Source organism: Cornus florida, unplaced genomic scaffold (genome assembly GCF_030987335.1).
Source record: "Cornus florida cultivar Cherokee Brave unplaced genomic scaffold, ASM3098733v1 CherokeeBrave_3.0.0_Hap2_Chr08, whole genome shotgun sequence".
Lineage (NCBI taxonomy): Eukaryota > Viridiplantae > Streptophyta > Magnoliopsida > Cornales > Cornaceae > Cornus > Cornus florida.
The window spans coordinates 32,572,947-32,625,916 of NW_026775578.1; the positions used below are offsets into that span (position 1 = coordinate 32,572,947).

Genomic DNA, 52,970 nt, shown 5'->3' on the forward strand with positions numbered 1-52,970 from the left:
TGTGAGTTCGAACCTTAGTATTTGGGTTCGAGCCTTAGTCAGTCACTCCGAGTCCGAGTTTGAGTCAGAGAGTACTACATCGAGCCGGTTCGCCTATTCCTTTGGTTTGTAATGCTACTACCGAAGGAAAACAAGTCGTTGTACCCTAAGAGATAGAAGCTACTGAGTCCGTTAGCACCATAACGGGGTGAATCTGTCTTAAAGACATAGAATCAAATTCTAACCTCAATTTTTAATCAGGTTCTTTATTTTATAGGTTTTATTTTATTATATTAAACTATATATTATAACAAATTATATATATATATATATATATATATATATATATATATATACACACACACATTATATTTTCAGATAATATTTAAATAAATAATACTATAGTATATAGTATACTTAGACCATATTTTGGACAACAATATTAAACAGATTCCGCTTATACAATAGTTTAATTATTTAAATATTGTTGTTATTTTATTTCTGTAAATTTGACTGTGGTGTGTATATTTAATATATAATCAGACAAATGGCAAATATGAGTACTACTATGCCTAATGTTCCCATCAGTCACGGGGAGAAGCCCAAAAAATTCAATGGGGCGGAGTTTAAAAGGTGGCAACAGAAAATGATGTTCTACCTTACAACTCTAAATCTAAGCAAGTATCTAACTGAGACTGCCCCAGTGTTAGATGAGGGTGAGACTGACATTACCAAGTTAGGAGCTGTTGATACATGGAAGCATAGAGATTTCCTATGCAAGAACTACATCCTCAATGAATTGGACAACACTTTATATAATGTGTACAGTCCAATAAATACTGCTAAGGAGCTTTGAGAGTCATTAGACAAAAAGTATAAAACAGAGGATGCTGGATTGAAGAAGTTCGTGGTCGGACGATTTCAAGACTACAAAGTGATAGACTCCAAGACAGTCATGAGCCAAGTGCAGGAGCTCCAGTTGATCCTACATCAGATGCATGCTGAAAAGATGACATTGAGTGAATCATTTCAAGTAGCTTCAATCATTAAAAAGCTGCCACCTACTAGGAAAGATTTCAAAAATTACTTGAAGCATAAGCGTAAGGAAATGGGGCTCGAAGACTTGATTGTCAGGCTAAGAATTGAAAAAGATAACCGCACATCTGAAAAGAAAACCGGGAACTCTTCAATGGTGTCAAAGGCAAATGTAGTGGAAACTGGACAGAAGAATAAGAAGAGACAGTACTCTGGCGAAGGTCCCAACCAAGGAAACTACAAGAGGTTCACTGGGAAGTCCTTCATATACGGCAAGCTAGGACACCAAGCTAAAGACTGTCATAGCTGCAAAGCATAACACAACCCCAAGAAAAAGACCACTGAGGTGCATATTGCTGAGGAAGATAAGTTAATATAAAATGTGTCAAAGCTAAATCTTTCAGCTGTGGTTTCTGAAATCAACCTGGTGAGCAATAATAAAGAATAGTGGGTGGACACAGGAGCTACTCGTCATGTTTGCTCTGAAAAGAGGATGTTCACTACCTATGAAGCTATAGATAATGAAGAACAACTCTACATAGGGAACTCTTCTACTGCAAAGGTTGAAGGACGAGGAAAGATCAAGCTACTAATGACCTCAGGGAAAGAGCTCACTCTTAAAAATGTGTTGCATGTACCAAACATCAGGAAGAACTTGGTCTCTGGGTCACTTCTAAGCAAGAATGGGTTCAAGCTGGTCTTTGTATCTGACAAGTTTGTACTGACTAAGAATGGGGTATATGTGGGCAAAGGGTATCTAAGTAATGGACTATTTAAGTTCAATGTAATGACTGTTGTACCCAAAGCTATTAATAATAATAATAAAGCTAATAATTCTTCTGCTTACATGATTGAATCATCTGATGTATGGCATGGTAGGTTAGAACATGTTAATTATGATACGATTCGTAGATTAATTAACATAGAGTCTATACCTAAATTTAGTATTAATTTAAATCAAAAATGTCAAATATGTGTAGAAGCAAAATTGACTAGAACCTCATTTCACTCTATAGAGCGGAGTACTGAACCTCTAGCATTAATTCACAGTGATATCTGTGACTTTAAATCTGTGCCAACTAGAGGTGAAAAAAAGTATTTCATTACTTTTATTGATGATTGCACAAGATACTGCTATCTATACTTGTTAAGAAGTAAAGATGAAGCCTTGGAAATGTTTAAACATTACAAGAATGAGGTTGAGAATTAATTTGGCAAAAAGATAAAGGTGTTTAGAAGTGATAGATGTGGTGAATACGAAGTACCATTCGCTGACATTTGCTCAGAATATGGTATTATTCACCAAACTACCGCTCCTTATTCACCGCAACAAAACGGTGTTGCTGAACGCAAAAACCGTACCTTAAAAGAAATGATGAATGGTATTTTGATAAGTTCTGGTTTAACCCAGAATTTGTGGGGGGAAGCTTTGCTCTCTGTTAATTATGTTCTCAACAAAATACCTCAAAAGAAAACAAATGTGACACCTTATGAATTATGGAAAGGTCAAAAACCTTCCTATAAATTCTTAAAAGTGTGGGGGTGTTTAGCTAAGATTGCTATTCCTACTCCTAAGAAAGTTAAGATAGGACCAAAAATCTTTGATGGTATTTTCATAGGCTATGCACAGAATAACAGTGCATATCGTTTCCTTGTGCATAAATCAAACATTCCTGACATCCATGTCAATACAATTATTGAGTCAAGGAATGCTTGTTTCTTTGAGGATATATTTCCTTGTAAAAATCCTCTTAAAAGAAATCATGATATTGCTAATAGCAATATACAAGAGAATATAGACCAAGAGTCTATAGATGATGAAAATAAGGAAGAACCTAGACGTAGCAAAAGAGCCAGAACGTCTAAGTCATTTGGTCCTGATTTTCTGACATATATATTGGAGAATGAGCCATAAAGCTATAAGGAAGCTATGTCTTCTCCTGAAGCTCCTTTATGGAAAGAAGCCATAAATAGTGAAATTGAATCCATCATGCAAAATCAAACTTGGAAGCTGGTGGATCTTCCTCCTGGTACTAAACCTTTAGGGTACAAGTGGATTTTCAAGAGGAAGATGAAGCCTGATGGTTCAATTGATAAATATAAAGTCCGTTTTGTTGCTAAGGGATACAGGCAAAAGGAAGGTTTGGATTATTTTGATACATATTCACCAGTCACAAGAATAACATCCATTAGATTGTTACTAGCTATTTTAGCATTGCAAAATTTAGAAATACATCAAATGGATGTCAAGACTGCCTTCTTGATTGGTGAATTAGAGGAGCAAATCTATATGGATCAACCTGAAGGTTTTATAGTTCCAAGAAAAGAAAAAAAGGTGTGCAAGCTTGTAAAATCCTTATATGGATTGAAACAAGCACCTAAACAAAGGCATGAAAAATTTGACAAAGTGATGTTGTTAAATGGTTTTAAAATTAATGAGTGTGATAAATATGTTTATGTCAAAAACACTCAAATTGTATATGTCATTGTGTGCCTATATGTGGATGATATGCTAATAATGGGTAATAATGATGTTATAATCAAAACTACTAAAAAGATGTTAACCAAAAATTTCGAAATGAAAGATTTAGGCAAAGCTTATGTCATTCTGGGAATCAAGATTTTTAGAATATCAGATGGTCTAGTATTATCTCAATCTCATTATATTGAGAAAATATTAGAAAAGTTTAATAAAGAAGACAGTAGTCTAGTAAAGACTCCTGTTGATGTAAATCTTCATTTATCGAAAAATACTGGTCCTAGCATATCACAACTTGAATATTCTCCCATTATAGGAAGCTTAATGTATTTGATGAATTGCACACGACCAGACATAGTATACTCGGTTAATAAATTGAGTAAATATACAAGTAATCCAGGAAAGAACCATTGGACTGCAATAATCAGGGTTCTAAAGTATTTAAGATATACCATAAGTTATGGATTACATTATTCTAGATATCCAGCAGTACTTGAAGGATACAGTAATGCTAATTGGATATCAGATACGAAGGATTCTAAATCCACAAGTGGCTATGTCTTTACTATTGGAGGAGGTGCCATATCTTGGAAATCTTCAAAACAAACTTGTATTGCCAGATCCACTATGGAATCTGAATTTATTGCTTTGGATAAAGCTGGTGAAGAAGCTGAGTGGCTTCGTAATTTCTTAGAAGATATTCTAAATTGGCCTAAACTTGTGCCCGCTATATGTATACATTGCGATAGTCAATCAGCAATTGGAAGGGCACAAAGTAATACGTATAACGGTAAGTCTCGACATATACGTCGACGACATAATACCGTTAGACAATTGCTCTCAAGTGGGATAATCTCAATAGATTATATCAGGTCAAAGATAATTTAGCGAATCCGTTTACAAAAAGTTTGACAAGAGAGCAGGTGTATAGTTCATTGAGGGGAATGGGATTAAAGCCGAAAGTTAACGAGTCATCTTAATGGAAACCCAAGATCCCAAGATCTAGGTTCAAAGGGACAACAAAAATTCTGAATGACTCACCAAAAGCACTGGGAAGATTTAATCTTCTACCCATTTCTATGATGAGACAGTGCTACCTACAGTGTTAAGCAGGGTAAGCTATGCTTTTAATGACTCTTAGACCTTGAAAATTCAAGTGGGGTATAGTAGGATACTCTTAATAAGAAGTCACCTATATGAGTGTGAAGTGGGGCCGCTTATATGAGAACTTCTAAGGTTAAGTTTTCTAAAAGCTCTTATGAAATACCAGGAGTTGTTCAGGGCTATATGAACACAACCGTGATAACCGACTTTGTGCAGGAAGGAATTGTGTGTTTGTTATTGTCTTGGTTTACATCAACGGCTGAAGATATCATGTTCACTACTTAGCCAGTAAATCCAATAGTAATACACTAGGGAAGGTTCAAGGCAAAAAACTACCTATCCCGATGCAGTTACTTTCTAATAGTACTCTCTCTAGTGTCTGTATCTTCTTCATTTATAATCTGCGCAAATTTCCATTCATGTAGGGGATTGTTGGAAACGGAGGCATTAAAAATATAACTTTGGATGAGAATTGGAATAGATTCCGCTAAGAATTTTTTGCGGATCTATAGACCAGCGCGTTCCTCTTCGCAAGGAGATGAACGTGGTATATTTACTTTCTCAAATCCGTTTCCGGGTGAATGAGAAATTAGATCCAAAGTGAAGTGCTTGAAAAGCCTAAATGGAAAAAATGTTGAAACCAATTGAAGTTTAAATAAGTCAAGCTTGGGCTTGGATTTGGGCCTAATTATAAAGTCCGAATTATTCATTTTATTAAATAGAATTTTGGATTGGGCCTATTTTTGGGCTGGACTTATTTAAATGGGTTTCACAAATGGGTGGGTTTTTTTGGGTGGGTGGTTTTTTGAATTAAAAAAACTACTTTTTAGTTTTTCTAAAAGGTTACACCTTTTAAATTAAAAAACCATATTTCAGTTTTTCTAAAGGGTTACACCTTTTAAATTAAAAAACTACTTTTTTTTTTTTTTTTTTAAAGGGTTACACCTTTTTTCGAACCATCATAACCCATGGTTGTACCCACCCAAAAAGGCACCTGGCTACCTATAAATACCCCCCTTTGGATCATTTGCAAATCACACCAAAATTCAGAAAATTCTTTTCTTCTTTTGAATTTTCTTCTTCTTCTTTCTCTCTTTAGTCTGTGGGTTCGAACCTTAGTATTTGGGTTCGAGCCTTAGTCAGTCACTCCGAATCCGAGTTCGAGTCAGAGAGTATTACACCGAGCCGGTTCGCCTATTCCTTTGGTTTTTAGTGCTACAACCGAAGGAAGACAAGTCGTTGTATTATGAGAGATAGACGCCACTGAGTCCGTTAGCACCATAGCGGGGCGAATTTGTCTTAAGGACATAGAATCAAATTCTAGCCTCAACTTTTAATCAGGTTCTTTTATTTTATAGGTTTTATTTTATTATATTAAACTATATATTATAACAAATTATATATATATATATATATATATATATATATAGATTATTATAATAATTATATATATATACACATTATATTTTCAGATAATATTTAAATAAATAATATTACAGTATATAGTATACTTAGACCATATTTTGGACAATAATTTTTTCTACGTAAATATTTTACGACAATTAAATACCAAAAAATAAAAAATATATTTCTGAAAAATATTTAACATCCAAATAAACGGAGCCTACAACAAAGATTTGTACACCAGAGAATCCAGACACCCAATTCAGATCAAAAAGTTTTGCCTCCCCCTTCTAAATCTGTGTGTGTTTTGTCTGTTATATTTTTTTCTTTTGATTCAATACGTGAGTGATTGAGAAGATAATAAAGACTTAAAATAATAGCTTTATTATATTGTTTGGTCTAGTAAATGATTTAATCTCATATAGCCCAAGTTAGAGATTGTTATCTATTTATCTACTCTGATGTGAATTTTTGCATGATTATATGTATTTATGTACCAGATTGTTTTAATTATGTAATTGATTTACCAATAAAAGGGTTTAATGAAATTTAACTAGAATGTGATCCGGTTATTAAATTTAAGTGCAATAATTGCATGGAGGATCAAAAGTATTATATTGACAGTTTGACACTAAAAATTCTACATCTCATAACAAAATTGGGACTTACATTTTTAACCCGATTTTTTTTTTCTTTATTTTCAGTTCGGAGAGTTACGCACTCTACTCGAACAAGATACTCTACTCAAATATGAACACACTCGCTCACTCGTTCGGAAAGCTGGTGCTATTCTAAGTTACTAACTATAGACCAATAAATAATACTCATTTTGTTTTAAAGGAGTTAAGTTGTGCAAAATTATACCAAAGTTGATTTATGTTTAACTTTATGTCTAAAGTTGGGCTTAATTTAATAGCCACAAGCCTACGAATGTTTAGTAGCTTCGTTTGCCTTGTGGCCCTTATCAAACTCACCACTCATTCAAGCCCATAACACGGCCCATCATTTGTTGGGGTACAGGCCTATCTTTGAGAAGGCCCAACATGAAAATCCACAAGTCCCTTATTTTGGGCTCATTGGCCCACCTCTCTCTACAAAACCCTCTCTCTCTCTACAAAACCCTCTTTCTCTCTCCCCGTTCCCTATCGCCGCCTTCTACTTCAACAGTCGGCCGTAACTGCTTCTGCTTGCCCCAAAAAAACCTGTCAATCAGAATCATGAGCAGGTCGGGTCAGCCTCCGGATCTGAAAAAGTAAGCTTTCAATCTTCACTCCGCTTCGCTTTTTTTTTTTCACTATCAATTCCTCGTATATTGAACTCCTTCTTCTGTTTTTTTTTTTTTTTCCTTCCTTCCGACAGGTACATGGACAAGAAGCTCCAGAGTAAGTTATTGTTAACTTTTTTGTTAGCTTGTAGTCTCTCTTTCTTTTTCTACTATGAAATTGTCTGGTATAGGGGCCTTAGGGTTTTTCTTTTCTTTTCTTTTAAATTTTGTGTACCAGATATGCGCGCACACACACATATATGAATTGATATATTAACTAAAAATCTTATAGATTTGATTTTAGTGTTCCTTATTACAGAACAATACAACACCATTTAACTTCGAATAAAAATATCATATAATATTAAATGTTATATAGGGAAGCAAAAATTTTGTTGTGCTTCTGCTGTCATTAGTGAATACCATTACAAAAGAATTGATCAATTTTGAAGAACTTCACTACTTATGGTGTACTGTGACAAGGACTTGATAGTTTTTTTAGTTTAATTTGAAAATGTATATGTGTGTGTGTATATTTTATATATATATATATTCAACAGTAATAAAAAAACAATAATAGATAGATAGCCATTAGAAAAGGCCTTTGCTGAACAATTAAGTTTCTTTGGGCCATTATGTTGGGACACACCCCATGCTATGTATATATTTGTAGGCTTTGCACTCTCTTTGTGCTCACGGTTTTCAAAATACGTCTAAACAAGTAGAAGACATCCCTTATAAGTACTAGAAACTTCTCCCCCTAAATGATGTAAGATGACACACATTAACAACCTATTGTTGTATAATTAGTATGTCTTTGTTTATATGGGTAGTGTTTGGGAGGGCTTCCTGATACTAAAAGGCCTTTACAAGAATGAAGTTAGAGAAAGGCCTTTTAACACAGAAAAGATGTTTGGTGAACGTCAATTTGATAAGTCCTTTTAAATCAAAAGGCGATTTCATGTGTTTGGTGACGAAATTCAAGAAGTCCTTTCATGAGTATAACAATTTCCACTTTACAACTCACCAAACAAATATGTAGATACAACTCACCAAACAATAGCTATTTAAATTTTATTTAAAGAAAAAATTTAAATATCCATAAACAGAGACCACAATCAGACAAGACAAACCAGGACCCTTATCCTTACTATTCCAAACATTACAGTGGCTATACACAACCCAAACTAAGATTCCATACAACCCCATTACCTCAATCTACCACCTGATCATGAAGGCCTGCCCCCATTCCAAATATATATTTTCTTATTGTTGTTTGAAAACAAAGTCTAAAGATGTTTAAATTCTTCAGAAAATGTAATTATATTGTCTCAGCTTTGGCTTCCTTGTGGTAGGGAAGTATTTGAGAGCAAAACACAAAGCATTACAAAGAAACTGACTTTAGAAATTCAATAAGAGGATAGAATGCCATTTTGTATCGACAAAACACAAATCAAATAATAAATGGCAAAACAGCATGTACTTGTTCATTCTAAACTTTATCTTTTTTTACTTTAACCATAACAATCTTTGCTTTTATCCCATAGAGATGGGGCCGGCCACATGAATTCTCTTTTTCCATTCCTTCCTATCATACACCATGTCCTTTCTTAAATTTAGGTTTTTCAAGTTGTTTTTAATTACTACATCCCATGTGAGTTTTGGTCGGCCTCTTTATTGCTTACCTTCCACACAAACAACTCTTCCTCTTTTATAGGTGCGTCATCGGGCCTACGTTTGATATGACTATACCACCTAAGTCTACTTTCCTTGAGATCATTTATAGGCGTTGTACCTAGTGTTTTCCTCACACGATCGTTATTTTTCTTATCTCTTTTAGTGATTCCTATCATCCAATGTAGCAACCCCATTTTCTCTACATGAATGCATTGTATTTGTGTCTTTCTCAATACCCAACACTCCGCTCCATTCAACATTGCTGGCCTAATAACCATTCTATAGAATTTTCCTTTTAGTTTATTTGGTATTCGCTTGTCACAAAGGATACAACTAGGTTGCCTCCATTTTACCCACCTGGCTCCAATCTGACCTGCTATATCACCATCTATCTCCCCATCTTTTTGTAGTAATAAACCTAGGTAACGAAAATAGTTCTTTTAAGTAATTATTTGATCTTGAAGTATGATATTTATATTGTCATTGTTTTCTACTTTATCAAATTTACATGTCCTATATTCCATTTTAGTTTGAGTAATTTTTAGGCCCCTTGACTCTAATGCTTCTCTCCATTTTTCTAATTTTTTTGCTAAGACTTCCTCAGATGTATTTATTAGGACTATGTCATCTGCAGATAACATACACGATGGGATGTTTTCTTGATTTTATTTTTTTATTTTTTTATTTTTCTAATATTATCACAAATGGGTATGGACTCAACACTGATTCTTGGTGCAGTCCCACCTTTATAGGGAAATCACTAGTTTCTCCGCATGTAATGTCAACTCTAGTCAAGGTCTCACTGTACATGTCTTGAATAAGATTTATAAGTTTTATAGGTTCTTGTTTTCTTTGTAGATCCCACCAAATTATGTCCCTTGACCCTCTATCATATAAATATGATAGTTATCTCTCATAAAAGCTTTCAGGCCAAATTTGGGGTGGGCCATATATGTCTGATCTGGCCTAACCCCAACTTCAGGCTTAAATATGGCCCGGGCTTGGTCCAAGATGCAGAACCATGTGTATCGACCAAAATTTCGGGTTGGGGGTCTGAGTTCTAGCTAGCCTGGCCTGACATGAAACCTTAAATAACATAATTTTATTTTCGAAGGACTTCCAAACAAGTACTTTTAAGGTTCTTGTCAGATTTGATACGATAGGGAAACAAACTATATTCTCCATTTTGAAGGAGGGAAGAGTGTGAGAGGACTGTGAAAATGGGGAAAATAAAAGAGAGGGAGAGTTTTTCATCCAACCCACCATTTACTTAATCCCTAAAAGTGGGTGGGAATGTGAGAGATAGAGGAACCTTTTTTTAAAAAAAAAAAAAAAATTCTTTAAACAATATTTGTGTTAACAAGTACGGGTACCTGCTTTTTTCCTCTCCTTCCTGCTCTCTACCACTCTAGCAAAATCAATTTCCTTTCTCTAGGTTAATCTTTTCCATCTCTCCTACTTTCACTTTGTTTGAATTATCCATACCTTCTACCAGTGAACCATTGATATAAATTTTCATTTCTTCCAAATTTTAAATTATAAAAAAAAAAAAAAAAAAAAAGGGAGAAAAAGGAAAAAGAGGAGCATTATTCTGGACTGCATGTGGTCCTCCTCAATCAGTGCTGGAGTACTTGGATGATGGATCATATTGGGCAGTTCTGAATGGACTTCACATTTTACCATATGAGTCATGTGTAGCCTTGAACTGTTGTTTTTTAGGTTGTTTTTTGTGCATAATCTATTTAATGCACAATGGACTTTACAAAAGTCCTGTTGAACTTTAGGTATTGAACTTGAATCGTTTCTACAATTACAGGCTGACTCTTCAAAAGATTTTCTGTTCAGGAATGTGGAGAGATGTCAATGTGCACTGAATTGCTGTGTTGTATGTAACTATGTATGGCTTGTCATTCAGTTGCTTTAGAACTCCCAATAATTCGAACTGGCTTCTTTATTGCAGTAAAGTTGAATGCAAACAGGATGGTTGTTGGGACCCTTCGCGGGTTTGATCAGTTTATGAATTTGGTGATCGACAACACTGTAGAAGTTAATGGCAATGAGAGGAATGATATCGGCATGGTGGTGAGTCACTGCTCCTTGCCCTTAATTTTGTGTTTGAATTTTGACTTTTTGGGTTTACATCTTCTATAGGATAAACTTCTCTGATTTGTTCAGCTATCATCTTGTCCCTTTCACATGGGTGAAACAATCATTTCATTGGGAAAAATGAAAAGTAATTACAACTGCAGTTTTTTTTTTTTTTTTTTTTCCCCTTGTAAAATACTCAAACATCTACAAATGTCCACCATGGGGCTCGAACCCCTCACCTCCCCTTTTTTGAGGGAGGAGAGGTTATTCCAATAGGGCTAATGACCCAGTGGTACAATTGCAACGTTTTTCCAATTTTCTTTTCGGTGAAATAATGGAATCAACTCTCGTTTTTTCCTAGCAGCTTCATTTGGTAACTGAATGAATTAGAGGTTTATACAAGAGTGACCGATCATTCTATTTTTATTCAAATTGTTCCATCTTTTTGACTGATTAATGTGTTAATTCAGGTTATCCGAGGGAATAGTGTGGTCACAGTTGAAGCTCTCGAGCCCGTTCCCAGAAATCAGTAGCTTCAGTTTGATGATGATTTTGCGCATGTTCTACAACATGGCTGCTTGTATGGATATTATCTGACATGTCAATCCCCTTGTATGGGTGGCAATTATAGGCCTGCTCTAGTTAAAACTTAAAACTGAGTTATATGTGTTGTTTCTTAACTTTCCTGGTACAGTGACTTGTCTGTTTCTTAAAGTCTTTGATTAGATACCAATTGGTTCACAATATTGGGAATTGGTCTATGAAATTGTTTGTACAAGGTATAATTCTGCAGTATGACTCTTGAATTCTCTTGGTAGCCTTGTTTTAAACTATATCCTTTTATATTTCTCACCAGTGTTGTCAAAGGCAAGGCTCGAGACTTGCGCCTGTTGTGTGCCCGGGCTAGCCTTTGACCACATTTACCCATTTAATATGGAACATGAATGATTTAATAGTAATTTGCCTTGCGGATAGGTTCTAGAGGACTTCTAGTGCTTATGCACCTTGGACCTTTGATAACACTAATCATTGCAGGCTTGAGACTTGTGCATGTTGTGTGCCTGGGCTCACCTTTGACAACATTTGCGCCTTTAATATGTGCACCTCACTTGACCTTGGCACGTTTTGCCTTGGCTCTAGGTTGTAGAGGACCTCTAGTGTCTATGTGCTTTGGACCTTTAATAACACTGATCATTGCAGCCTCTTTCATGACTATATTTACAATGCCTCCATGCATCTATTCCTATGATGCAAGAGTCTTCATACGTGCGTTCGAGCCAAGATTTCATCCATTTCAACCCATGTGCTCGGAATTTAGAATTCTGATTATTTTTATGCAAGTTATGGTTCATGGTGATATTTTTACATTGGGTATTGAGCATTGCAAATATGTCACATCTCGTAATCTTTTTGGTAGTCTGGCCATGCCCTCACGCATATATATGTGTGTGTGTGTGGATGTATATTCAGCATTTTTCCTTGACTGCAATGATTAAATTTTGTAAGGTTAATAAAAATAAAGAGCTGCTGATGAAGGGGCTCTCTTGAGAGATGAGATAGTCTCCTGACAGAGTAATGGTACAAAAAATGATTTATTTTTATTTTTTTGTTTTGGGGCTGTAGGCATAGTTAGGGGTGTGGCAAAATAGGTTATGACCCATCAACCCGTTCATATTCGTTCGTTTTAAAATGGATATGGGTGAATCGTTTTAAAATATAAGTAAAAATGGGTGACCCATTTTTAATCCATTATTATAGAGGGTTAAATGAGTTGAATATGAGTCAACCATTTTGATCCATATTTCACCTATTATATAAGAGACTCAGTTTCACAACTTCTATTTGACTCAAATTCACCTCTTTTTTATTAAAATTCTCTCGCATGATTTCAAATTCTTTTTCTTCCACTATCTCTCTACATCATGGACTACTCGTGTATGTAATACTGCGGTTCGAAAGAAACCTATGTTTACATCTCAAAGGAGGACGACCTGATTTATTCATATAATTATTTATTCTATAAAAAGCTTAACAAATGATTTCATATTTTATATATATATATATAATATCTTACATGTCTAGTCACAAAATAAATGAGTGGATTTACAATTATTCATACATATTTTTACAAACTTTTATCCATCTAAAATAAAAAACTATAATAATTGTTATATTTATATATATATATGGTGTGAGGTCCACTATTTATGAAAATTTGGAAGAAATGAATGAAATTAGTAGTGTGGCCCACCACTGAGAGAATTTAGACGCTGGCTTGAATTATGTGTATAGGTTTATTGTATATATAATGTTGTAGGTGTGAACACATTAAATATATATAAGCAAGTTGTTTCCTTAGCTTGCTTTGTAAGCTTGGCTAAGTTTGTATAGAAAAAACATTGAAGAAAAAGTAGGGTAATAAGAAGAAAAAGTAAAGGAAATAATTAGAATTAATTTTAGAAAAACACATTTTGGGGGGGGGGGGGGGGTACAAATTATAAACATTTATTACTATATATATATATACATATATATTTTAATGAACAAGCATGTGCCTGGGGCAGCTCCCCTAGGCACAAACTGGCTCTGCCCTTGATCGTGAAGGTAATTTCATCAAATAATTCATAAAAATTTGAAAACAAAATAATAATAAATAAAAAATAATTTACTAATTGATATTGAAGAATACTAGTTTGGTCAATTTGTTAAACTGAAACCGTGAAACCATTGAAGACTTGAAGTGAAATTCCGTTTTAAGCCTTACTTTCAGACATCAATAACCTTAATTGTTTTACTTTAATAAATAGACCTTGCTAATAGGTCTTAACAATATTTCCTTGAATATTTATCATGTCAACTTTAACAATATTCGAGTAATGTTAATACATTCCTTCGACCCACTTGTATGATCTCATTCTAGATGCTAAAATCAAATTTTCATCCTTCGTGTGCATCTATGTTTCTCTTATTGAGATTTCTTAATGTTCCCAACATCATCAAACTCCATGATACAAAATCATACAATTCCTACTTGTATTCACGCTCCAAATTCTTGTCGCGCAACGGGACATTATCAACCCAATTGGGTTAATATTTTTCCTTTTATGGAGAGAATAACAGTCTTTTAATATATGCTAAAAAAGCCATTATGAATAAATGTTCAACCCAAAAAAATAAAATAATAATGTCTATCATCTGGTTAAAATTCAACTAATTGAACAGATTTGGGTGCAATTGTCCCAGCAAATCTATTTACAAAGCTTCGAAAAGTTTCATATTTTTCGGACATATTCGGATCTTCTGCTAATACTGCACCCGGACACGGTTCGAACTGCTCACAACATTTCTGCAAAGAATCCGGACTCTTCTCACAAACTGCAACAAATAATTCATAGAAATGCAATTATACTCTTTAACCAAATACAGAAAACATCATAGTTGGCAATAATTCAATAAACAATAATATATAGAAGTGCAATTATGACCATTTAGCTTATTGATTAAACTCCCTTGTCAACATATCATCCAATTCAAATATATTCCCGTAAAAGATAGCTACTAAAATTAATGTGAGATAATTATTTTATACATATAATATATAAAAAAAGTGTGATATAGTTGTTATATAATATACATAATATTATATATATATATATACACACACACACACACACAGATACATAGATATGATTATATAAGTGAGATATAGTGGTTTTGATTACTAATGTAGCAGTCTAAGTAAGCTTTTAGTGTGAGCCGCAGTAATAAGGCCAAAATGCATGCTAGTTTTCCATCTTCTTAGCTGTATGATTCTCCAAAGACTTGAATTAACCAATCTCTCTCTGTCTCTCTCTCCCCGTATATATACACACCGCATAGCCCGTAACATCACACTCATTCGCCATCTTTCCTCTTGTAGATCCTTGTTATATCTTGAGAATGGCAACTTAAACTCTCTCTCTCTCTCCTAGTACTCTGTCTACATTCATTCACCATCTGTTCTCTGTGGTCCTTGTTATACTACTTGAGAACCAAATAACTATGGAACCTTACAGATTCTCTAGCCTTGACGAAATTTTGAAGCACCAATCATCTCAAAAACCAAAGTTCACGGGGTTGCCATTCCAACGGACAAAGTCTGAATCCGGAATACCCTATGAGGGCAATCGTGTTTCTGAGATGTTTGGGGAGCCTTACTGCAAGGGGAGTCCATCATCCCCTCATTCACTTTCCCCTCCATACCTGCCATTGTCATCATCATCCTCTATGCCAGATCCTCATACTCTCCGAACAATGATCGAAAACCTCAAGGATGACGCTGACCGTGAGAAGGAGAAGAGCATGGATAAGCATTCGGTAGCAGCAAACAAGTGTGTGTACAACAAGGGACCATCGACAAGCGAAGAAAAGCTGTATCCTCCACCGATTTCTTACTTGAAATTATCTAATACTGGTAAGCCTTTTGTTTACCATAAATTGGATGAGAATTCTGACAAGTTTGTTCGCACGGAGATAAGGATTCCTCCTCATGGTGTTCTGGCTGCTTCAAGGGAAAATGGACACTTGAAGTTGAACTTTGCCGATGAAGAAGAGGAGGAGGAGGAGGAGGGGGAGGGGGAGGGGGAGGAGGCATAAGAGGGAACAAGAAACTAGCAAGTCAGGAGGAGGAGGCATAAGAGGAACAAGACTAGCTAATCATGAGAGAAAAATTCAAGTTCTAGGGTAATAATGTGTTTGTGCGTTTGATAATTGTTTTCCATCAATGTTAATTAGACAATGAGTTCTTAAATATTCCATGCAATAACAGGTGTGTTTATGTGCTAAGGGAAGCACGGAATGGATTTGTTATCAAGTTTGGTGTTTTTAGAGTTTGCTTCTTGTTTTATATTTGGCAATGTTTTGTTTTATTATATAAATTCAGAACTTATATTTTGATCTACAAGTAGATAAATTTAGAATAATCCAATCTAGGGTTCAACATTGTTGAGAATGTTCTTAAAGAAATGCTATAGTTATGGAAGAACGTGAATTGATGTGAATGATTATTGTCTCCTATCAAAGAAGTGAAAGGAAGAAAGAAAAGAACAATGGTATTAGTTATTGACGGTTGAGGGAAGGTATCGTTGAGGGAAAATAAAGTTGCGAATTAGTTATTTGTCGTTAAGAAAATTTAACGTTATTAATTGGTTATTCGCTACTTTTTGTCGTGCATGAATTAAACCATTTCCAAATTCAGCAACATCTGATCCTACTCAAATAGTTGCTTTTGAATTAATCAGTTTAGTAATCACCATGGGCAATAGGCAAATCCTCTGTCATTTTGTTTCGTAGATAAATTTGTCGTCTTCTGAAATTAACCCGTTATATTTTTCAAATGACCACTGTCAAAATTTTATAGGATTTTTTTTTAAACAAACAATTATTTTTAAAGAACTGCCTAATTGCACCTACAAGAACTTGAATTCTTACTTCAGGGAAAAAAAAAAAAAGGGGATAATGGCCCTTTGCTTAAAAAGCTAAATGAATACTATTTATTTAAGTAGAACCTAAAGGAACCAAAGCTATTTTCTTCATCAATATGATGTAATCTTATCAGCTAGGGATATAAACACATAAATGTTTCGAGACACAGTAAAAGAGGCCTCTTTTAAGTGCATTTCAAATGTTAGTGATAAATTGATAAACCTATTCTTTCAGACATAACTAATCATAACCTTTGATAAAATCTATGGACGATAGATATATCTATAATTAACTGAACGAGTCAATGAAACATTATACTGTTTTTCACATGAAAATCTGCACAAATGAGTTGATAGATCTTCTTGGTGGAAACCCCTAGATGGTAAATAAGTAAGAGGCATGACCACTCATACCAACATCAACCCATCTTTCTCCTTTCTATCTTTACTAATAAGGAACAAATAAGAAAGATGAAAGACAACACTTACAGTAACATCAATCCATCTTTAATTCACGAAACACCATATTAGAAAATCTGTTTAATTTGGAAACAAGATCTAATGGAACCAATGCATCGTCAATCATGAGCCTACTTAATTAGAACAAAAGCACATGGGAACTCGGAAATCTTATATAGCGAAAATATGTTTCGGCGTATTAGTTAAGACTACTGCAATTGCTTTATTTGTCTCCATGCCTTCCCAAAAAAACAAGTGCTAAGAAGCCTATATCCAATAATGGCCTTAGTTTTTTCAGTCTTGGGGTCAGGACAATGTGGCACTACAAATTTCATCCCAATATTGATTAGCATTTAGGAAGGAAGGAGTGATATTAAAAATACATCTACTACATATTATGTGCCGATATTTATGACAAAAAAGAGTAAGCACGCAGTCAAGGGCTAAGACCTTTATGGCATGCATTTGAAATGAAAAGTGTTGTAGAGAATGAAATCATAGGCTCACTGAATTCTCCAAAATTGAACTGGTTGGTTAAGTGAAGTTACAAATGAGGACCAGTAGAAATATAAAATGCATAAGAATTTTCTTTAAATAATCATGATATTTAGGCGAAGATACAAAACGAGAACTGCAGCCGGAGGGTTTTGCAACCCTTGGATGCATTGGGTGGGAGCCATGCTGGGTCCCACCCAATTCATCCAAGGGTTGTAGAAACCTTCAGCTGCAGTTTCTATTCGTTTCGTGCTCTGAAGCCTCCTGAGTCTCTACGTGCTAAGTTCATACACTTGAGTTCAACCACAACCCGGAAGTCACTTCCGTGTCAATCAATTAAGTTTTTGAAATTGAGACAGCCTATTAAACTAAGTCCAAGGCAGCTAAGCATCATTGGCTTGGTCTATGGAGGAAGGTTATTTGCCGCAAGTTTTGTAGTTGAAAAGGTGAAGTAGTAGACTTGTCAAACTGACTTGGCTTTCTCATCGGGACAAAGCATTTATTGAAGTCAATCTCTTGGTGCTTGAGGTTCAGGTACCGGCGGAGAGAGAGACGCGGGGGGTGGGGGGGGGGGGGGGGGTGGGGGTTGGGGGGAGAGGGGAGTGAGAGGAGAATTAGTAAACCTGCCATACTCAATTCATATCATTTGAATTGGTCTCTAGGTTTACAACAATAGAACCGATTTACAAATTGTGCTAAGATAGACAAAATACCAACCCACCTACAAGCCCAATGCTGATTTCCAAAATGTCCTTGATTTATATGAAGCTGGAGTGACCAGAGAATGCGGTTTCGGAGGCTTTCAAAGTCTCCTTTCAAAGCTCAAGCAGCTACTCAGTGTAACCTTGCTGTGCTGTGCATTGACTCCATCCACTGTATGCTCTCCTGCTCCCAAATTCTAGGTGTTTACCCTTCGTTTACCTCACCCATGGCACAGAGTGCTCGCTTGTGCTCCACAGCACAGGAAGGAGTCAGCTTGCTGAAGCAATAGTTCAATCTCCAACGTCAATTTTTTTTAGTCACACAAGTACGTTCACCTCTGCGGAGGGCCATTTGCCACCGGGTTCTTATGGAGGATAAATCAAATCACTCTATCACCATGTTCTTCTTCTTCTTCATCTGTCTCTTCAGTTTGAATACGATAATTCTTCTTTTAATTACTTGCTTAACTCGACTCCATCAAAGTAATTCCTAATTTTCATGTGGAAAAGAGCCTCATGCACCTCTCTCATTCGCTTAATTTGAACTTATGAAGAAGCTGATAACATAGTTTCTCAACCCCTTAAAAAGCTTTGGCAAATGCTTCAATTTTCTGGCTCTAGGAAGAGAGAGAAACAAACAAACAAACAAAAACACACACACACACTTAAGCACCACATCCACTTGATCTATCTATTTAAATTCTCTCATCAATTTTCATGAGTTATTCATTCTTTATTCTTAAAAGTTAAAACATCTCAAAAATCCTCCAAAGGTTATTCTCAAAACCCTAGCTTCATCATCATCATCATCCTCCTTGCCTTTATCCCATATGGATATATAGGGTCGGCTACATTAATTATTTTTCCCCATTCTTTCCTATTGTATACCATGTCTTCTCTTAGATTTAATTTTTTAAAATTGTTTTTAATTACTTCCTCCCATGTAAATTTTGGTCTGCCTCTTTGTCGCTTACCTTCTAGGAATACAACTCTTCTTCTTCTAACCGGTGCATAATCGGATATACCATTAATATGACCATACCACCTACTTTCTCTAGTTTTATCATATATAGGCACTACACCAATTGTTCCCCTGGCACGTTCATTATTAATCTTTATTTCTTTTAGTTATTTGTATTATCCAACGTAGCATCCTTATTTCCGCATCATGGATGAGCTGTTCTTGTGTCTTTTTCAAGACCCTGGGGCTTATAGATTCAAAAAACATCTAAATAGACAGATGATAACAACCTACACGAAACATCAAGAACCTAGAGCAGCCAGCAATATAGCAAAGTAGATAATAACCAATCAACACACGGACAAAACCCTAGATCAACATAAAATCACAGCTTTGCAATTCTCATCATGTGTGTGTGTGTATATATATATATATATATATATAGATAAATTCTAAAAAGAACAATAGCAGTAGGCCAAAATTGGTATGTAGTAGCAGATTGAAGACACCAAAGAATACGAAGAATCAAAGTAGAACATTACCTGAGCATTCAGTTTCCAAAAGCACCATCGTCTTCCTCCGAATCGTTGTCACCATTCAGGCCATGCTCTCTGTGACTGTGTCACTGTTTGCAACACTCAAAGACAGCATCTGTTACAATGGGATCACGTGGTGTCACTTAACGTGTGTAAAATTGAAAGTTGAGGATGGGAATTTTTACTAGTTAAGTTTGATTTAAACCAATTTAAAGTGTTAAATGTAAAAAAAAATTTAAAAAAAAATGTTTTTTTGGGCTTATTTGAATTTATAGTGTTCAATATTTGGTGACAAGTAAAGTCTCTTTCACTTGATTTTTTAAAAATTCTATGGGAAATTAGTCCTGTTTAAGTAATATTTAAATTATGATAATTATTTAATTTATTTAAATTTATGTAAGAAATTGATTTATCAAACAGAAATTGAAGATGTATTCAAACTTATTTGAAGGCTTGAGAATTCAGACTCGATCATGTGATATATAACAAACATGCCTTATCGGCTAAATTAACTGATAGAATCTTTACTGCTTAATATTCGATATTTCTGATCAAAAATTAAATTAAAATTTTCAAATATTTATGCTCATAAAATTACTTATTTGATTGTTTAAGAAAAGCAAATAACTACTTCTGCAATTGCAATCAAAAGAGACTTTAATAACTTCTTGTGACAAAATAAATTTAGAATGCCAAATAAAGTCCAAGATGGGAAAAGTTTCACATTTTTTTTTTTTGGCGAAAACTTTCATATTTTTCGCAAGTATCCGGATCCTTTGGTCTGCTATTACAGATGTTATCCACTGCAGAGACTCTTCTTGTATAGGAGTGCTACAAATAATCAGGATTACCTAAGTGGGTCCCACTACACATGTTCAAAGCATTGTTACCTAAGTGGAACAATGATACACTTGCAACGCCTGACTCTGTGAAATTGTTTGAAGAATGATTTTTTTTACCTAAGTAGCCTCCACCACAGCAGGTGGGACCTACAACTACCAACAGTCAATGTCGCAAAGTTTTGAATTTTCATTCTCATTGTGTGAAATGTATTATTTTCCCTTATGTTTCAGGGTCACAAACTCTGTGAAATTGTTTGAAGTATGATTCTTTTTCCCCTCCTTGACTAGATAAAAAATAAAAATAATTCCATAGAGCTGTTAAGATAATTATTATCTAAAAAGGTTGCTATGATTATGAATAAATGTTTTGAGAAATAAAAATAAAAACTGGTTAAAATACATTTATTTCAGCCAATTTTTGTGCAATTATCCCAACTCCATTTATTAGGAAGTTCTTAAAAAAATGTTTCATATTTTTCGTGGTCTGTTTTGTACATAAAAAGTACTATAAAATTACATAAAAGAGGATTGGACAAGTATGATCTTTTCCGTTCCTTTCCTCACTCTTCTTTCTCTATTATGTCAACTTTGGCACTAAAATTTATAAATCTCATAAACTCTGCGTCAAAAAAAAAAAAAAAAGAAAAGAAAAATGCCTAGGGTCAAGTTCCACCAATGTACCTAGAAATATTTTTAAGTATCATAAACTCTACCTAAAAGTGAAAAAATAAATTTAAAAAAAAAGCCCACCATATGTATGTGGCATTTGTACTTTGCCTAGGGTCAAGTTCCTAAATCCTCTTTCGCCAAATACAGAAAACATCATCAATGCCAGGCTGGAAATATTTCAATAAACAATAATATGTATAAGTGAAATTATGACCATTTAGCTTATTGATTAAACTCCCTTGTCAACAATCATCCAATCCAAATATATTTCAGTAAAAGGTATCTACTAAAATTAATGCGAGATAATTATTTTAAACATATAATATATAAAAGAAAAGTGTGATATATTTGTTATATAATAAACATAATAATATTATATATAACTATACATAAATACATACATATATAATTATATAAGTGAGATATAGTGGTTTTGATAACTAATGTAGCAGTCTCTGAAAGCTTTTAATGTGAGACGCAGTTATAAGGCCAAAATGCATGCTAGATGTCCATCTTCTTAGCTTTATGATTCTCCAAGGACTTGAACTAACCAGCCATCTCTCTCTCTCTGTCTCTCTCTCCTGATAGATAAATACACAACATGGCCCCTGTAACACCACACTCATTCACCATCTTTCCTCTTGTAGATCCTTGTTATATCTTGAGAATGGCAGCTTAAACTCCCTCTCAATACTTGTATGCAAATCTCCTAGTATTTTAACTACAATTCATTCACCGTCTTTCTCTCTCTCTCTCTACACATCTCCTAGTACTCTGTCGACAGTCACCATTGTTCTCTTTGTGGTCCTTGTTATACTACTTGAGAACCAAATAGTTATGGAACCTTACAGTTACTCTAGCCTTGAGGAAATCTTGAAGCACCAATCATCTCAAAAACCAAAGTTCACGGGGTTGCCATTCCAACGGATAAAGTCTGAATCCGGAATACCTTATGAGGGCAATCGTGTTTCTGAGATGTTTGGGGAGCCTTACTGCAAGGGGAGTCCTTCATCCCCTCATTCACTTTCCCCTCCATACCTGCCATTGTCATCATCATCTTCTATGCCAGATCCTCATACTTTTCAAACAATGATCGAAAAACACAAGGATGAGGGTGACAATGAGAAGGAGAAGAGCATGGAGAAGCATTCTGCAGCAGCAGACAAGTGTATTTACTACAAAGGATCGTGGACAAGCGAAGAAAATCTGTTTCCTCCACCGATTTCTTACTTAGAATTATCTCAAACTGGTAAACCTTTTGTTTACCATAAATTGGATGAGACTTCTGACAGGCTTGTTCGCAAGGAGATAAGGATTCCTCCTCATTGTGTCCTGGCTGCTTCGAGGGAAAATGGACACTTGAAGTTGAACCTTGCTCGTGAAGAAGAAGAAGAAGAAGAAGAAGAGGAGGAGGAGGAGGAGGCATAAGAGGGAACAAGAAACTAGCTAGTAAGGAGGAGGAGGCATAAGAGGAACAAGAAACTAGCTAGCCATGAGAGATAAATTCAAGTTCTAGGATAATGTGTTTGTTTGTTCAATAATTTTTTCCATCAATGTTAATTAGGCAATTAGGTCTCAAAGAACCCATGCAATCACAGGTGTGTTTATGAGTTATGGGAAGCCTGGAATGGATTTTTGAGCAAGTTTGGTGTTTTGAGAGTTTGCTTCTTGTTTTATATTTGGTAACATTATGTTTTCTTATATAAATTCAGACTTAAAATTTGATTTACTAGTAGATAAATTTGAAATAATCTAATTTAGGGTTCAACATTGTTAGGATTGTTTTTAAAGAAATGCTATAGTTATGGTAGAACATGAATTGATGTGAATGATTATTGCTTCCCATCAAAGAAGTGAAAGGAAGAAAGAAAAGAACAATGATGTTCGTTACTGACGGTTGAGGGAAGGTGATGTCGTTAATAACGACAATATTAGTTATTAATTGTTGAGGGAAAATAAAGTTGTGTATTAGTTATTTGTCGTTAAGAAAATTTAACGTCATTAATTGGTTACTCGTTACTTTTTGTCGTGCATGAATTTAAATCATTTCCGAATTCAGCAACATCTGATCCCATTCAAATAGTCGCATTTGAATTAATCAATTTAGTAATCACTACGGGCAAAAGGCAAATCCTCTGTCATTTTGTTTAATAGATAAAGGTGCATCTTCTGAAATTAATCCATTATATTTTTCACATGAATAGTGTCAAAATTTTATAGATTACTTTTTAAACAATTATTTAAAAAGAATTGCTTAATTGAACCTACAAGAATCACTTGATTTCTCATTTTAGAGAAAAAAGGGATAATGGCCTTTAGATTAAAAGGCTAAATGAATAATATTGTTTAAGTAGAACCCAAAGAAACCAAATCTATTTTCTTCATGATGTTATCTTATCAGCAAAGGCAAATAAATAATAAATGTTTCTAGACACAGTTAAAGAAACCACTTTTAAGTGCATTTCAAATGTTAGTGATAAATCGATAAAGATGTTCTTTCAGACATGACTAATCAGAAGCTTTGGCAACTGAATCAGAGAATGAAACATTATATTGTTTTTCACATGAAAATCTGTACAAATGAGTCAATAGGAGATCTTTTGGGTGGAAACCCCTAGATGGTAAATTACGTAAGAGGCAAGACAACTCATAACAAAATCAAACCATCTTTCTTCTTTTTCTCTTCACTAGTAAGGAACAAACAAGAAAGATGAAAGACAGCTCATAATAACATCAACCCATCTTTAATTCATGAAACCCGTGCACATTAAGCATTAGAAAATCCGTTCAACTTGGTAACAAAGATCTAATGGAACCAATGCATAGTCCATCATGAGCTTACCTAATTAGAACAAAAGCACTTGGGAACTCCCGTTGCCACCCCAGCCTTCCAAGAAAACAAAGTGCTAAGAAGCCTAATCCAATAATGGTCTTAGTTTTTTCGATCTAGGGGTCAGGCCAATGTGGCATCACAAATTTGATACCGATATCAATTAGCATTTAGTAAGGAATGTGTTATATAACACAATGTATTTACTACGCATTATGTGCTGATATTTATGATAAAAAAAGAGTAAGCATACAGTCAAGGCCCAAGACCTTTATAGCATGCATTTGAAATGAAATGTGTTGTAGAGAACGAAATCACAGGCTCACTGAAGTCTCCAAGCTTTAACTGGTTGGTTAAGTGAAGTTACAAATGAGGTCCAGTGGACATAAAAAACGTGTAAGAATTATCTTTAAATTACTCAATCAAACTAATTAGTAATTTTCATTAGGAAAAGAGACTCATGCACCTCTTGACTCCTTACTTTGAACTTCTCAATTTCTCAACCCCTTCAAAAAAAAAAATTGGCAATGCTTTGCTTTAGAAAACACACGCACACACACAAGCACGCTTTTTTTGGCAACACACACACTTAAGCACCACATCCACTTGACCAGTTAAATTCTCTCATCAATTATCATGAGTTCTTTTGTTTTTTTTTTTTTTCTTTACGATAACCAGGGTGTCCAAGGCTTTGCACTAACTAATCCACGGGACCCATGCAAGGCGTCCCGGGGGTCCCCCCACCCCTCCCACGGATCAGGTAAAGATCGGACTATGTCCGTAGGCGTGGCCCTTTAAGGAACTGTTTGCACCGAGGAGGAATCAATACTAAGACCCGGTGCCTCATGAGGCACCAAGACACAAGTCTTTTCTCACTAGACCAACCCCTTGGGGTTAGTTATCATGAGTTCTTCTTCATTGCTGATTCTTAAAACATCTAAACTCCTCCCAAGTTCACTCTCAAAACCCTAGCTTATAACATTCAAACAACCTCTAAACATAAGCCAGCAATATTTAGCAAAGTATACAAAATCCATAATAACCAATCAACGCACGGAGAAAACCCTAGATCAACATACAATCACAGCTTTGCAATTCTCCTCATATTTATATATAGAAAAATTCAAAAAACAAAAAACAAAACCAATAAGCCAAAATTGGTATGTAGTAGCAGATTTAAGACACCAGAATACGAAGAATCAAAGTTGAACATTACCTGAACATTCTTCCTAAAGCACCATCGCCTTCCTCAGAGTCGTCGTCACCATTCAGGCCATACTCTCTGTGTTACACTTGAAACTTGGAAGAAATGACCTGTTACAGTGGGTCACGTGCTGTCACGTGGTTTTTGATTAAAATTGAAAGTTGAGGATGAAAATTTTTACGAGTTAACTGAATTTTAAATTTTTTTTTTTTTTTTCATGCTTATTTGAATTTGTTGTGTTCAATATTTGGTGCTCAACGTTTAAAAACCCTTACATTTTTTAAATATTTAAAATGTTCTTAAAACAAATAAAAAATAAAGGATTTTTTTTTATAAAAAAACTCAGCCCAAAAGTTATTTATTTAATATTTATTGTTTATTTATTATATTTATTTATTATGTATTATTTATTTTTATTTAAAAATACCCAAAATTCCCTTGAGGGTATTTTGGGATTTTTATTTTAAAAAAATTGGTCAAAATTAATAATTAGGAGATAATTTGTTACAAATTTTTAAAATATAATAATTTATATGCACTTAATAAAATGCATTGTTTTTTGAACATTTTTATATGGTAGATTCTTTTTTGACACTTTATCCAAAATTTAAATACAATTGATTTATCAAAGAAGAATTGGAGATGATATTCAAAGATCATACTTATTAGAAGTCTAGACTTATTAATAATGTGATTTGTTACAATAACTTAATACATCACCAACTCGACAACATGAGACCCACCACAATATGTGAGCTTTCGGTTGTTAGGTATTTGCTTTCGGTTGATAGGTGTTTTATGTTTTCGAGCTATCGTATTTTCACTAATATTCTGTATTTCTACCAACACAATTCATCAACTAGGTAGGAATAAATTAAATTTAAATTTTCAAATTTTATGCTCACGTGACTACGTGAGATCCACCACAACTTTCAAGCTGTCCGTTGTTTGGTATTTTAGAGTTTTTCTTATTACAAAAGTGTCTATGTCAGCTAAATTAAATAATTAACTAATATTCAATATTTCTGACCGACACAATTCATCGACTAGATAAGAATAAAATAAATTTCAAATTTCAAATTTAATGTTTCAGAAAAAGCAAATAACTACTTCTGCAATTGCAATCAATTAATCAATGAGACTTAATAACTTCTTGTGACCAAATAAATTTAGAATGCCAAGTAAATGAAACTGATAAAAGGAGTACTTTTCTTTTCAAAAATATGACCTCAGCCTCTCTATTAATTCCTACTAAATGTTACAACGGCTTACATAGGGTGTTATTATAATTTTGTTTAAGTGTTCATTAAAATAAATAAAAAATGCTTTTAGTAAGAAATTACATTATAAGATTCATCTATGTTCCGAGTATTGAAATTACATTATAAGAGTTCTTAATTTCATCTATATTTTTTTACGAAAATTTAAGCAATATCTATGTTCCAAGTATTGATTTCACAGTTATTATGGTGTTGTATCCCAACTTAAAACCATGTCATCAATAAAATCGTAAAATCAGTGCTAATATCATTTGTTTTCTACTAATATGTTTTGACATATCAAAGACGAAAACCTAAATTTTTTTAATTTACTTTTACATGCCAAGATGGTGGGCCGTGATAAAGGCTTATATACTCCTGGATGTGCACTCTTGTTGAACATAAACCCAAGACAAGAACAAATAATATAATTAGAATTGAGCACATTGTCAAGTAACAGAGATAACATCGGAGAAAAAAATTGAGAAAATTATTTAAGAACTGCACCAAAAAAAAAAAAAAAAAAAAAAATCGGTAATGTTATTATATGAAAAAAGATAAAATTAATATAATATAATTTTAGAAAATGATTAAAATTCATGTAGCAATGTAAAATAAATGACCCTTCAGGGCTGAACTTGGCGTGACACCTGGTCAAGAAATGAGTCTGATTCTAGTACCAACTGTAATGGGTGATCCGACCCACAAGCTTAAACCATTAGGTGGAACCAACATTCAATCTATATATGCCCATTCACTTCTCCATTCGGATCTAACGTGGGACAAGTCCCACTTGTAACAATAAATATAGATCAAAATATTCAAAGCCAGAAATTTGTCCACAGCAAAAAAGCAAAATTACAACATCAATCTAAGCTGGAAAGGTCTGTAATAATGTCAAACTATTACTTTAGAGCTAAGTGTATGAACCTATACCAGAAGCTAAAATATTTCAAAAAGACTTCCAAACTATACAATGGCACACCACGTAATCAAACGTTGGTAAATATTTAGGATGTCTTTAACAATCTACCAGAAAAGAATAAGGTCGTCATTTTACATAAGATTGAGGTACTATCAAACAACAGAGAGTCGACCAGTAGTGGGATATATTCATATAGTCTGGTTATTAGCTACAAACATAACAATCTTCATATACAGGATTATAACTTTTTTGTACAAAGGAAGAAGAAAACAACCAACTTCTACTAAATAATAATAAATACTAAATCTAGTTTGTCCCATCAGCATTTGAAACCTCGACAAACAATAAGCCACAGTATGACGATTACGATAAGGATGCCTCCTCCCACCATTATCTTCATTTGGAGGTTCTGCAGCCACATCTTACGACGAAGTTGTCTACCCTGCCTCTGGAAGCTGTCAGCCTGATGACAAACACATACCCATATATGTATTAATATGAACTCCCCAAGATCCATTTCAGACTCAGACTACAACGAGATATTGTGCATACCTGGAACTGAAGGTTTTCTGTTTTATCCACCAGTAGTTCAATCTTCTCCCCACGGTCCAAAACCTGAGATCAGGGGGAAAAAAAAGGGCAAGGTTATTTATCAGATTAATCTCCATGCCAACCAGACAATAGGGAAACAGTTTAGGAATAACTTTAATCCCGAGTTAAACACAAAGCAAAACTGATTTCTGAGAGCTGCAAGAATATACCTTCAAAAACATATCAGTATAACTTACTGTAAAATGTTGGAGGAAGAACATAAGCCATTAGAAGCAAAAGGAATATGTCACACAAACTCAGATTTCTTTGTAAGAATAGTGATATGCATCCTCCACTTATTTCAAACCATTTTGTTAGGCAAAATGGATCTTATTCAACCATTTAGCTGGATCAAAAGGTAAGCACAAAATTTTTGTCAATCAGTTTCTTGTTTACATATGCTGATAGAAAGGTGATCAAAATCAGAACTTTCAGACATTCAACTCAATTAAAACTAATGGAATGAAATAACAATCTTGTCATGGCACTTCGGTGCTTCAACGAGTGTCAATAAAGGGCAATGTGATGTGACAATTATTGCGGTCCAATTTTTGGGATAAACAAGGTTAAGTTTAACTCAAGCTAATCAACATCAAGATGAAGCTCAGAAAGATGGGCCGTTTTTACTCATATTACCTTTTACAGGCTTGCAAAAGACAGGGAAAAATAGCCTTTTACAGCGCAAATTCGATATTCAACTTCATCTTATAAAAATAGAAATAGAAAAGGAATTATAATTTCCAAAAGTTTATTGGAGGTTCGAAGCAATGTTAGAAAACAAGGTGTATGATTACAAGACTCAAAATCTTTGAACTTCTATCCAACAAGTTTTAATTATAGGAGTTGACAAAGCATTGAAACACCACACGTAATCTTGTTTTTTACTCAGAAGTCCCACACTATCGCTTTACATCTATCAACTCCTTATACCATTGCTGGGTGGGCAATCAGTTCAAATTTTAACTACTACACAAATTGTTCGGTACCCCGAAGTCAAAATTCGTGGGTCCACCCCTGCCTCCTCCACACCTCCTCAAAGCTTCATCTTATGAACAAAAGACATATCTAAGCCAGTCTACAGAAAATAGTTTAGCTTCCAGCAAACTTTACCTCATTTAGAAAAACTTGGGAGCATATTCTTGCCAGCATTGCCACCACAATGAAGCAATATTAAGTTATAACATAATGGCAAACATAAAGCACCAATACCGCACAACAGGTTTGCGCACACCAACTAATCCACACAACTCATTAAACAGTCCAGAAAATTTAGACTGCAAGTCCTTTTTCATTAAGACAAATACTTGGATCCTGACTGGGGCTTAAAGATGGACCTCCACTTTTGGGATGAATGCGATGCAACTCAAGTAAAGGTAAAGAGCTAGTTGTAGAGTGGAAGTACTTAATCATCATAACTGTGATGTGTTATAGGGTTCCACCCCCAGTCACCTAAGCACTGAAAAGTAAAGGCGTGACTTGGACACTGCTTCGTAATCCTCACCGACAACAATGATAAGAAGCTAGGACATTATAAAATATAGCAGAAACTAGAGCAGAGAGTTGGTTTGAACCTTTGGCTTCACCAGTGCTATATTTTTCCTATTCATATATTTTTTTTTTTTTCTCAACTTCACTGGTAAGGAACAATACTTTGTAACATAAACGTCACAACATATGGGAAAAGAAGAAGATGAAAGAGCTGCTTAAAAAGCTAGAAAAGAAATTCAGTCACTTCCATTATAATGACTTCAAAAAAAAAAAAAAAAAAAAAAACGGGGGAGGGAATCAAATTCAAGGTGGATTCGGTCGCAGAAACACTTCAATGTAATTAATTTTTCACAGGGAATTGAATAGTTACAGGTAAACTATTCACATGTGATAAGGTAATCATTAAATTTGACCAATCTATCTTGGAGCTCGTATTATTTCATCATCATCATCCTTGTCTTTATCCCATATGAACGGGGTTGGCTACATTAATTCTCTTTTCCATTCTTTCCTATTATACATTATGTACCCTCTTGTATTTAATATTTAGAAGTTGTTTTAATTACTTCATCCCATGTAAGTTTTGGTTCGACCTCTTTGTCACTTACCTTCTAGGCAAGCAGCTCTTCCTCTTCTAACCGGTGCATCTTTGATTCTACATTGACCATAATTCATGGACCCGGTTACCATAATAAACATAACATGAATATCTATAAAAAAGATTATACTTGTTTCTTTCTCTTGTTTGAGTCAGGTAGTGAATATCATAATCCTTTAAAGTAACATAAATTGGGAAAAAATTTGTTCATAATAGATTACCAAGAGAAATAGGTAAAAGAAATTCTCATGTAAGATTTAATAGTTAGGCCATTCTCTGCCTCAGTAAAAAGTCCATCTTGTTGCGACAGAAATGACAAGAACAAATAATTATTAGCTAATGCCAGATGATAGGAGGGGTGGTTCGGGTACAAAAGTAACCACTAGCATTATTGGCACACAAGTGATTGCCCCAAGCTTAACTCGCATTCTGACCTTTGGCAGCCTGAGCTTCTCAAAATGCCCCGAGCAATTTCCCCCTTTTTTATATTAAAAAAAGAAAAAAAGAAGTACAGCATACTTTCAAAAACATGATATCTACTTTTAAAGACAACAAATGTCTCGATATCTAAATCTTTAATCCAACAGCCACGCTTGGACACCACAAACAGGAATTTCCCACTTTAACCCACGAGACCATAATTTAAGCTCCTGGGTAAGCGAACCAACCATCAATGCAAAGGCTTTAACATTTTCCCCCCTTTGTCGGCCCTTATCGCCTTCCTTATAATTCGCCACAGTAGACTGAGCCAGACGTCTAACGCTAGCTCCACACAATGAAACTTGCTAATCTCCCAGGATTCTAAAAATGAGCCCTTTTAATCACTCTCCCATCTCCATCATTATCAAAAAATGAACCGCATGCCTTTTCATTTGAGCAAAACTGATGCCTAAATTCGCTAATAACAAAATAGACCATTATAACATTTCACATCATATAAATTAAATAACCATTGGGCCATTAGTCGAGCTACTATAACCTCTCCTCCCTCAAAGGGGAGGTGAAGGGTTCAGTGGGCAATTTTTTTTTTTTTTTTTTTTGGGTTGGGGGGTTGAGTATTTACCTAACCAATATATATATATATATATATATATATATATATATGGATTAAATAAATAAAGCAATCAACAACATTGATCTGAAGACATTTTGTGACAAAAAAAGTGGCGGAAAAGATGTGACATATGCCCAAAAAATAAAAATAAAAACATGAATAGAAACAAGCTATCCCTTGTTAAAGTAACCAAAATCGTCTTCTGCCTGCTTTGACATCCATAGCTAATAGGTCAATGCCATAAAAGGGGGTGGCAACCATTGTAAAACAGGCTTTAATAAAAACTTATAGCAAGGGCAAAGGCTTTAAAATATAAGATATAAGTACAAAATTATAATGTAAACATTGTACATAACAAATGAGAACTACACATGGCAAGAAAATCTAAAATCACCACAAATAACTGCCTACATGTTCCTTTTGTAGTGATTGTGGACCATGATATGAGTTCTTATAATTGTCAATTATTTTATCTATTTAACATTTATAACTCACTATAAAACAATTTTTACCTTCTCAATGTTGTCCATCATGATCCCTTTGACCTCTGTTATTTGAGTCTTCAGTTTGGACAGCTTACTAATTTCTTCTGGATGGTCCATACAATATTGCATGTGCTCTTTAAGCTTTGGCCTAGTAAACAAGACACAACATTAAGGACCAACATGACATTCGGACAGTAGACACCACAATTCAAATATCATAATGCTTACTTCCAAAGAAAGTGGTATATACATACCCAAATTCTCTGTCAAGATTGTATGCAATGCTAAACCGGTCTTCAATTAACAGATCATCTTCATCATCATCTGCAAGTGGGTGTTGGCTGTCGCTCCCGATACTCGCACCATACCGTTGTTTAAAATCATCCTTCACTCTATCAAGAAACACAAAAGGAACGCCCCTTCCTAGTGATTCATCTGCGACAACAAGAAAAACTGCATGGCCCAAAAAAGTCATCAATCAAAAATTGTGGCTAAGCTGAGTTTGAAACAATAGACAAAAAGTAGATATCAACTCGAATGAAGAATCACTACCAAATCCATTGTCTAACAGGAAGTTGAAGGTGTGGCCATCACACGAGTATGTATACTTGCTGCTGTTAGAAGGCAGCTTCTGTAAGCATTGTACAGCAATGGTACTGAAGTTCCCAGAATATGGTGTGTGTTCTGCTAGAACAATCGTCCCTTTTGCAACAAAACTGTAAATTAACCCTTTCTGACTCATCTCCCAACTATAGGTTTAAATTCGTCAAAACCTGCCAAAGATTTTCCAGACCCTTAATGCAACAGTAACCACCAAAATATGATTTTAACAACTTTCTATACATTACTATGTTATAAACTTAACAAATTTCAATTCAATTAAACAACAATAATAAAAAAATCAAAAAAAAAAAAAAAAAAAAAAAATCAAACCCAGTAATCATTGCAGATTCTCTAAACAGATTATCATCTAATTCATGCATCAATATATATATATATATATATATTGAAGAGCATAGACAATTCATGAATACATATACATGTACACACATATAAAAATGTGTGTATTCGACTTTCATCATTGAATATTGAATACACTGACATTAAGCAAATATTATGAATCATACCAAAGAACGAAACCCTAAAATGCGTATTTTTTTCCAATCGGAATTGCAAATAATATTTAAAACACGCGCACACAACTAAAACATAGACAGTCCTAAAATTACACAAAGTAATTTCACAGTTAATTCGAAATTCAATATCATGATATGTTAACAATTAAATTCGAATCAAATCGCTGACCTAATTTAAAAAAATTCCCAACAAAAACGAATATAAGAAGGAATCAATTACTTGAACAATCCAAAGTGAGCTACCACCATCAATCTGAACAGAGCAATAAAAGTTACGATTAATTATATATACATATGTGCCTGCGTTTATAGAGAGAACCTGAGATGATAACGTATTGTTTGCTTCGTGTGCACGACTGACTGCGTGGGAGACTCAGAATTGGTGGACGAATTTCATGAGATGGCGACTGAGTCGAGACTTGTAGAGCGTGGAATTCAAATTTGTGTTAAATTTTGTTTAATCTTTGCTCTGCGTTCGGGACACTATTTAGATGAGTTAAACGATGTCGTTCAGAGAAAGGAAAGGAACGACGGAATGGAAAGGAAATAGATAATGCTTGTGTGCTTGGTTTGTTATACGAAAAAATAATTCTTAATAATTTAGAAGACATAAAATTATTTTTAGAGAATTATAAAAGGCATTCTTAAAATATGCTTTTTTAAAAATTAAATTTTAATAAACTGTCAACTTATCAGATTTTTATAAATTTTTAAATTTTAAGTTTTCAAAAAATTAAAAATTATTTGTAAATAACTGAAATAAAGTAAGCCCTTTTAATGTGTGACGTCTAGTCAAGAAAACTGAAATTGTTCGTATCTCTCACCTCTAATATGCTGTCTACTATCCCTTAAACTTTTGAATCCAATTTTAATACCCAAATATTTATTTTTTATTTTTTATTTAAGCTCAGATCATTTCATTTCAAATTCATTCATTTACTGAAATAAAATTCTTTTGTTTCCGTTCCCCAACTCAATGAAACAACATGGAATTGGCCAACTGGAAAACGTGTATGGCATGTGTGGTGTTTAAACAAAGAATCAACATGGAAGTACATTTGAAAATTGAAATGTAGAACCAATATATGTATATATATGTTAGGGTTTTGGATGAGTTGGGGTAGAATCTCTTGTGGTGGTGATGTCAAGTGAGTGGGTGCTAGGTGGTGTGTGATAAAGGAGGAGTTAGAGGGTCTCAGAGAAAGGTGTTAAGAAAAAGAGAGAAGGCGTTTTATCTAAATCGCATGTAAAAATCTATAATAAGGGATTAGCCAGTGTACGAGACTCTTGTCATTGCAAGATTTGAGGAGGATCAAATATACGCAGTCTTACCTCTAAAAAGTTATAATAAAGGGCTAATCCAGTGTACGAGATTCCTGTCATTGCAAGATTTGAGAAGGATCAAATGTACGCAACTCTACCTCTACATGGTGTGTGGACCTTGATGCAACAATAAAGTTGCTCCATTGTGACTTGGAAGTCACATATTCGAAACCGGAAACATAAAACTGCACCACAAAATTGATGAAAACAAACAGGCCATAAAAAATTGTATGAAAAGCCATGAAAACAGCCAAAATGTCCTTAAATGTGCCCAAAAACCCAGATGCTGAATCAAGAGTAAGATACAGTTCAAGAACCCAGGAATACCCTTTGATCTCTAGTAACACTCTCTGGTGTGTGTGATTTCACACACAAAACTTCATGCCTCTATGAAGAAAATATATAGTCACAACTTCAACAAAATAACTGCACTTTCATCCTTTCTCAACACTGCTATACACAGCCACATGTAACTCAAATCACACGAACCCATCAAAGCCTTTTATGCCATTCACAAATATTTCTTGAGCAAAGAAGCGTACCTCTGATTTGGTTTAAACAAGGTGTGAAACAAAAATAAGCCTTGGAGAGAGAGAGAAGAGAAATAAATAAACTCTATTGGCTGATATAATATTACAAACAATGAAGTTTTACATTATTCCAGTTTCCAAAAATAAGCTGGCATTGGCGAACTCTGTGCCAAGAGTGTTTTCTAGTGTTCTATCCAAAATAAAATGAATTTGAAGAATAATTTAGAAATAGGTGACAACAAATTGGGTTCGAAAACTGAGAAAGCAATTCGAGAACACTGATTTTCTTAAACGGTCTTGCTTGAAAACCAAACTAGTTTATGGTTTAAGTGAACGCTGTTCGAAACAACTAATGGTTGCCGGGCTTTGCCCCACCAACAAAGGGAGCAGCACCTCCGGTTGTCTTGACAAAGGAGATATAGTCGCTGTAGTGCATACTAAATAATGTACTCTGGTAACGGGTCAGTCGGATGCACTTCCGGAGTGATTCCATGATAGTGCCATTGTAACCAGCTTTCCGCATTAGGGAGTCGATTGTTTCTGTCTTCGTCCAACCTTGAAACAAAAATGTAACATTTAAAGACTTGGTTTTACCAATCAAATCATAAAAAGAGCAATTTAGAATCGTGGTTTACCTATACAAAACAAATATGCAGCCAAATATAACATATCTAATTTTCCCGGGGAAAAAGCGTGAGCATAAAGAATTTGTAGTGAAAATGAATTAATACAAAAAAGATGTCTCGAATTATTTTAAGAAGCCTATAATCGTTGTTAGTATTAATCCAATCCATCCAAAAAAGTTTGTGTAAGAAGGCTAACAAAGGAATCGTCACCTTCACGAGAAGCCACCTCGATCAGGTATGTGGCACTTCGCCTCGTATTAGAGTCAGGATCAGTGAACTCAATAATTATACCATGCTTTCCAACCTGCAAGGAAGCACTAAATTCTTGAGGAAGAAATATCAAGCCATAGAAATACTAAAGTTGAGTTTTATTCAATAAAACTAGCATTTCAGCAGTAAAATCAAGATCATCTCACCTATGCATGATTATATTCAATAGTCAACAATCAAATTACACAACATAAGAGGATTAGGAAGTTAGCAAATCTATTACATTATCCATCGGAGAATTTAAAACCACACCCATCTCCGGGTAAAAAATATAATATCCAGATCCACTACATAATTAGAGGAAGAAAAGTTATATAACCGACATTGGAAATCCTATATTGCAGCATGCGGAAGAGAGGTTTATTTGATTCCCACCATAACTTAATGCAGCAATTCAATTTGGAACCTTACAAATTTCAACATTTTTTGGGGAAAGAACATTGAAAAATTCTTGGTGCATCTAAAAGTAACTAATGGCCATCATGTTACATATTTAATGATTTCAAGAAGATTACAATTCAATCCAGCCCTACCATGGCAGCATATTAGGTCAACGCATCGCATTGTGCAGGTCAACTTGTTGGGCATTTTGGCCCTCGGATTGTGGCTGATTCAATGGAGCGACATAAAAGTTCAGGACATGTATAGAGCCTCATTCATAATCAAAAATTTAAAACCAGGTTAGAGAGCACAAACCTCCCAATCGAGGCAGTGGAGAGCAGTTTCATAATCAGTCAGAATAGACACTGTACATTTCAAATAAGGCAACTCCTTAGCCTGTATGGGAGGGAAACGGCGGTCCCTCAGAGCACTGCAAATATTCCAGATATAGAAACATATGAGCTGACGCTTTGCAGAAATGCCAATATGGGGTACCTACGGAGAAAAAGGAAATGCCAATACGGGGTGAAGATTTAAACAAGAGAAACAAGATTTTTAATCAAATGAAATTCTTGAAGTTGCAGATAAAGCAATAATAGCCAATGAAAAATAGCTACTTATAATGCATTAAATAATTTAAAAGTATATACAAGCTGGGTCTACCATTGATTTAAGCATCATAGTTACTAGCAAACTTTAGAAGTTTGACATCTTATGGTGGAGCTTTCCTGAGTCAGTGCTGCATTTCTGGCCTAAAAGCAGGTACCGAACTGCATTTCTGGTCTAAAAGCTTTTTTCTTATGTAGATCGACAGCGTGAACAATTTGGCCGGATGATACAACCAAACATCCAAGAAAATCACATCAATAAGGGAAGAAAAACCCTTTTCGGAACCCCAAAGCTACGGCACTTGGCCCCATACCAATAAAGAAATCATCTTGGTCCTAAAAATAAAAAATTAGTGATAGTGTCAGGTTCTTCAAGTATTATAAATTTGAGTAATAATTCTAACTTTACCCATTCATAACTTTTTAAATCAGCCAAGCTCCCATAGCAGCGAACCAGTTAGTCATTTAGATCCTTTATAGGTTTCTTTTGCTTAGTTTGGCTAGTGGTTGTGATTCCTTTGATTTTTTTACCATTATACGTCTTGATGTTGAATTTAGGTTTTTAAAAGGGATGTTATCGTCTCTTTTGGTGCCAGTGAAATTCAATTGAGAAGGTGCAGCTTTAAAGCTTTGTCTGAGAGATTAGACTGCCTTGTTTCTTTCTTTTTCCGCCTCTATATCTTCTATTCTACTTAATATTCTTAATTTCATCCTACTTTGTCTTTGTTTTCTACTGATTCTTGTTAATTTTATTGCAGTAATTATTGCTTCCTATTTTTTGACTAATAATACTAGAATCAAACCATTGAAACAGCTTATACTAGAATCAAACTAATAATACTGATTCTCCTCCCCGGTCTCTCTTCTGCCACCATGTCCCACAAAACACAATTCCCTTCTCAAAACCCTTCTACCAGCTCTGAACATTCTAACTATTACATAGCAAAACCATATCCTAATTTCTACTATAGTATTAGAATTTTTAAACGTTCTGCATTAGTTAAACATTGGCAAAGAGAGAGGCGTGTCGCATTTTTTTATAAGATTATGCATTGTGCTTGCAACCCTTCAGGGCTTGGTCCTTGCTTTGCTCTTCTTATATTTGTAGCATTCTTCACAGTTGAAAATTTGAGATGAAAGATGGGACACGGGAATTCAAGAAACTAGGAATAATTTCATCTCTTCATTCTGTCAGACACGTCTTTTCATTACAAAATCAACAAAATCCATTCATATCTGACGCAGAACATCACGTACTGAAGTATCTAAATTCATATTCCGCACAAAAGATTGGAAACTGTATAGCAGGACTTAATTCTGGCTGATAGAAAGCTGAATTCTACGAGATATCCAATCGTACAATCTCAGAAAACGTGTTTCTATGTTTGATCATAAAAATATCACTTGTACCAAATGGCATTAGTCCAATACAACATTGTTTTACTAAATACAATATTTAAGCAGGAATCTAATAAGGTGAAATGTGGTTCCTTTCAAGTTAGGACAGCATTCTCAAAAAGGTCTATAAGTCAAAATATCAATTCGACCATTATGTAGCTCAAGCTTTTATCAAAGATATATGGGCAACGAAATATTTTGATATTATGGGATGGCAAGTAAGATAAGAATGAAATTTCGATAAAAAGGCAATAAACCTTCTAGAAATGTTGACTGAACTCCCTAATGTTACTCAAAGGAACAATGTTATCTTCGATGTGAACATCAACAAGAAAAGAGAAGAGAAAAACACATATGTGGCATTTGTTATTATTGGGGAGTATGGGGTTCCTGAGATTATGCATTGGCAAAAATACCTTGTTAGCGCATAGTCCTTGAAACCATCAATTAAGTAGCGAGCTTCCAGAGTTCCAATACATCCACGTAGTCGACGCTCCCCACCATTAACCACTTTCTTCCGAGTAACAAACAACGGACTGAAACCAAACATAATTCATAACAGATAAGGACATTTAATATGTCATGAAACCAAATTCATGGGATGAGGATATGCTGCTACCTAAGAAAAAACAAAAAGGCAAAAAAAAAAACAAAAACACATTTAAAAGAATGATTTCAACAGGTCCAGAACTGCTTTGGAGGAAGCCATACCTCCTTAATGGGAGGGGGACAACAACACAGAGCAAGAGCAATGGTCATGTGTCATGAAGTGTCTATGTGAAACATTCCGGCACTCCCCAAATCATTCTTTTAGGGGGAGAGAGACGTCAAAATTTGTGAGCAATATCAGAATCCAACCACACCGTGATGGATTTTACGAAGCCCTTCAGCTTTTCAGAATTTTGGACCTTATTCAGCAGAGGATTGAAGAACAAGAACAGAAATAAGAAATGAAAGGTAAAACAAATGAAAATGAATATAAAACTCACCGACCAATGAAGTAGCTATTGTCAATGGTAAAAAAAAATTGATGTCCAGGCACGTAAATTGCCTGATCTCCTCCAAAAACAGAGAAGGTACCTACTTATAAATCATTTGAATTCCAAATCCATTTAGAACCCCATAAAAAAAAAAAAAAAAAAAAAAAAAAAAGGAGAGAATTCAAAGATCCCAGATTCATGCCACCAAAGCAAAGAAAAAAAGGAATTTTTCCTAGAACTGCACCCGATGCGAACATTGCTTTGCAGCTTCAAATATTTATCATACAAAAGTTAAAATTGTTATATTTCTCATTCAAAACTAAACCATATGACCAAATCATACAGGGTATGCATTGCATTGGTACTTCCTGCTTCCTCTATTGGCTTTCTCAGGGGATGGGTAAAATGTGCTTGCTTTCCAAGCTACGCCATGAAATCCAAATCAATACATCCTTCTAAACAAATTTAATTTTTGTTCACGGTAAACTATTCTTCAAAACAAAATTTTGTTGCCTGGTTTTCTGTTTGTTTTTTAAAATTATTAATAGAAACACAGAAACAAGAGCATAAAAAAACACTAATGCACTACTAGTAAAGCTCAAAAGGCACTAAATGCAATAACTTAACAAAACACTCAAAATTCTTTCTAAGAAATGCAAATAAAAAGAATATAAACATATTCATAATATAACAACTCTCACCCAAAATAATAAATTAACTTATGAGTAATAGATAACAGATAAAGAGAGAGAACAACTGCAGCTTGAAAATACGACGTCACAACAGCATAGCATCCAAATCAGCAAACAGAAAGAGAACATTGAAAAATGACTCATTGGTTATATATGTGTGTGTACGTATGTGTGTGTGTGTATATATATATAGAGAGAGAGAGAGTACTGTTGAGCGTCATCAAAAGCAGGAGGAGGGGCTTGAGTGGTGTTGTAGTGAGCGATGAGGGTGTCGAAACAATAAACCACCATTTCCTTATTTGCCGACACCATTTTGCCTCCTTTGATTCTCACAGTAATGGCAATGGGGGAGACTCAGATACACAGATTGATTGTGATGATGATTGATTAATCAGTAGATAAATAGATTAGGTTTTACCCAAATTCATAGGATCGTTTTGGAATTGAATAATCTGAAAAAAGGCAATTTAGAAAAATTGAAGTAAAATTTTTTTCAATTTTAATTCTAATTTTAAGGTTACATAAATATAGTCACAATGTTATATGCATGTGGTTAGAATAAATTTGTAATAGGAGACACATTTATTAGTGTAGGGCTCAGCTCCAGAAATATATATTTAAATCATAAGAAAATACATTATTCATATTAACATGTTTTGATAAGATTTTTTTTTTTTTTAAAAAACCAGTTTTGATAAGATTAAGAAAAGTAGAGTTGAGTCATATTCAACCTGCACCTGTTGCATAAAATGATGTAAATAAAAATTAATTTTAATTATAGTGTGAACCGTCTATAACAGTATAACTAAAGAACATAACTCAAAAAGTTCTTAATCAAATCAAAATCTAAATATATAGATGTAAAAATATATGCTTACACTACACTACACACAGTTAAGTCATGAATTATTTTTTTTCTCTCAATGGTTGAACTACTTGCAAAAAAATTCAAATACTTTGTACTCTTGATTAAGAACAGTCCTTGAATTGCATTCAATATGATTTTCAATCGGGTTTTAAGTTCAGAGACGGAGCTAGAAATTTAGAATAGAGGGGGCAGCCTTGAACTAAAAATAAGATAAATAATTTTTACACTGGAAAAATAAATAGACTTTACCAGAAATACAGTTGGGGATTACTAAAATTTTAGGACTCTAATGCAATTCACCCCTCTGAACCCCATGTTACACAATCTCAGATGTCCCGAGTTTTTCAGTCAGAATCATGTCGTCTTCTCTCCTTGTCTTTCTTGTGTCTCCTCTTGTCATCTGAATCCCGAGAATGCCGCTTCTTCTCTCGCTTTTCATGCTTATCGTGTTTCTCCTCCACTCTGTGCTTCCTTTTCTTCCGGTTACTTTCATCCTCTGGCCCTTCTTCCTTGTGCTTCCTTTCGGATGGAGCAGGCATAGGCGTGTTCACCTTCTCAAGTGACTCTGCCTTTAGGCTGGGTTGAAAAGAACTTGATTCTTCCCCAAGGCGGGGTGCTCTGCAATGATAAGTTCTTCAAATTATATATATAGTGTTCAAAAATATAAATAAATAAAAGAGAATTTTATATATTATATTTTTCCTTAATATACGCAAAAGCACAATAGTTGAGTCCCAAACTCTGCAACACCTCCAGAAACACTCAAATGAACTGAACTAAGCTCATTGATGGTTTAATGAGAATGATACTACAAGTGATACCGTGAGAAAGCAGACATGCTTTTAAGGAAAACTGTAGGCCTAATCATCAACACTTAACATGAATAAACAGTTAACGGTAACGGTATTATGTTGACTGTGGCAGAATCAAGGAGAGCAACTCAAACAATGAAGGAACGCTCAGTTTTGTTCCTTTCTAGTCATACCTAGAAAAACCAAGGCCTTGAACTTTAGCTGCTTCAGCGTGCCCTGCTCCTACATCTTCTGCAGTAGAGCCTCGTTTCACAAGTTCTGAAAACTCATGCTTATCCAATCGATTACCTTGAGGGCGGCTAGCACTCTTGGGAGCTAAGCCAAGAGCCTCCCTCATTGCCTGCTCCTCCTCTTCTTTGATCTTCCGTATCTCTTCTTTTGCAGCCTCCGCATCTGAGAGCATAGATTTTTTATCTCTGGCATACCAGTGTAGATCTTTCCCTGTCGGGTTTTATAAAAGGAACAAATAAGACATTCTATTTCAGAAAAGCATCTCAAATAAGCCAAGTAGTGAGTGAACCAAAAAAAAAAAAAAAACCATTTCCCTAGAATGAGGACCGAGAAACTTGTATAATTAGGTGATGCAACCTTGCTAGTACCAGTCCAACCAGAAAGACACTTCAACTTCAGGCCATGCAAAATTAGACATGACAAAGCCATAATTAAATCATTTGTACTACTGGAAATTGTTGGTGGGTGGGGTTGGGGGTTGAAAGTCTTCTGACTTATATTAACCATTTCTTTATTTCCAATCGCTTGCGAGGGACAGAGAAAGATCTTTTTCCTCAACAATTTTTATTTATTTATATATATTTAGAGAACCTCTCATAATGATAATACAAAGATGAAGTTCTAACCTTCTACCCCCCACCCCACCACCCCAAAGCCTCATCATATCTCTGCCTCTGTGTGTGTGTGTGTGTGTGTGTGTGAGAGAGAGAGAGAGAGAGAGAAAGAGAGAGGGAATCCTCATTTTTAATCTTTCTATGCCCTACATATTCAAAATTAAATTCTCAAAGAATAGTTTATTTAATGATTAAATATTAATAGAAACTTTTTTTGAAAAGTATTAAACATTTAATAGAACTAAAGGAGAAAATGGAACTTTCAGCAAGGAAAAAACAAAAAAATAGGAGGTGTCCTCATGATAACCTCATCCTTCTACAAACTTAAATAGTTGACTGTAATTGAAACCAAAATGAGGACCCAAAGCAACGTGGGAAAAACAATAAATGACAATAAACTAGAGTATAGAGATCATAACAAAAGCTTTCAAGCTATAGCACACGCTTGTAGAATGTACTGTTCATATCAACCTAGTAAGTTACATTTCAAGCTATTATTGTACATGGAGCTTGTCGATTATTTAGATCCTTTAAGGCTTCTTTGACTAAGTTTTGACTAAGAGAAGAGATGAGTTTGATTAAGGGCTGAGATATTCTTTTTAAATTTTTTGATGAATATTCCACTGAGAAGTTGCAAGTTCAAATCTTGGTTCAAGACTTGTTTCTACAATCATGATTGTCTTGTTTCTTTCCTTTTACTTTTCTCTTCCATTTACTTCTACACTCTTGCTTTGCAATTAATGCTATTTTTTATTTAAAAGACTTCAATACATCAAAGAAGCCAAATAATCTCTAATTAACTTCCAAAACCCTCTTCCACCAATTACAAGCCAACCTTTTTTTCAAAAACCAGGGTGTCCGGGGCTTTGCCCCGACTAATCCACGGGACCCGTGCAAAGCTAAAACTCGGACTATGTCCGCAGTCGTGGCCCCAAGAAATTGCTCGCACCTAAGGAGAATCGAGTTTTACAAGCCAACCTTTAGGGAAGGCAATAGGGAGGTTTGGCGCGGAATGCCCTATACTGTATCCTATTCTGTTTATTAATATGCCATCCCATTCCAGTCCCGAACCCGGAACGGGTTTGAACACCAAATCTCATCCCCATTTAGAATCCACATATTAAAGCCCATTTCTAGCATTCCTGGTCCATTCAACCTAAGATGATATACAGACAATAATGAAAAATAAACCATTCAGAGAGGCAAAGATGCAGAGACAGTTGAGAGGTCGAGAAATGCTTGGCTGCAAAGGCGTAAAATTGTGAGAGGCAAACTGGTGTAAGGCAATTAAAAGGCCCCTAGGTTAAGACATATATCATATATGTTACCCTGACTTGGGTACGAGTGTTGGACATGGGTGTGTGTCTAGGGGTCGGATTCATCTATCAATCAAATTATAGGACAGGGGGGCATAAATTAAAAGTGTCAAAAAATCAGACATGGTTACTTGGACACAATATACAAAATATACTTATATAATATTTATAGAAAAATGTAAGTAAAATTATGAAGCAATTCAGATCAATCCTCAATATAAATACAATATACCGTAGTAGCAGATATATTTATTTTTATTGAAAAATTCATGCCTCAAAACATATAAAAGCTTACAATTTTTATTTTTCTATTTTTTGGTTCTTCAAAGTGTCCAATTACCCGTGTCTAAATATTGGACACTTCTTAGCCGAGTCTTCGTATTCAATAAATTGATACATTGATGAATCCAACCTCTCTAGACACGCTCACGTACCCAAGTCCAGGCAACACAGGTTGGACTCAGGTTGAAGTGTCAAGCGACCTGAGCTTGACCCAACTTTATATACATTTATAATTGTGGTAAACATTTTCCCCCATTTGTTTCGCTTCGAATCTTGATTTCTTGTATATTAATCTTTTGAAAGATTGGTCTCTTGAGAGTTCGGCCATTGCTTTTTATGTATTTATATTCAATTCTAAGAATTTTTAGACATAGGAGTAATCCAACCCAAGCTTAACATGAGACCCACCTGAAGTTCAGCTTGATTACCAACTTGAACCCAAATTTTGAGGATGGCTTGGGCTCAGTTGGAGGGCTCGGATTGAAGGTCGGTTTGGCTAGGGCTTAGGTTGAAGATTTTATATCTTGAGTGAAGGCCGACTGATCCTTCAAACCACAAGAGTTGCAGTCCTACCTTCCTTATCTATTTTCTTAATACAATGCAAGCTTGATTCTTTGTTGCAATGATGAAATCTCAAAATATCCAGAAATTTCTACTTTAGATAAGCTTGAATGAAATAGACAGAAATCCAATATTAATTCACGTCTGGCACAAAGGCAAATTTACATAAGTTTGTATGATATATGTTCCATTCACTACATTCACAAATAAAAGTGTTTACTGCCTAGCAACCCTCTCCAAATACTAAGAAGAAGAAAAGTCGAACATCACATGCAGACTATGCAGTGCTATCAAAACAAACCAGCTGGCCAGTTCAACCAATTGAACAGGAAACCAGATCCAGACCAATACAGTTATATTATTATACAGCTTAAGACAAAGGGGGAAAGGGTAAAAAAAAAAAAGTCGACCTGGCTAATTAGATTATAAACGGCTTGAACCAAATGATGTAATAAGAACTGGACGGGTTTTAGCGATATTGTTGGGGGAAAAATATCAACCATTTTCTATTTAGTAATAAAAGAGCTCTAAAAAATAAAGATAACGTCGTGGAGGAGTTCTAATAATCAAGCAGATCCCTAAAAATGTCTCACTCTACTCTCATCGTGTACACATGTTTTATACTTCTTCTTTTTTTCCTAATTGGGGACACACACACACTGCATCCACTAAGGTTCGAACCCCTAACCTCCCTTTGGGAAGTAGAAGCCTTGTACCGCTAGGCGACAGGCCTGTTGGTTACACATGTTTTATACTCCAGGTATATGAATAGCATTTGACATGAATACAAAGTATGGGGAGAGATGGTTATAGAAATTATAGTAAAACTTGAAATATTTAATTTTTTTTCTACTTGAGGTATATGAATACATCTTATAACTAATACTTGAAATAAGATATTTTATAGGAATTATAGTTACAGTTGTTTTTATTGTACCTACACACAAACACATGCACCAGTTTCCTAATATGTCATATTTTTCTATTTTTATATAAATATTTTTATTTTTGATTTATTAATTATATAAGTGGTTGAACAGATAGACCAGTGGTTGAACCAGTGAACCGATTCCATGACCTGTTCAATGTGCGGTTTAGTTCTGATAAATATGATTTCCATGTCTATGTCAAGGCACGGCACCTAAGCTGTCCAAATGATAAGTTTTCACCCATAATAAATTCCACATCTACACCAGAGATTTGTATATTACATAACATAAAAGGATTTGTTTTCTCTATAACATACAACATAAAACTTAAGAAAGGGAAAACAAATTTATAAGTTTATCTTATCATCAACTCTAGAAGAAAAGTAAAAGAAATAATTGGTTATAACTGTCAATCTTAGGAAAAATGCTGTTAGGTTGGCAAATTCTGTAACAATGAGTATATAATCAAGAACAAAATGTTATTAAAAGTCAAAAGAATGCTACAAAGTTCAGAGCATAGTCAACCAAAGTGTGTAAGGAGCTTCATGGTGATCGTATTTAAGTGACTCAACAATCATGTAAAACACCATAAAATAAAATTTAAATTTTGATGTTTTTAGTTCTGGTCACTAGTCACTTCTAAATGCTAAATGGAAATTCCAGTAAATGTTGAAGATAACATCCAATCTTGTGCCATATAATAACAATCTTGTGCTATATAATTATTGGTATTAAAGTAACCAAGAGAGGAGCTTGTAGTGATGTATGCAAAGCACCAGGTCGTCATTGAACAAAAAAAGTCGCATATGCAGGAAAGGGGAGAAAAATAGTTAAACATCAATTAAATTGTTCAGACAACTATTATTTAGAAAAATAAAAAATAAGACCTGCTCAGGCTTAAGAATTAGTCTTTTACAATACATGCTTATAATATATATATATATATATATAATACTTGGGAGTTAGGACACATGCTATTAATCAAGTCCAACCATGCTTCAATTGAAAAGGCTTGGTTGGTAAAATCGAACTATAAGCATCATATACAAAAACTAATTTGTGAAAATAGGCAAGTAGAGATTAATCATGAACTCATGGTTGCAAAAATTAAGACATAACCAAATAATCCAAAAGCACAACATATGATATAAGTTACTCTTTTAAAAGAACCGTCTCTCTTCATACTACATGCGAGAATATCAATTGACATTTCAGATGAGAAGGTTAAACATAGAGGAATCACAAGATGATACCTTTTTGCCATCTTCCAACAGGAGCCTTGAGACTGTGACCTAGATAGTTTTCTCGATGTTTATCAACCTTCACATCCTCCCAGCTAAATTCTGCACATCAACAGCAGATAATATGTCAACGAGCGATCGGGATAGTTTAGCAGGGTCAGCAAATCCTCTACAATCTTCAAGACATGATGTGTCCTCAAGTGGCATAAGCCATAAGGAACATATAACAACGGGGATGTCAAGGTTTGAATAAAGTTTCAAATGCAAATGGAAGAGGATGCCACAGCACCATGTTCAACAATTGTGCAAAAGATTACAAACATATTTCAGTCCACAACCTCAGGCAACTTTCAGGGCAAGAATTAAATACTGCTATAGCATTCATTTGAAAACAGTGTTTCATACATTAGGAAGTATATTTTATACTTCAAATAAGTATAATGCAGAAGAGGAATCAGTTCCTTGACCAAGTTACAGAGACTAAAGAAACACAACAATGAAATAACATATATCTCTGCAAGAATCAACCAAAATAACAAGATATCTCCAGGCATGGAATCATATATCTCTACTTTTTTGTCTTTCAACTGTGCAACATAAAGCTGGCTTGGAACATAGACAGCTGTTCATATACTTGCTTATAATACACCAAACATGAACCTTAATTTAGTAGGAACTGCCTGCATTTGGTATTAAAATTGAATTTAGTGAACTTTTAAATATTCCCAATGTTCTAAAATTGTTTTTAGTTACTTCTGTATTTGGTGTATGGCATCCATCCTATGCTCAATAAACAAAATTTCAATGTCTAAGGCAGAGTTTTCTTCTTCCCTAAGAACTGAATGGATCAGAAAACATAAAAAGGTGAGCATAATGTACTCAGGAATCACTATCATCATCATTATTATATATCACAGAAGTCAACTCTCGATAATCATCCCAAATGATACGGTTCATCTATAAAAATTTATCTTTTTTATTTTATTTTTTATTTTATAGATATAAAAAAAAAAAAAAATCGTATTTAAGAACCTAAACAGTTCTTTTGATGTATTTATTATCTGACTAACCCCCATGGGTTAGGCTGTTGGCATAGAGCCTGTGGGTATATCCTGGAGATCTCTGGTTTGACTCCTAGAGGCTTTAAAACTGTCGTGGGCTTATCCGATAACTCCGGTTTGGGGATGATTGTGGGTATCCAAGGGATTTCTCCCACTCCTGAAGGGGATTGGAGAATCCTCCATCAAGCAAATAAAAAAGTATTCACAATTCGACTCGATTGATCAAAGAAGGAACCTCATAAAATAGCATTTAGAGCAAGTATGGCAGTGCTTTTCTCATTAGCAGGAGTGTAAAGAGCCCTTTAATAATTAGCATCATTATGTCAAAGACAGACGTTATAGGAGACACCTACACCACCAAACTATTCAAATTTTCTATATACAACAACTGATTGTTAGAATTAAAAAGAAACCACACACAAGAGATAAAGTGATTGCATACAACATAGCAAACCATATTCTTAGAATTAGAAAGAAACCGCACACAAGAGATAACGCAAATGCACACAACAAAGGAAATCAAAACAGCAACTCTTCTTCCTCATACACATTTCAAAACAGTCCCTGAGACAAGCTAATTTTTCTAATTAATATATACATGAATATTTACTTGCTATCTAGGACTCAAAAACCATTTATCCTGTAGACACAATTGGAAATTTGGAACCAAGCCCAGAAGCATGTCCCTAAAACAGAAAACATTGCAAAACTCAGTCTTGAATCTGACAAACAATATACAAATTTTATCTTACTAATAGTTGCATATTTGGATCATTAGATTCACTTCCTATGATGACTCTGAACAAGTACGCTCTTGTCCCCAAAATCTACACTAATTATAATAGATACATGGACATGTAATGAAACAATTGCACCCATATAAAAATATATAAAAATAAAATAAAAACCCATGGTAACAAATTGTCAATTAACAATAACAACAAAAAATAGCAACAAATACCAATATATATATATTCTTGCTCTTGATGTGTTTTAAAGACTCGCTATGCCTTTCACAAGGTGTAATTCAAAATCGTCGAAACAGAGATATATGAAAATAATACATGGTTGTTTAAGCATCTATCTATATGCATACATATACAAATACATATATACCAGAAACCCTAGAAAACGAGAGAGAGGGCTTACGATCTCGACCACCGCGAACACCACCTCTGGTGGGATGATACATGTTTTCTCTGTATGGGTTTTTAAGTTTCGATCTGCTGCTTCAGAAGATCGAAAAAGAAGTTCACCACTTTACCTTGTCTGGTTATCGTTCTCTTGGTATTTTTGTCCCTTTACTAGTCAACATCTAAGGATACATAAAACAATAAATTTAAGAATAATTTTTTCTTTTTCTTTCTTTTTTTTTTTCTTTTAAAAAAGAAAAAACTTAATTTGGTTTAATTTGGTGTGATTGCAAATAAACATGAGGTTTTTTGCCTGTGTCAGATTTTACGGTGAATTGACCCCCTTTTTTTTTTTCCTTTTTTTTTTTTCTCAAAAATTGACTTATTTACCCGCATTATTTTACCGTTAAAAATGTTTAAAATATATGGACATGTTAAATGACTCTTTTGCCCAATAAAATATTCATTTTTTGTTTGTTTTATTATTAATTTTTTTTTTTTTTTTGTCTCTTTTTACCATATTCCCCTCTTCTTATCTCTCCCTTCTTTCGACCCGGTTAGCTATCCGGACCCCAGATTTGGGTCATTACACAACTGAATTTACCAGGTCTTTGTTTTTCTCTATATCGGTATCGCCCCACACACACACACATACATATATATATATATATATATATATATATATAAATAAAAGTGTATTCAATTTTGATTTTTTATATACATTTTAAAATAATTTCTTTAATTTACAAAAACGACCACGACGAGTTCGGCTTACCAACGGCGGCTTAGAGGGGTCTGAACGGCGGGCATGGTGGTGATGGATCGGCGAGTAAGGAGAAGCTCGCACAAAATTGATGGCGGTTCACGAGGGCAGTGAGCTTGGAACAACAGCCGGCGAGTAAACGGGAATCTCGGCGGGTGGTGGCGATGGCATCGAACAGCGATTCCGGCGATGGGCTGTGGAGAGGACTGGTTCGGCCGTGAGCTTGTGACGCCTCCGTCTTTATCGCCCTCCCCAGCGACGCCTCCGTCTTTATCTCCTCGACTCTCGGCGACGCTGACGTCAACCTCTCACTCCCTTCCCGAAAATGGGGGTGACTTCATCTGGCTAACACCTTTGAAAGGCCCTTGCGGCCTCTGGTGCTGCAGTTCCTGCTATTAATGCCGCTTTAATAGTATATAAGGACACAGTGAAATCCATAGATCACGATACAATAGGCAAGCAGAGGCACGTTTCGCGAACACATTTTCAATTTGATTTTCTTAGTAAAGAAAACAGACCTTAGTAAGACCAGTGCCTTTAGATAAGTTAATCTTCAGTACTTCTGTAGTCCAAGCTGAAGACATGTATATATATGTGTGTGTGTGTGTGGAGATGTGTATATATATGTATCTGTATATATATAATTTGTAAATTTACAATAAATTGAGGGATATTTTATTCATTTCACAAAATATTATATTTATATATATATATATATATATATATATATATATATATATATATATATTATAAAATGTGTTGCTAATAGCATTTTAGTCCAATTTTTATAAATAGGACATATTTGCACAAATGTCATAGTATATGGGTGTTTTTTGCACGGGAGGAATACAATATGCACTATAAACATACTATAAGGGTGTTTTTTACACTTGACCCTTAAAATTTTGCTTCGGTATTTAATTGCGATTGACCGGTCCATGCAGTCCAGAAAATATTATTTTTTCCCACGTGTAATACTTTCTTAATTAATACTGAAAAATAAAATAATTAATAATAATAAAATAAATATTACCTACACATGCAAAAGGTGCCAAGGGGCTCAAATTTTCTATTTGTACCTTTTTGCATAGCTTAAACCCTCTAACCTTTTATGTGACAGCTAAGAGAATGTCTTCATGATTCGTCCTTAAATAAGTATTCATATTTTTTATTTTTATCCGTTTCAAAATAAAGCCTTTTTTTTTTAATTTATAAAATTGAAGATTAAGGCCCCGTTTAAAATAATTTTTTTGTAAAATGTTTTCAATGTAACACTTTTTAGGCTCCGTTTATTTCGATGTAAAATATTTTCCTTCGAAAAAAAAAAAAAAAAAAGACAATGTGCACATAACACCACTATTCTATGATATTAATAACATATACACCCCCTTGAACATTTTCAGAAGAGTCAAATGGCAAAACGGTATTACAACATTAATTTATATCGGATGGGGTATTTTTCCACAATGTGAAAAGTTTAGGGGTGTTTTTTGTATGCTTTTTCAATTAGGGGTAAAAGTGCTACGTGAAATATACTTTAGGAATATTTTCTGCACTTGTCCCTTGCTATAATGGGGAGGATTCAAACAATTATCTTTTTCTGATATGTGTTCTTGGGAGGATTTGCTAGAGCTTCAATCTTTAGAGGCAACCACAACTTGGTTCCGATCCAGGACTAGGGCTGCAACTCGAGCGGGTTGGGCGGGTTTGAAGTATAACTTGAGCCCAACCCACCATATGAAATGCTAAATGTAAGCATAACCCTAACCCTATCATCAACATTAACTACTCAACTTAAGCCCAACTCATCCTTCTACTTTTAAATTCAAGCTTGCAACTCAGGCTTAGATTCCAGGTAAAAATTTCGGGTTACTCATATTGCTAATCCTTACACCGAAAATTTAATATGGTCTTGAATTAGTTTTAGATTAAATCACTCCTAAACAAGAAAAGATTTAAAAGACTTTTTGTAGATTTTTAATAAATTGCAAACAAATTTTTAGAAAATTAATTCTTATAAATGTTAACATATAATAAGTTAAGATTTAATATAATAAGTTGAAAAGAAAAAAACTAATCATAGTTTAAATATTATATATAATGTATTTAAAAGTAAAAATATATATGAAAATAATATTAAAATTCGGGTTTGGGTTGGCTCGGGTTGCTACCACTTCAACCCAAGCCCAATTCTAATTAAATTCGGGTTGAGATTTTTCAACTCAAGCCTAACCCTAATTATAAAAATAATTGTACAAGCTCGCGAAAAATTGGGATGGACTCGAGTTAGGTTCTAGTTACCTAACCCAAGATGCACCCCTATCCAGGACGGACGCGAATCTGCTCCAGTGCACCTCTCACTGGAGCAGATCCAGTATGGATCTAATGGCTGTGATGGTGCCACCTATGCATGTTTTGCCACATCATGATTTAGTCATTGCCTAGTCAGCCAAAGGGTTAAAAAAATTACTGAGTTACATTCATTTTTACTATACACACAAATACCATATATAAATACACTTGTACAATACAATTTCCTCTCTTTCCTATTTATCTTCCTCTGTTTTCTCTTTCTCAAACTTATCTTTTCAAAATCAAACATCAAAACCTCCCCTCATGCACACTGGTCCATCCATGGCGGTCACACCTTATATATATATATACAAAAATATATTATATATATACAAAAATATATATACAAATCTTATATATAAAAATATATTATATACAAAAATATTTTATTCCATTCATTTTCATTAAAATGACAAATCTCAATACAACATATACTTATACATTATATATATACAAAAATATATATACAAATCTTAAGTATAAAAATATATCGGTACAGCTTACTATCCAAATATAAATATAACAATATATTATATACAAAAATATTTTATTTCATTCCTTTTCAATAAAATTACAAATCTCCATACAACATACAATTATACATTATATATATACAAATTATAGTTCACTATCCAAATATATGTATAACAATATATTATACACAACAATATTTTATTCCATTCCTTTTAAGTAAAATGACAAATATTAGACATTAATTATATATCGGTACAGTTCAGTATCTAAATATAAATTTATTTGAGATTTTAGGATTTTAAAATAATCGACTAATTATATAGATTTTAGAGTTGTGGAAACTAATTTTTTTAACGTGTTAGGAAAATATGTTGATGGGGTGATAAATGTTTTAAAAAGTTGTGATGATAATAATTTGAACTCTCCAACTTTTGTATGGTATGTTGTTACAAAAAGTAGGTGATGGAATATGCAAATCTCCTACATATATGTTGAAAATATTTGTGATTCTTATTATTAATTTAGGAATTGTGAAATTGAGTTGTGGAAGTTAATTTTTTTAACATGTTAGGAAAATATGTTGATGCTATATGCAATTCATACATGATACATGTTTAAAAAAGTTGTGATAACAATAATTTGATCTCTCCAATTTTTGTATTGTATGCTGTTACAAAAAGTAAATGATGGAATATGCAAATCTTCCTACATATATGCAAATCTTCTTACATATATGTTGAAAGTATTTGTGATTCTTATTATTAATTTAGGAATTGTGAAATTGAGCTGTGGAAGTTAAT

At 34.3% G+C, this 52,970-nt stretch overlaps 4 protein-coding genes and 1 long non-coding RNA gene across 7 annotated transcripts; 1 reads left to right on the top strand and 4 right to left on the bottom strand.

The window, feature by feature from the left end:
* The first annotated feature begins 7,102 nt into the window (after positions 1-7,102).
* Positions 7,103-11,825, top strand: LOC132271173 (probable small nuclear ribonucleoprotein G). 2 transcript variants are annotated; one of them, XM_059772468.1, is made up of 4 exons: positions 7,103-7,253; positions 7,361-7,383; positions 10,903-11,024; positions 11,501-11,825. In XM_059772468.1, exons 1-4 carry the CDS (start codon positions 7,219-7,221, stop codon positions 11,561-11,563), a joined length of 243 nt encoding a protein of 80 aa, XP_059628451.1. In that variant the 5' UTR covers positions 7,103-7,218; the 3' UTR covers positions 11,564-11,825. The 2 variants fall into 2 exon arrangements, with proteins under 2 accessions (XP_059628451.1, XP_059628453.1); XM_059772470.1 differs by having other exon boundaries at positions 7,122-7,226.
* A 2,327-nt stretch (positions 11,826-14,152) lies between these two features.
* On the bottom strand, positions 14,153-25,323 carry LOC132271174 (uncharacterized). Its single transcript, XR_009469658.1, has 3 exons — positions 25,202-25,323; positions 19,651-19,759; positions 14,153-14,405 (listed from the first exon to the last, which is right to left on the bottom strand). It is a non-coding gene; the product is annotated as an uncharacterized LOC132271174 (long non-coding RNA).
* A 2,114-nt stretch (positions 25,324-27,437) lies between these two features.
* LOC132271175 (vesicle-associated membrane protein 727) lies at positions 27,438-33,235 on the bottom strand. Of its 2 annotated transcripts, none has more exons than XM_059772472.1 (6): positions 32,946-33,235; positions 32,142-32,362; positions 31,844-32,042; positions 31,617-31,737; positions 27,926-27,988; positions 27,438-27,836 (listed from the first exon to the last, which is right to left on the bottom strand). In XM_059772472.1, exons 2-6 carry the CDS (start codon positions 32,329-32,331, stop codon positions 27,693-27,695), a joined length of 717 nt encoding a protein of 238 aa, XP_059628455.1. In that variant the 5' UTR covers positions 32,332-32,362; positions 32,946-33,235; the 3' UTR covers positions 27,438-27,692. The 2 variants fall into 2 exon arrangements, with proteins under 2 accessions (XP_059628455.1, XP_059628454.1); XM_059772471.1 differs by having other exon boundaries at positions 33,045-33,233.
* A 2,789-nt stretch (positions 33,236-36,024) lies between these two features.
* Positions 36,025-39,845, bottom strand: LOC132270009 (uncharacterized protein At2g38710-like). Its single transcript, XM_059771232.1, has 4 exons — positions 39,742-39,845; positions 38,278-38,397; positions 36,171-36,285; positions 36,025-36,081 (listed from the first exon to the last, which is right to left on the bottom strand). The coding sequence occupies exons 1-4, from the start codon at positions 39,843-39,845 to the stop codon at positions 36,025-36,027; spliced, it is 396 nt and encodes a 131-aa protein (XP_059627215.1).
* Positions 39,846-40,568: 723 nt separating this feature from the next.
* Positions 40,569-48,753, bottom strand: LOC132271176 (uncharacterized). Its single transcript, XM_059772473.1, has 4 exons — positions 48,598-48,753; positions 46,400-46,489; positions 41,387-41,654; positions 40,569-41,019 (listed from the first exon to the last, which is right to left on the bottom strand). Exons 1-4 carry the CDS (start codon positions 48,638-48,640, stop codon positions 40,746-40,748), a joined length of 675 nt encoding a protein of 224 aa, XP_059628456.1. The 5' UTR covers positions 48,641-48,753; the 3' UTR covers positions 40,569-40,745.
* Positions 48,754-52,970: the final 4,217 nt, after the last annotated feature.

What these genes read in the sequence shown, in the direction of transcription:
- LOC132271173 (XM_059772468.1), top strand. Translation starts at nt 7,219, where the DNA reads ATGAGCAGGTCGGGTCAGCCTCCGGATCTGAAAAA. An exon ending in CAGCCTCCGGATCTGAAAAA is followed by an intron (nt 7,254 to 7,360) that starts GTAAGCTTTCAA and finishes TCCTTCCGACAG; the next exon opens with GTACATGGACAAGAAGCTCC. An exon ending in CATGGACAAGAAGCTCCAGA is followed by an intron (nt 7,384 to 10,902) that starts GTAAGTTATTGT and finishes TCTTTATTGCAG; the next exon opens with TAAAGTTGAATGCAAACAGG.
- LOC132271175 (XM_059772472.1), bottom strand. Translation starts at nt 32,331, where the DNA reads ATGAGTCAGAAAGGGTTAATTTACAGTTTTGTTGCAAAAGGGACGATT. An exon ending in AATCTTGACAGAGAATTTGG is followed by an intron (nt 31,738 to 31,843) that starts GTATGTATATAC and finishes CTTGTTTACTAG; the next exon opens with GCCAAAGCTTAAAGAGCACA. An exon ending in CAGAAAACCTTCAGTTCCAG is followed by an intron (nt 27,837 to 27,925) that starts GTATGCACAATA and finishes GTTTGTCATCAG; the next exon opens with GCTGACAGCTTCCAGAGGCA.
- LOC132270009 (XM_059771232.1), bottom strand. Translation starts at nt 39,845, where the DNA reads ATGGTGTCGGCAAATAAGGAAATGGTGGTTTATTGTTTCGACACCCTC. An exon ending in GCTTTTGATGACGCTCAACA is followed by an intron (nt 38,398 to 39,741) that starts GTACTCTCTCTC and finishes GTTTGGTTTCAG; the next exon opens with TCCGTTGTTTGTTACTCGGA. An exon ending in TCCACTGCCTCGATTGGGAG is followed by an intron (nt 36,082 to 36,170) that starts GTTTGTGCTCTC and finishes CCATTGAATCAG; the next exon opens with CCACAATCCGAGGGCCAAAA.
- LOC132271176 (XM_059772473.1), bottom strand. Translation starts at nt 48,640, where the DNA reads ATGTATCATCCCACCAGAGGTGGTGTTCGCGGTGGTCGAGATC. An exon ending in TGTTCGCGGTGGTCGAGATC is followed by an intron (nt 46,490 to 48,597) that starts GTAAGCCCTCTC and finishes GTTGATGTGCAG; the next exon opens with AATTTAGCTGGGAGGATGTG. An exon ending in CAAGGCCTTGGTTTTTCTAG is followed by an intron (nt 41,020 to 41,386) that starts GTATGACTAGAA and finishes TTATCATTGCAG; the next exon opens with AGCACCCCGCCTTGGGGAAG.